Raw genomic sequence first — 72,089 nt, forward strand, 5'->3', positions numbered from 1 at the left:
CTCGTAGGAATGGGGCACTTGTCAGGGCCTTTTTTAATAACTCATAAGCATGGTTACACTCCTCGGTCTAGTGAAACTCGTTACGAAGCTTGTGCAATGGACGAGCTATCTCAACAAAGTTTAAAAATAAATCGTCAATAATAGCTAACATGGCCCATGAATCTTTGAACTCCCTTATATTTCGTAGATGGTGGCAAATTGGAAAGGGCTTTAATTTTGCTTTCGTCTATGAAAATCCCATTCTTGGACACTATATGCCCTAAAATGATTCTATGCTTAACCCAAAATTGGCATTTGAAAGGGTTCAATGAGATGTGATACAATTTGCATCTTTCAAACACTTTTTGTAAACATGATAGATGCTTCTCCCAAGAGGAATAAACACAAAGGTCTTCTAGGAAAGCTTTGCAAAACTCCCTTAAATATTCTTTGAACGCAGTGTTTATTAATCATTGAAATGTAGCAGGGGCATTTGTCAAGCCAAAGGCCATAACACGAAATGCAAACACTCCAAATTTGGTTATAAAAGCAATTTTAGCTTGGTCCTCTAGTGCAATCGTGATTTGATTATAACTAGAGTATCCTTTAAAAAGCTGTAAGCTTCCTTTCCTGCAACTCTTTCAAGCACACGCTTTGAAAATGGCAAGGGATAATGATCTCTCCTAGTGGCTGCATTAATCTTCTCGACGTCCACCCACACTCTAAGTTTCTCATTATTTTTTGGCATAATGACTATTGGAGAAACCCATTTCGAGTGCTCAATAGGGTATATGAATCCACATTGGACAAGTTTTTCAATTTCTTCTTGAACAACCTTTGAATACTTAGAATTCATTGGGCAGGGTCGTTGGTGGACTGGTTTAGCAATGGTAATCATGGGTTTGGACTCCTCACTTGGGTCCGCTAATTCTATTTCCTTAACTATCACCGGACCATCATAGAATCCATTACTTCCATCGATAGGCGTTCTTTGGGCCTTCGCGTACACAACCTTACGCTCCTCCGTGGTGTAGAATTTGAAATTTTCAGGTGCATGGTGTAAGTCCAAGGGATCTACTTGTGCCGTGGACTGTGATTTCACTTTTGCTTCCCTAGTTTTGGTGTCTCCTTACAGTATGGCTTAACTTTGGATTCTCTTCATCTTTAATTGTGCAACGTCAAAGGGTTGCGGGCTACACCACATGGCAGTGTGAAGGTATTCACCCCAATTATCTAACAACTTTTGATGAGCATCACGACTGAGCCATTCTGCAGTGGACTTCTTTTCTTTTATCCTAGCACGTACATTCGCCTGATATTGTCGCCTCTTATATCTCTTACTCCTCTTGTCTAATTTTTTATTTTGGGTTGCTACTGGCATGGAATCATTGGATTTGTCCTCATTTGTGTCCTCTTCACTCCAGTATACATTGTCATATGATGTGGTACTTGGCCTCAATGGTTTTGTTTCTTGACTTGAGCTAATATGCAAGTCAAATTTCCTTTCAAGCTCAAAATCAATTTCTGTCTCAGCGATTCAATCTTTGATTCACATTAATGGATCACAATCCTCCAAGGTACTAGTAGCTTGGATGTCATCCAAGTCTTTACTCTTCGTATCCTCAGAAGATATAGATATATGCATTGCACTTAACATATTCATTAGTGCAACCTGCAGTATTTCTTCACCCTCAGGTGTTACCCAACTTGTTCCTCTATTTCCCCAAGTGTCTATGGTTGCTACAAGGTGTACCCAATCAACATTGTCCGACTCAGCCATTCTAGGTAGGACATCCATATAAGGAGAGTCTCCCCTAATATCCGTGTCCTTTTGACATGTGTAACAATACTTCAATGGAGGAGTGAATTGTGGTGTCTGATCGATTTTCAATTATAAACATGTTCCCTAAAGGGTGCACTCAACCGCTTACAAGATCAACTCGGATGGTAAAGTCTTGGAACTGTAAGTAGACATGATTTCTAGACTAGTCATGTGCCATTTTTGCTTCCCTCATGAAAGGACGCCCTAAGATCATCTCAAGAGACATAGGATTCTTAGAGAAGTCCATAACAATGAATGCATGCTTTACCTTGTGTCCAAGGACCTTGATCTTGAGATCTTTGAGCATTCCATTAGGAGTAACGATAGATCCATTGGCCATTTTTACCACTACATTTGTGACTTCAAGATGAGGTCTTCCCATGGATTCCCAATAGCTTTTTGTTACAATGCTCACTCTTGCACCACCATCAAGGATTCCCTTCATAGTTAATCCGTTAATAGTGATTGGTAGGGTTGCATTAGATTCATCACCTTCAAAGTATTGCCCCAACTTGTTAACAAGTATTTCAATAACTAAGCTTTCATCTAGTTTGGGTTGTGGGTCCAAGCGTTCCTCCTCAATTAGGATTTCATTGGGCCTACTCATTTGTGCAAATTGTGGCAAGCCAACTTTTAGTTCTCCATTGAGAATGCCCAAAGAGCCAAATATAGCTCTAGATCCCCATACAATTTAGACATTATAGTGGTTATGACTTCAAAAGCTAGGAATGCCCAAAGAGCCAAATATAGCTCTAGATCCCCATACAATTTAGACATTATAGTGGTTATGACTTCAAAAGCTAGGAAATTTGAGAATTTGGCAATGTTCAAGGGCACTTTTTGAGATTCTAGTCCATGACCTAAGGCTGGTGAAGATGGGATCTCCATTTCTTTGATGGGGTCAGGTATTCCCTCAGTAAACATTCTTCCAATCAAGAAAGGTGTATGCTCACTTTCCAATGTTTTGACCCCACTTCCTTCTTAAATGATACTAGGCATGGCCAATGGGTTGGGATCTCCTTGAGGTTGCGGTTGTGTGGGGAACACTGTATCCATAATCCTAATCCGCCTAGGTTCTAGCTCAAGCCCTCTTTGGGTCTCCTCCACCAAATTCCTTAAATGCTTAACTTGCTCAATCTCCTCTACAGGGTTTGGGTAGGTCCTAATTTTTCTTTGTGGTTCCTTTAGGTTTTGGTCCTTGTGGATTTTCTTGGAGGCTCCTGCTTGATTTGGTTAGCCTTGAAGACATTTGTTGCATCATCAGTGGTATGGGAGAGGTTTCCTTATGTCTTCCCCTAATCGTGTCTTGGCTTGATTTCCTCTCGTGGTGGTCCTCATTGGTTTTTTCTCTTATGGTGGCAGTTTTAGTCTTCATGGTTTCTATTGAATCGAAATCATCTTCAAGATCATTCATATACATGGGGTCATCACCGGTCCCATGTTGGTCTATGAACTAGGGCTTGAATTCGTAGCTTTTAGTGATCTCTTCCTTCGTGTTTTCTTCTTTCTCGCTCTGCCAAATGATGCAGCATCTCTCTCTTTGAGGATGTAATTTTGGTTTTGGAGCATCGACCATGTGAGTGCATTCACTGGTACTACAAGTGTAGTTTGTGGTGCCCCATCGGTAATCTTGATCAAGTTCAATGGTGTAATATTTGGTGCATTTGGATTATCAGGGCACAGGGCAATCAAATGACCTATGCCATAACGATTACATGTGAGTATTGGCATTGTTGATATACTCCCTTGACTTGTTTGCACTTGTGCAGCATTACTTTGCATTCTAATAGGACACTCAGCTACTCGATGTGGTCCACCACATTTGTAGCATTGAAGAGGCGGTATCCTGGCAATGACTTGATGTTTTGGCCTTTTGCTGCAAGAGTAGTAGCTTGATATACATGCTTGAATTGTCCCCAATGATCCTCCATGTAATACTGGGGACACTCCTCAAGAGTATCTACTCCATAGGTGATACTCGAGTCTATGTCATCTTCGCATCCCAAATAAGTACTAGATGGCTCACAACCTACTTGGTTTATAGGGGTAACTCTTGGATGTCACAGTTGCTCGTCTGGCATGATTGTTGTCATAGGGTTCTTTGCTTTCAAGGCTTGGTGTTGCTCCATTATATGTAGGCTCTCGATTTCCCTTTCCCTAGCTGATTGCATAGATATTGTTTGACCTCTTGTACTTCGGCAAGACTCCTACCATCGGGTAGGAGAACTTCAGAGGGTGATGGCTTGGTAGGGTATTTAGTGAATGCAGGGGGCAAGATATTGACATGGAAACTCTTGGGGAGTATAGGGTCTACATGACAAGTGAAAAGTGATTCTACCTCCCCATCCCTGTAAGGAAATAGGATGTAGCTAAATAGATATTGAGTAGCTTACTTAATGGAAAGAGACAAATAATCACATATGAGAGATTATAGAGGGAGGAGAGAGAGAGAGAGAGAGAGAGAGAGAGAGAGAGAGCACATGATATACATGGATTCCTTCACTTGAAAGGAAGCTATGGAGGACCCTACTTCCTATATATATAAATCAAGACCGAGACCAAGGCTGGGGCCAATGGGACTCTTTCTTTTTCTGGCCTAGGGCCTAGTTGAAGTCGGGGTTTTTTTTTTGTCAATTCAAAATCCCAACCAATTGTAAGGCGTTTTTGTTTTTTGGTTTTGTTTTTTTTTACAAAAGTTGACCTAAACAAGAACCTATATTTACAGAAAAACTAAAATACATTTTCCAAAAAAAAAGAAATTACCATGCCTTAACACAGATTTGTAGAAACAAAAAAATTGACGATCATTGAAATACAAATAAACAGTGAACAAAAATGCAACAAAACAGTGCACAACAATGAAGCAGAACACTAATTGACCAAAAACACAGATGTTTGATATCACCATATCCAGATCTACACACACAGACAACACACACTAACTTCCCAACCTTTCTAACATGTAAAAAATGACCTCAACACAGCATGCAAGCTGCGGTTGGAGCTTAGCACAGAACTACTCCTCGACAACGACGCCAAAAATGTCAACTGTGAGGAGTTTGGCCAACGCCGTGTGTGAGCCATGAGGGCTGCAAGCACACAACCTATACACACATACAAGCTCTATGACTACAGATGGGGTGTCACTCACCTCTCGCATTGCTGCCACTGAGGGAATCCTGCGCACGCCGAGAGGAAGAAGCCGCCGTGCTACTGACCTCTGTCCTCACTACCGCCGTACTCCCGGTGCTCGATTGCCTACACCCTCTCTCTCTCTCTCTCTCTCTCTCTCTCTCTCTCTCTCTCTCTCTCTCTCTCTCTCTCTCATGTGCACAGACATTGTGGACTATTTTCACATATAATCTAATAGATGGGCTAACTTCAACAGTTCGTTGGCAAAACAATGAAATACTGTTTTTGGCACTACTTTAAATGCTCATGGAATAGAGGTATGGTTGATCATCCACATACAATGTATAGGTATTATCCATAGGCTCACCCAAATGCATTTCACTGGAAGAAGAGACGAATAAATATGCATATTGGTAGATGTTCTTACTCTCTCTCTCTCTCTCTCTCTCTCTCTCTCTCTCTCTCTCTCTCTCTCTCTGTCTCTCTCTCTCTCTATAAAGAGTATCACACACTAAAATAGGTTAACTACACATATCAACACTGGTGCTATTTTTGCAAAGATTTTTAAATAATTCTTTTATTTGTTTCTATATACATAACCATATGCATCTTTTGGCTATTGATAGTTGGGGACAAAAATTTATTACATTTTGCTTTATATAGTCTGGCATTTTATTTCCTAAACTTGTTGTTGTGTAACCAGAGTTGAATAAGAAACCTACATGTGCAAACTAAAGGAAAAATGTGTGTATAGATTGGGAGATCCTAATTTGAATGGTTTGGAACATCGCATGAGCTTGTTCTTATTGTTTGAGAGCTTGCTCTTATTGTTTGAGACACTTTGTGGGAGAACATGACTCGAGGCATATGCCTTGTGTTTTTGTTTATGAATTGAAAATTCATCATGATCTTATGGCTTGGGACAAACAAGACATGGACTAGTGGCTTTTGAGTTTTCTTTTACTTGGAGCACATTGAGCTAGTTTTTTGTTTCTCTAATAATAGCCTTAATCCTCAACAGAGGTCTCTTTTGTGATATCCACTATTGAATTTTTTGAAAATATTGTTCAAAATACAAACAAAATGCTGTCCAATAAATTTATGAGATTACTAATAAATTTACTTGATATATGCTTAGCTGTTGACATCGATAACAAGGGGAAGGGGTCATTGACACCTATCTTCCCAAGTAATGCCAATACTTACGTGCTTATGTTTCTTGGATGGTGACAGGTAAGAGGTTCCTTCTTTGAAATTATGATGGTAACTACAGTAGTAGCAGGAGATAAACCATTGCTTGGCTATTTTTTATTTATTTACAGATAGCCCTTGTAAACTCTTTGATAATTATATATATTCACAAGTGATACAATTCGTGTCTAAATGTCACACACACACACACACACACACACACACACACACACACACACACACAGAAAAAACACAAAAAATGGAGGTTGAAAGTTGCTACTTTCAAAAAAAATAAAGTAACGAACATGTCCAAAGGTCAGTATATGAAACCATTAACGAGTGATCTGGCAAGATAAAGGGAACATCATTGTTGGTAGGTAGACAATGTAGGCGACTTCTAGCTTTAGTACCACTAGCAATGATTTTTATTTCCCCTACCTTGTGCATTTGATGAGTGCAGATGAGAAGTCATCCAAGAGGACCATTGGTTAAGCTTTGATATCTCAATCAAGATGAAGAGACACAAGATGACAAAGAGATGTTTATAATGTATGTTGATGTCCCAAAGTTTGTTATAAAATTGATGCTAACATAAATAATGATCATAATGTTTCTTTCAGAATAAATTAAAAAACTCTCTCATGCTCTCGGAATTGTTCTTTTGATTGTGAGAACACAAGGGCCAATGACCCTTGTGGAGATGAGCATATAGTCTGAGGATTGTTTGCCAAAGCAAAGTCCTTTCCAAGGCAAAATTTACATGCTCTTGAGGAGATGGTGCAAACAATGGTTTCTCCAATACATGGGCTCTCATGCCACATTCAACATTAATGCTCACTCCATGCATTCTCTTGAAGCCCTCAATTAGAAATCGAAGGAATGACCCTACATAGAGACTGGTGTGCCCGTCTACCTAAAAGATGCAACCATTGAGTGGAAATAACACTGACACTCGATCCTCCACATCAAATAATGATCCACTCCCTTTGAATACCCTCTTGGATATGCAATGATAGAAGTAAAGTGACCAAAGTAGATTATGCATGACATAAAGCACAAGAATAAGAGTGGAAATTTTCTTTAGAATACAGAAGCCAATTTTCCAACATCCACCACCTAGATGAAGATACACTCATGCCACATCAATCATAATTAGAAGAAGTCAAAAGAGAATACTTGAGATGCCCATCAATGCTAATGCAAAAGAATAGAAAAAAGGAGCAACTTGCTTCTCCCTAGTGAAGGAAACATCAGTGAAAATGACCTTGTGGACAAAGAGCCAACTCAGTAGAAGGTGTTCTTTGCCTACAAACGAACAAGAACACATACCATCTCTACAGGGAATCCCATTGACGTGATGTTTGAGATGAAGAAAAGAGTATGGATCACAACATGACTTATCTAGATAACAAGGTCCACTTGAAGTCCGCCAATTGTATCAATTATTTCCAAATTCCCAATAATTTGTTCGAATTACAGAATTAGTGTAAAATCCCACTTTATCACTCGTCACTCTTATAAAATCCCATTCTCAAACCATAATTTGTTCAAATTGTAGCATAATTATTGCAAAATTCCAACTTATCACTCGTCACCCTTATAAAATTCCATTCTCAAACCATACTGTGGTAAAGAAGGTGTATGTATCATATAAACTTGTATTTTTCAAGAGTATGGTCCATTTTTTGCTAAATTTGGCCTATTAAGTTAAACCCTAGATTTCTTAGCCCAATTGTTATAAACGAGCTAGTCTTGTCATTTTGGAGCTTCAAATTTCTTTGAGTTCAATGAAAATGTCATAAAATCTAATATCTAACTATCCCAAATTATTTTCTCATACTAAAATGATCATTTAATATGGGAAGATAAAAGGGAGCAAGAGTTAGAATATTAATATGTGATGTTAGATCTATTCTCAACATGGGACCCAGAGGAGAGAGAAATCTTATCTCAAAAAGAGTCCAAATGGAGAGAGGTCTACCAAAGAGAAATGTCAACTTATTGGAGCTTTAAAAAACCTTGGATTAAGCTTCATTAAAGCCTCCAAAGGTTAGTGTTAAAAGCCTTTAGGCCTAGGACTGGTAGGTATTTTAAACCTTTGTAAATGTGGACTATGGTCACCAAGTGGATGCAAGCGGCCAAGTGGATACTCCCACTTGCATGGGGCGAGCCCTCATTGTAGGGGATGAGAAAAAACACAGACACATACACACTACAAGAGCTTCCCTTTTTCACATAAGGCATATAGGACACATGTCAAGCTCCTAGAAAGGTATGAAGCCTAAATCCTACTGGATGGCCTATGGCAAGGACCAATGAGAATTAAGCTTGAGTAAATTGAGCTTAAACATTTTAGAGAAGCTTGCTAAAAGAATCAATGATAAAGGAGTCCAATGAGAATTAAGCAGTCCATAAGCTAGCTTAATTCCTATTGGTCAATTGATTTAGAGGTCCAATAAGAATTTAGATTCATTTATCTAAAGGGGAAAGAAGGACACTTGTCACAAGGCTACACACCTTGCTTGTTATCTCTCATTGGCTAAGCCTTGGCATGGACCAATAGGATGCAAGCATCAGTAATTGCATGAGGGGGGGTCGTCCACCAAAGCAAGGGAGTCTCGCATTTTTTGCATACTCAACCACACACACTCACACTTTCTCATGTGTGGAGCAAGAACTCCATCTCCTTCTCCAAGCTTGAGAAATAGAAAGCCTACACCAACGCCTCTTCGCTATGGAATGCAAATCCAAGCAACAGTCAAGCTTCAATGACATGCTCGTCTTCTCTACCATCTTTATTACTATGCTAAGCTAAGATCTAAGAGTAATCTGTGGTAAGGAGGATACCTCTTTCTCATATGTTACATCTTCTTCCTCTTCACTTTCCTCACTCCCTGCCAACTCTCTTCACCTTTGACAGTGTTTGAGGTCTTGGGATTGAGGCTAGGGATAAGTTTATGCTATTGCAAGTAAGTTTTATTGTTGTTTTGGGCATAATATTGGTGCATGAAGCTTTCCATCTTCATGGAATCAACAAGGTCTCAAGGAACACAAAGAATGTATTGTACCAAGTCTCTCTTTATGGGAGAACATATAATACAAAAGACTTTCTGGAGAGGGGACCGCCTCCAAGTTAATCCGGTCCTCAAATGTTGCTAATTTCTCTAATTCTCTCTCTTTTACAAGTATTGTTCATGCCAAGCTAACTAGGTATCATGTTTATAATGCTATCTTTAATCAAGTAATCCCTCTCTATCTTCATTAGGAATTCTCTTAATGAAAAATGCTCATTACTGTCATTTTAATTCCGCTACAACCAATGTTATTAGCCTAATTCCGTTACAACACACATTGCCTAGAGTATAAAAATTGATGAGTAGGAAGGAGCTACTCTTTCTCTATTTTTGGCTAATCAAGTGTAACTCTTAGATGTATTAGCCGGATTGGTACAAAAACTCTTGTAATTTTGGGATTCCAAAGTTCTTTCAGCATAACACATACCTAGTGCCTAGAACTTGGAGCTTTGTGAGCACTAAGGAGCCTCTCTCTCTCTCTCTCTCTCTCTCTCTCTCTCTCTCTCTCTCTCTCTCTCTCTCTCTCTCTCTCTCTCTCTCTCTCTATCTCTCTCGCGCGCGCACACACCCCATTGTAATGTTATGTATGCAGCTACTTCCTGATCCTTTATGCAAGGAACTAGATAATTTGCAATTATTTTGTCTCCCATTTTGACTATAGCTATTTCCAAATTCTTGTTTACGTCAGGGATTAAGAAGTGCATAATTTTTTGTACGTCAATCTCATTTGCTTGTGCATGTGAAGTTTTTGTATGTCACAATTGGACTAGGTTGTGCGTAATATCAAACTAAGATTACCATGTAAGTGGAGAATACATATGTCATGCAAGCGTGCACTCTTCTTTGGACGAGGGTGATGCTACATCTCACCTTGATTGAATTGAGTAGCGTTCACTATCTAGAAATAAAAAATTATGATTCTTAGGATTGAGAGAGGAACATGTTTTTGCACTTTTGGCATTACGCAGATGAAATTCAACTAAAAAGCTTGCCATGATAGGACTTACTCTCGAGTGTATTATTGCACCAATGGAGCAATTTAGCTTTGACATTCTAGGTATGGGTTATAATATCCTTCTTCCTTGGTTTGACAATTTATTGGGTTATATCGGGGTCTTTTCTAAAAGGGTTGCACTCAAGCTTGATAGCTTAGGCATATCTAGGGAAGCAATCTATCAAAATTGATCCTTGTTGTGAGGTTGAGTACATGGAAACTTTCACAGGTACAATTGATTTTGTATGGTGCCTTCTTTTTTGCCAATTTGAGTGTTGCATAGAAACCTACCTATGAAAAGCAAAACTCATTGATAGTTTCACAGAACCTAGTGTTCCATGCTTGACAAAGAATAGAGATGCATTATCTCCCAACTCAATAAAAGACCCTTAAGAGGGAGAGATTAGCATGAATTGTGTGTTTACATGGCACATCATGCTCACCTATCTATTTGCAAAAGCAATGTTAGGTGACCTTGTGCGCTCATAAGGACATTTGCTTCCAACCGCACGGGATTTTTGCGATCGGGACAAAAAGATTTAAGCTTGCTTACCTTAATCGTTTCCTCACACTGTTTTCGCGTGCTTTTGTATAGATGTAGTAGATTTTCACTCACGCCCAAACCAACAAATCAATACAGTGCTGTGTGCTCTTGGGCTTGATCTCCTTCGTCTAGTTTTGTGTGCGTCTTGAACCTAAAAATCAGCAAGCATTATAAGAAAGGAAAAGGGATGGCAACTAGCTTGGTCACATGGAAGTGAGCAACCAAAAATTGATATTCATTTAAAATGGGCACACCTCCCTCTCTCTCTCTCTCTCTCTCTCTCTCTCTCTCTCTCTCTCTCTCTCTAAGTTGGTGACCTTTGGTTCAAGGAATGCAAGATATCATCCCCCTTAAGCATGATGAGCCTTTTCCAATGCAGTTACAACGTAGCTAATAGAAACTAGTATGAAAACCATCTCATAAGACTCATTGGTAGCTTGTTTCCATTACCGTTATGGCTTCTGATCAACAAATTTCAATATCATCTTCTTCTTTGATTCTAGTGAATATATCTCCTCTTTCTAAAATTGGCCAACTCTTCTCTGGGTGCTACTTTGTGGCTTGTTAATGTATAGAATATCATGTTGTGTTTTAATGTACATGATCTTGTCTAACATTGTGGCAATGATTAATGCCACAATGATTTTTGTGATGGTACACTTGATAGCTCTCTCTTGCTCTGTTGTCTCCACTTTTGTGCAACCATGTTGTTCAAACTTAAGCTAGATATAGAACATACAAGTTAGTTATAACTAAGAGTGCCATGCTTACAAGGCTAGGAATATTACCATAGGCATATGATTCATGTGTCAATGAACTATATCTAGCACTCCATTCTTCAAAATTCTCAAATTGATGTAGGTGCTATAGCATCATCCTCAACTCTTATTAGAATTATGGATGATTTGGCCATCTACCAAATAGATCGTTATAGAAAGGTTGCTAGTTTATGGGCTCTCCATTAGCTACCAATTAAGATATTAATCTCATTTTGAAGCACACCATAAATGGGTCTTGTTCTTTACAAGCATTGATCAAAGCACAATTTATTCACACATTTGTCGAGAGTTCGTGCACTCCACTCCCAATTTTCAACATCATGGATAGCTCTATGAACTAACTATTCATTGATAGCATTTGCTATTTGTAGTGATCCAAGGAGCTGTTTTGGGTAGACCTTTTATAAAACATTGATTGGCATGGTGAAAACTATGATGATTATAACATTTTTCACAATCACAAGGGAGTTGGCACGAAGAGTACATATAAAAAGTGACAATTAATGAATGGAATGCCCACTTTTTCATAAATGTCATCATATTAAGTATTAAAAATAGTGTATATAGCCTCACTTGTTGATGTATCTTGCTAGCTTAAAGCCACTCAATCTAGCAGTGCTAGAAGTGATTCTTCTCTAGTCCATCCCCTCCAATGCATACAAAGCGTCGTTTGAAAATGTGTGATGTTTCTCTTCCTAATCCTTGTTTCCTTGCATGAACTTGTCAGTATGATATTCCCAAGGATTTAAGAAAACTATGCTACCATTTATAGATTTGATATGCCTAGAAGAGGACCAGCTCCCACACCACTACCCTAAAACATCCACCAATTAAGAACAAATATCGTTACTTGCAACATTATTATTGCAACAAAAATTTATCAATAGATTGATAAGATGTCTTACATATATGCAAAGGCTCTTCTCCATAGTGAAAGTTGTCCACAGGATAGCAATGATTGTACAACTAGCCCAAACGGAGACTAGAAGGATGATGAGTGCAACATAGAAATGCTTGCACAAGTAGCTCAAGTGGTGTCTGCAACAATGAGGTTGAAGATAGTGATAGTACAAGGAGGGATTTTTGTTATGCACACATGTATGCAATATAATAGTTTGCACAGATATGAACGCGCCAACTCCGTGAGCTATGAAGAAAATGCATGCAATGACAGTCTATTTTAGCATTAATTTAATACCTCTTTCTACTTTGGCCACACTCCCTTGTAGAAGTAAACACACATGTTGCTCTTAGCAGTTTATATTGTGATCTCAAAGTTCAACATGTACATCCACATGTAGCAAGGCTTGGAAAATTGTGAGAGCAGACTCAAGATGGCACAAAATTTACCAATCCTTGTAGGGACAAGAAATGAGGATGCCGATGGTGAGACCATCGCATGTGGCTTATGAAGATTTCGTTCACAGGAACTACTTCTGCGAAATTTCTTGTAAATCGCAGACAAATTTCACATATCTATTGCATTTGTCATATCTCGGGAAAAAGCATTCAAACCCAGAAGTTCAGCTATATACATATTTGTGCGTGCATGCTGGTGTGTGTAGAAATGCAAACGCTAGGAGTATTGCCATATGGAAGTGACCAAATTGCAAGTGCACAAATAACTCTTAACTCGATGACAGAAAATGTACAGACCCCTAACTGAGAACATCCTGCCGGAAGGTTGTATTGGCTAACATCTAGAAAAATGCTGTTCATATACCACTTCATCTTACTTTTCTAGGATTGTGGTCATCAACGCAAAAAGAGCTAGACAGACGACTAGACTCTGATTTCATCTATCAAACAATAATCAGCTCCTTTCCATGAGCTCAAAAAAAATAGTCCTGCATATTAACAGCATGAACTTTGTGAGTACACCATTTAGCAGTGTGTGGAGTAATGGAACACTTAAGAGAGCGTGCAATCAATGCATGAGCATGCACATCCTTAGCATCCCAACTGCATTCCCACCAGGCAAAATCCAAAAAAGCAGCACATACCAAGCAAATGCCTGATGTAGCGCCCTCCTTCCAGCACGTGGGAGAACTCCAGCAAAAAACCCGCGTATTCCGTGCACCTAAGTGAAAAATAGCAACACAAGCATTCTAAGTGCACATATCAACTGAAAGGAGAAAATTCGAAACCTGCAAATTCTGATGCAATCAGAGCAGAGGATTTTTAAAAACCTGATAGACATGGCGAATTGAAGAGATGATACTGCTATATTCTCTGTTCTCCAGTTGCAGCTTTGTTCGAATCTAGTATATGCAAAACATATGAATGACTATTATCATTTCCACCAACAAGCTTCCACAGATGCAGAAAACAACATAGTGAAAAGACACAATGGCCCATATAAGAAGAGGAGAACGAGAGTGTGTGACCCACTACTCAATGTCTCTCTTTAAAAAAATTAAAAAATGAATGTCTACCATCTCTCACAATGGCCCACATATACATAAGACTATACAAGATACAAAGAGAAAAAACATTTGCCATCATTAACTAATCAACATGCTTGACCCAATGGTCCACAATTGCTCCTAAGAGTTCCATGCTTTACTAAGGCCGTATGTAGACGCTCTTGTAACATTTTTTCGCTGTATGTGCACTGTTCACAAAGAAATAGTTGCCCTTCAGCTGATGTAAAACAAAAAAGGATGGACGAGTCCCTATCATTAAGCATTAGTGACAGTCCACACAATGATCCCCCCCCCCCCCCCGGGCCGCCCCGCTTTCCCCATTTAGATGAAAGCCCGCCTCAGTTTTAAAGAGGATCACTCCTCTGGTATTACCTGACCCTATTTGGTACTGTTTAGCCTACTGCATAATCACTAATAGTTAAGTCGAGAAATTTGTCATGAATCATCTCTTTGTGCTTTTATGCATTTCAAACCCACTTTCCATGCCAATCAAAAAATGCTTGCATGGAAAGCAAATCATTCTTCATCAAAAAAGGCACATGAAATAGAGAAGTAAAAAAACGACCCAACTGGAATGAACACATATTTTTTAAAATGCCTTTTACATACTGTAACCAGAGTGCTCCTAAGGCTTGCAAATCATTACAAGATCTATAACAAAGCTCAAAACACATTCCAACTTGAAGGATGAAAAATTGGAAATTCTCTTTTTATTACTTTGTCGATCGGATCGGCACAGTTGTGAGCTTGTGACTGTATTTTTATCACTTGCTTGTGAGCTACTCACCACATCAGGAGGATGAGTCAGAATGGTTGCACTTGCTCCAGCTATAGCTCCTGCAGGAAGAATAAAGTTAGGCAAAATCTAATCTTGCTGCAAGCTATAAAACGACTGAATTAGGTAATTAGCGAGCTTTTACCAGCAAGAAAATTCACGGGCATATGAGGGCTCCTCCTGGAATCCTGCCATTCTGTACTCACATCTGCTCAGTACTCACAGTTCAGTTTGAACTAAAAAGGCCATACATTCATGAAGAGTCAAGTAGATAGTGAAGGGACGAAGAGAGAACAGATAAGAGGAGACGAACACTGACAAAGTGTCACATGCACACTGGCCCTGTGTACCTCGTGGACATGCTAAACCAACTTCCACAGCCAAACAGTGTCTATAGATCCTAGGGGATTTAGTACGGTGATTTTGGGAGCCTGTTCACAAGACATGAATGCCTGGAAGAGTCCATTAGATTAGGTTTTTGTAGTCGGAACCCTCTTGTATAAATGTTTTGTACACGTGTTTCGGGTATTGTTACATTTCGGTGGGCATCAGGCAACACCAGTATGTAGCCTACGATAATTGCAATGAGTGGTCCAGTTCCCAAGTCAAATGATCATTAGGTTGTGAGATACGGGCCTCATGGTACCTCAAAACACTGTGCGCACATTGTGCAGATTTGAAGAAAAAGTCAGATGACACGCTTCTTGAGGTTTGGGGCTGTACAACTCTAGGTTTTCCTCTCGTGAAGCTCAAGGCAAGTGTGCTAGCTCAGTTGGTAGAGTCATAGCCTATGTGCCTAAGGTCTTGGGTTCAAACCCCCCTTGGCGACCTGAAGACATGATCTAAGTCCTTAGGGACTGTTCCTATATGTGGGTGTGTGTGTGTGTGTGTGTGATGGGATGCCTCTCTCCCTACCTGTGAAGCCGATGTACATAGGGTGTGTGCGTGTGTTTCAAAGTTCTTGTACTCTCTATTAAAAAATTAAAAATTAAAAAAAGTGTGCTAAACTGAAGGGCTACATTCTCACATTGTGGCCCCATGAGCGACGGAGTTCGAGGTCTTGCTCTCATGCACAAGGAGTGTGATGGCTTGAGGTGCTCTAGGTCACAAAACTCTCTAAAAGCAACTCCCCTTAGCCTCATTTGGCAGGTTTTGCTAGCGCCTTGCCATCAGCCCATCTCTGGAGATTTTTTCCTAATCACCCTCCATCTCTTTGGCGTTTCCATCAGCCTGCTGGTTGCCCCCTTTGCAGCCCTTAACACCTGCACTTTCAGCCCATAGTAAGCACCCCATCTGCTGCAATTACAGCCCATCATTGCCCCATTTCTTGGCCACATCTCAAGCTCATATGCTGCCCCATAATTCAGCCATCCCTTCGCTAAATTGCAGAAATTCAAATTTCAGCCTTTTTCTCGGAAATTGCAGAAATCAGCAGATATCGGGAAAATCGCAGGAAATTGCAGAAAATTCAAATTTCAGCCTTTTTCTCAGAAATTGCAGAAAATGTAAGCCATGTATGCTTAATGTAGGAGAACATGTATGCATAATGTGGAAGCACTTGTGCGTGTAGTGTGGTCTCCTTCAGCCGCAAAATTCCTCTCGGTTTTGGTAGCAACCAAACATGAGGAAGCAGAATGATAAGCCCGACCCCTTAGAAAATGCAATATAAAACTGCAAAGAAGAAATGACCGAAATCATTAACAAGATCAACCGCCAACCATTAGGGACAATAAAATACTCGAAGATCACGTTTTGGCCCAAGAAAGCAAGATCATTGCAATGGGAGATCATGTGACGGCCCAAGACGAAGAGATTGCGTCACTCAAGAAGGAGCTCGCTGAGGCACGATCATGAAACACACGTGAAGAGGGAGAATTGCAACCCTCTGTAATAGAAGAACTCAACACAATCAAAGAGCAAGTGCGAGCCATCGAAGAGAGGGAAGAACAGCATAAAGAAATGACGACTTCTTGGGTGGACGTTATTACAAAGCCTCAACACAAAGCAGATGAGGCTGAGAAATGGATTGAGGTTGCCAAGAAAGGGAAAAGCAAAGAAACGTCCACACCCACCATTATCAACCTGACACTAGAAAAGCAGCAAAGAAGACGTGTACCCTCTCTACATGTGAGAATTTGTAGCCTTAAAGACAAACATAATGTAGATGAAGAGGTAAAAGAACTCATGGCTTTGATGGGGATTCATGGGCCGATGCACTCAAGAGCCTAGAGAGTGGGCAACAAGAAAAATGAGAGCAAGGGGGAAACCTCGAAAGAAAGGACAGTCATCCTTCGTTTTTCCGCCATGGAAGCAAAGAACTTTTTGAAGAAGAGACCAACTCTTAAAAAGACGGGTATCTTCCTCGGGGACGACCTTACCCTCTCACAGATCGCCCATATGCAGCAGGTGATGCCATAGATTAGAGCGGCAAGGGAAAAAGGTGTCACGTGACACATCCAGCCCTCTGTGTCCGTGGACAAGCTACAGCACGACAAGGGTTCAGTCAGTCCAGTCAATCTAGATTAGAAATGATCTGGCACTTTTGTGAGTCTATTCGTAGACCGTGCATGCCCAGTCACTTAGTGTAGATGCATATCCTCTGGTTGCACACAAAATGATCGTAAGCATTCCCATCAGAATCCATCAGGGGAATTTTCCGGTGCATTTAGCCTATTTTACCTATTTTTGACATTTTTCACTTATTATTTTTAAGTGACTTTTGTTGGAAAGTAGGTAGGGCAAATTGAGTAAGTTTGTATACAAGCAAACCTAGACTAGCGCTAAATGGCAGAAGAGGCAACAGGAGCCAAGCTCAGCAGGCAACTTCTCAACAAGACCCCTTGGCGGTTTCCCCCTCCAAGCAAGAAGAACCATCCCTAGCGTTTTCTTCAACAGCCTAAGCCTAGCGTTTTTGCAAAGCTTCAACACCTAGCGTTTCTGGAGTGCATCAGCCTGACGTTTTTGCATCCAGATACCATTGCTACAGACCCCATCAGATAGCGTTTTTGCAGAGCTTCCCCTAGCGTTTTTGCAGCATTTTCAGCCACAGCATTGCAGCGTTTTTCAGCCATGAAGAGCCTACAAGTTCAGCCCCTAAAAGAGTAGCAGATTCAGCTCGGAAAGACCATCAATTTTCAGCCTAAAGAAACCTCAGTTTTCAGCCCTAAACTGCAGATTTTCAGCGTCAAAGACCCACAGAAACAGCCCCCAAAATCAGCGTTTTTGGACTAGTCGCAGATTTCAGCCCATAGCGTTATTGGACAGCAGTAGAAAGATTGCAGATTTCAGCCCTAGTGTCGGCCTCGTCATCCCCGTCGTCGTCGTCAACATAGCCTAGACTTGCATCAGTCTCATGCATACCGTTTGTACCAGTTTGTGCAATCATAAGTAGACTACTCTCGCCGACGAGAGTGGGGCCTTCGAAGGAGGGTTTTAAACGTCTCTGGTGTCGTATCTCTCCTCGCTCTATCTCTCGGTCTCATACACTTGCACGCACACTGTCCATTCACTTTGTTTGTGATCATAGCATTCTCTCATTAAGAACGGAAGGCTCTCCCTTCCATAAGAACCAAAGGAACCTTGAGCACACTTCGGAGCACTCATCTTGAGCAAAGTGCCAACATTCATTCCATTGCACCTTACATTGGTATCAGAGCTTTGGCAGTGTTCTGTATCACTCAAGGAAAGAACCACAGAATATTTTTTGCTTGTTGAGGTCGCACGAACCCAAGTTCGCTTGGACGTATCGATTCCTAATCGTGTTTTTGAAGAGTGACAAGAATCCCAAGAAAGAAGGGCTTGTCCAGCCTCCCCTTGTGTCTCTTTTCACTCATTGAGAGAGGACCGTGCACTTAGCGGGCAGCCATTCGACATGAGGTGGGAAAAAGCAACTTTGGTGTGAGCGCAAGGCCGCCAAGGGGTGCGCCCGCAGAAAGGAGTAGAACTCGGGTGAAGAGAAGATCCTTCTCAAACGCGGTTTGCAAGCGAAAGAAAACCCTCAAGAACCTCAAGACCCTCAAGAACCCCAAGAACCCAAGTTCCTCGTGAACTTAAGAACCCAAGACCCCAAGAACCACAAGAACCCACGACTTCAGTGGATGGTCATCACTCGAAGCAGAATGGATACTTTGCTTGGAGGTGATGAGCATGAGAGAGGCGAAGAAGAATTTTCCCCACCAGGAGGTTTTTCCGACCCTCCCCCTTTTCCATCTACGTCAAGGATTGCACTAACTCCTATGGAGGCTTTGGACCAGATGTTTATGGAAAGAAAGTTAGAACGCGAAGCAAGAACAACAGAAAGAATGGCAGCCATAAAGCACGAGTCTCAAGAAAGACAAGCAGAAATGGCTCGCGAGCACGAAGAAAGTCTGTTAGACTTTTGAGCATGAGCGTGAGCAAGTGCGCTTGGCTGCCGAACAGAGAAACCGATACATGCAAGAGTATGAAGAACAGAGCACCCGACACATGAAAGAGATGTTGCGACTCTTTTCTCAAGTGCAGACACAAATGCAAGAGATTCGGGAAAAGGAGACTTTCTCAGTCTCTTCTTCTTCAAAGCATGATACACAGGATTTGCATGATGATAAGCATGATGATTTCAATGATAATGATGAGCATGATGATTTGGATGACATTGACAAGTATGATGATTTGCGTGATCAAGATGTGACTTCTCACAACCATGATGAGTTGCATGAAGAAGAAGTGATTGTTCACAAGAAGGATGATGTGTTAGTTGATACTTTCTCTAGTGAAGCTAACCTCATTGCAGAGACGATCAATCACGAAGATCCGATCTTGGCTCTCGAGCCTAGGTCCAGACTCCAAAGACACCCTTCAGAAAGAACCCCTTCAAGAAGAACCGATCTTGGCTCTCGAGCCTAGGTCTCAAGAACCCTCACAGGAAGTATTATGTGTTCGCATGATTGATACGCACGCATTGTTCGAGTGTTTCATTCGTGATCGTTTCCTGTATTTTAGTCAGCATCTTTATGTGATCCCTTTTACTAGGCATGACATATTGTACGTTGAGAACGTTTCACTCATCAATGAGCACAAATATATGCGGATTTTTCATGAAAAGCTGAAAAGTATGCATTCAAGGAAGTCACATTCCATGTCTCTACCTTGGCATGACACATTCGTAGAAAGACCACATGAAAGTATGAGCACCAAGCATGGGCATTTCCGTTGTGAATTGCCACAATTGATTACTTTCGATCAAAAGGGGAAGATTCGATCTCATTGTTTGCGTGTGTGTGGTGAACCGTTTGGCATTCCGTCTCTTTGTTCATCTACATTGCATGCACAGTCTTTTAGGAAGACAAGATTTTTTCCACTCACTTTACATGGAATAGGTATGTTCATGGTTTTGTGTTGGAAATGGTTTCAGGAATTTTCAGCCATGGAGATTCTTGAAGACGAGAGAAGCATGACTCTAGACGAAGTGGAAGCATTGAAGGAGCCACACAAGACTTTGTGTCGCTTTTGGCGCGGACCAAAGAAGCAAGCGTTGTAGACCTTTATGAAGTTCAAGTACCGCACGACCCACACATCAGAGTGGGCCGGCGAAGAGTCCCTTCCAGGATTCCGGATGCTATTGGCGATCTCCCTCGACGCCATCAGTATCTCACTTTGAAAAGGAGGGAATGTCACGTGACACATCCAGCCCTATGTGTCCGTGGACAAGCTACAGCACGACAAGAGTTCAGTCAGTCCAGTCAGTCTAGATTAGAAGTGATTTGGCACTTTTGTGAGTCTGTTCGTAGACCGTGCATGTGTTAGGTGCAGCGGAATGAATGTTTGCGCTTTGCTCAAGATGAGTGCTCCGAACTGTGCTCAAGGTTCCTTTTGTTCTTATGGGAGGGAGAGCCTTCCGTTCTTAATGAGAGAATCCTATGATCACAAACAAAGTGAATGGACACTGTGCGTGCAAGTGTATGAGACTGAGAGATAGAGAGAGAAGAGAGATACGACACCAGAGACGTTGTAAAACCCTCCTCCGAAGGCCTCACTCTCGTCGGCGAGAGTGGTCTACTTATGATTGTACAAAATGGTACAATGACGATGCAATGGACTGATGCAACTTGGGACTATGTTGGTGACGACTTAAAGGTTGAAATCTGTGGTCTTCTATCTGCTGAATTTCGGGGCTGATTCGGACTGCTAAAAAACCCTGGTTTGCTGCGTTTTTGGGAGACTGAAAATGGGAGTATCTGCAGGTGCTTAGGGCTGAATCTGCTGCTATTCTTAAGGCTGAAAACGCTGCTGCATTTGCTGCATTAAAGGCTGAAAATGAAAACGCCAGGCTGATCTGATAGCGTTAGTGAAAACACTGGCCAATTTGGGACTGCGGCGACACAGCAATGCTGAAAACGCCAGGGAAGTGTGGGCGATGGGGGAAAACTGAAAACGCTAGGGCTTGGAGAGGGAAATCGCCAAGGCTTGTGGGTGCTGACGGGTTCTTGCTGAGAAGATGCCTGTTGAGCGGGGAGCTCCTGCTGCCTCTTCTGCCATTTAGTGCTAACTTGGGTTTGCTTATATACAAACTTAGCAAAATTGCCCTACCTACTTTTGTTGGGAAGTCACTTAAAAATAATATGAAAAATGTCAAAAATAGGAAAAATAGGCTAAATGCACTGAAACATTCCCCTAACTAATTCTAATGGATTCTGATGGGAATATTGATGATCATGTTGTATGCAACCGGAGGATATGCATCTACACTAAGTGACTGGGCATGCACGGTCTACGAATAGACTCACAAAAAGTGCTAGATCACTTCTAATCTAGACTTGACTGGACTGACTGAACCCTGATCATGTTGTAGCTTGTCCACGGACACATAGGTTTGGATGTGTCATGTGACATCCCCTCCTTTTCAAAGTGAGGTACTGGTACCAAACTGGATGGTGTCGAGGGAGATCGCCAATAGCATCCGGAATCCTGAAGGCACTCTTCGTCGGCCCACTCTGATGTGTGGGTCGTGCGGTACTTGAACTTCATAAAGGTCTGCAATGCTTGCTTCTTTGGGCCACGCCGAAAGCGACACAAAGGCTTTTATGGCTCCTTCCTTGCTTCAACTTCGTCTAGAGACCTGCTTCTTTCGTCTTCAAGAATCTCCATGTCACAAAAATACGGAAGCGAAAACTGACTGTTAAATGAAATTTATATACTCAAGAGACTTTGGAGAGAAAGAGAGAAAGCTTGACACATCATTGGGGACCAGAAGATGGGCTGGTCTCCCCCCATAAAGAGAATATCTTTATTACTAAGGGAGAATTCTTTACAAGCACAGGCGAAAGCCCGTCCTCTATTCTTTCTTGTTCTTCTTCTTCTTCTGACTGAGAGAGTAGAAGAACTGCTCTCCTGACTACTAAGAGGTTCTTTCCTCTTCTGTGAGATTTTGGGAAGCTCTCGTAGATAAGAGTCTATCTTCCACAAAACTCATCGGAAGCTCTCAAAAACGAGAGTCTATCTTCCGCTAACTATGTCTCTTCAGACATAATCATTCCTGCAGTCAACCCACGAAGGAAACATGCAAAACACACGCACACACGCTTGCTGTAATTTTCTGCACATAACCAAAAATTGTTACCTGAGCGCGTTCCAATGCCGAAACGGAGGTCCTTTTCGCGTCGGAAATGCTTCAAACTTTGTGTGTGTGTGTATAGTAGGTAGAGAGGAATAGTTTCCTACTAAAGCTTTGCTGAAATTCACCCTAATACAGGTGATTAGGGGCTGAAACAGAGAATTTGCAGCAGCTAGTAGAGAGAGAAAAAGAGTTTTCTACTACTTTACGCGATGAGAGGCCTTGTTCTAGGCGATGGGTGCACAAAGGCTCCACATACACCACAAGGTGCTGCTCTCAAGCTTCAATGGAGAGCTTCACTGCAAAGAGGACGTTCAACTTAGGGGGGGTAGTGCACTGCCAACCTGGCAAGAGGGAGAGGGGCTGCTCTCTTATAGCCTCCAAGAAGAGGGGGCGCTAGCATGAAGAGAGAGAGAGAGAGAGAGAGAGAGAGAGAGAGAGAGAGATTGCATAGGAAAGTGTGCCAAGTGGCACACTTTCTTTAAAATTTAAAAGCCATTCAACTTTTGACTTTAAAAATCCTATGCTAGTTAATGAAATGTGCAATTAAGTGCACAACTGCACACATAGATGCAACCAATTAAATTGTTAGCTGCTCCCCAGGGCAATGCCGTACTGACACTGCTCTGGCATTACCTGTTCGCACTTGTCCGGCCATTTGGTCCAGCGCAAATCATTTAAGAATACTTTAACTAACTTATCCTAAGGCCGTAAAATAATCAGGCCTTAGGGTTAATATTCTAAAGACCCCATCTCATTCCTGTGCTTGCACTAACGCGTGTAATTTTCTGAGCCTGAAATCTGAGGCTACTATCTACCCCTTCATTGAAGACCCGATTTCCCAATCGCTAGGGCTTCAGGGTATTTTCTGCTAGGGTCTCCCTGAGGTGCACTGGCCCAAACTTGGGCACACCTGAGGCCCCAAAATTGCTAAATCTATTTTGATGTGCACACAACTAATTAGGTAATTTTTTTCTCGTAAATAAATTAATTATTTACTAAGTCTGACTTAGTTACACTCCATGGCTAAAAATTACTGAAACCATTTCCAACACAAAAACATGAACATACCCATTCCATGTAAAGTGCGTGGAAAAACCTATCTTCAAGTCAGGAGACCTTATGGAGCCTAGGAATTATCGCACTATCATGATTGGACACACATTGGCACGGACAACGGTTGTACGCATCCATTCTTGAGCAGCAATGAGTAGATGGGCAGAGAGGGAGGGAATGCCTGCAGTTGGGCAGGCAGGGTTTAGGAGGGGTTTTTCTACTCTTGAACATATCTCGACACTCGGGGCCATCATTGAGGAGGGCAGATCCCATGGGAGACAAATCTATTGTAGCTTTGTGGACTTCCGCAAAGCTTTTGACATAGTACCCAGAGCTAGATTGATGCGCAGATTCCAGGAGATGGGAGTACCCATAGAGCTCATTTGGGGGATCATGACATTGTATTGATCAGTGGTAGGGCATGTACGCACCTCTAAGGGTCTATCTACACCAGTTCACTCCACTATTGGGGTGAAGCAGGGCTGCCCGCTCTCTTCTACTCTATTTGGTATGTATGTGGATGAGGTTTCTGACTAGAAAGAGATGGTGATAGAGGTGCACCGCTAGCAGGGACATGGATTCCGCTATTATTATATGCTAATGATATTGTGTTGATCTCCAACTCTCCAGAGGGGATGCAACGACACTTGGATGCTTTGCATAGGTTTGCCCATGAAAGTGGTTTGTCTGTCAACCTTGGTAAAACCAAGGTCATGGTATTTATTACCACCCAACAGTGGATCAGGAGGTCAACGCTCGCATTCACATACGGCTAGGAGATAGTGGAGTATACAGATGCTTACACTTACCTTGGAGTGGTTTTTAGTGGACCAGCATTTTCATTGAGGAGAGCAGCAGAGACTAGATTGACCAGAGCCCATGCGGCATTGGGTAGATTGGAGAGGATTTCACAAGTTCAGTTTCATGAGCCTCGGACAAAGCTCTGGCTCTTTGACACTCTGGTGGCTTCTGCATTGCTCTATGGAGCTGAGATATGGGGGCCTTCATTCGATCATCACGGGAGAACAGGTCGCACTGATGGATGGGGGGACATGGAGAAGCCTCCGGTCTCTATGATCTCGCGGCTCATTAGAGCCAAGGCTTCAGTACCACGTCCCATTATCCGAGCAGAGCTAGCTGCCCCCCCACTAGTGGTTGAGGCACTCACCACATCTGTCTCCTTCCAACACCGCATGTGGGAACTTCCTAGAGAAAGATACGCCCGCCTTGCACTTGAGTCCTCTCGACAGTTAGACATGCAGGGAGATATAGCATGTTGGTATGGGGAGATGACATCATGGTTTCAAGCGCATGGGTTCAGCAGACAGATTGCCCCCCTTCCAGTACTCACTAGATGCACCCTCTCTGACTCTTATACAGTCCAAGATCACCAAACTCATCCGCCAGGACCTTACTCAGCTAGACACCAAGAGGACATGGATACAGCCAACATAGGAGTTGGGCACGAAGATGGCTTTCTACAAAGAGCATCTTCTCCAGCTTACGAAGGACGGTTTTGTGACGAGGCCCAGATACATGGACACACACTTGTCTTCGAAGATACGATGTGCTATTGGCCAAATACGCACATCTCCACACCAGCTGCGGATCGAGACTGGGAGATACAACGGAGTACTCGCAGAGGCGAGGACATGCCCCCTGTGTGACATGGAGCCTGAGACAGAGTTACCCTACACATGCCACTGCCCCGTTTACTACGAGATACGAGGCCGCTTCCACTGCTTGTTCAGAGATGGCTTTGGACCACTCTCAAAAGTCATGAGGTACACGGATCAAAGATGCCTGGATTTGTTTCTGCTCGAGCTGCGCTGACACAGAGAGAGCTTGATGAGAGGAGAGGCTAGCCAATCTCAGAGAAACATCACACACTTCTTAAGAGCAGACACTCGACATCCGGAGGAGCTACTACCACCGCAGAGCTTGTCGCCTCACACCAGAGGCACACTGATCGACCGAGCCATTGAGCTGGGGAGATCCAGACGCCCACCACTGCAGACGACTACACAACATCGACGGAGGCTACACCAGAGGATTCGGATCACTTTGGCCTGACATGCACGACGCCCGGTCATACTGCTGACCATGGAGGAGATTGATGAGATCCGCCAGCAACCGATGCAGGATTTCTTGTGATATCGCTATCCCAATTAGCTGTTTAGTTCACACCTACCAGTTTAGGATTCCAAAGTATTTTTTATTTTGTCATTTTGTTACTCTCTAACTTTGTATCAAATCCATCAAATTGTAACGTTTTGGTCTCATAGGTCACTTTGGCCTTTTGAAGACGTAAATATAACATTTCATTTCCTCTCTCTCTCTCTCTCTCTCTCTCTCTCTCTCTCTCTCTCTCTCTCTCTCTCTCTCTCTCTCCAGCGTGTGACTACTATCTATCCTTTTTGTTGATTTCTTTCTTATTATTTATTTATTTTCACTTTTTGGAAACACCCCTCGGGAAATCTAACTGCCTTGCATTGCATAGCTAGTGTGGAACTGTTCAGAGGGAGTCCATGCCTGAGGGCAAGAGAGCACTAAGGTTGGACAAAGACTATGGTTAGCCAAAGTGGGGTCATTGACTAGCCAAAGTGGAATCCTTTGCTACAGAGGCTACATTTCAGTTCTGGGTGTGGCTGCACTGTACAAAGGGGGTCAGATGACCTAGAAAGATACAATGGCAGCATCTCCTAAAATTTAGGGAACTGCTATTTTGGGCCGAGAAATGTGTTCGCGTCATTACCTCCGGTATGACTAGGGGAACATTTTATTACTCTGCAGTGAAGTCAACTGGGCAACCGGTCGGGAGATTTTTAGGCGGCAACCCCGAAACGGGAAATGGCCTGTAAATGTGCCACTCTGTGCACTTTCCTCATGCATGAAGAGGGGGCGCTGATTTTAGCATAGTCACAAGGGACGCATTCTGGGACGGGGGAACGGGGGACGGGGGACGGGGCTGAAATGGATTTTTAGTGTAAAAAAGAGAGCGGGACGGCAAGTGGGGACGGAAAAGTGGGGACAGGAAGCCCGAAAAAGGGCGTCCCCTGTTACTATGGATTTTAGAGAGGAGAGGGGCTCATTTTCTGTCTGTCACAGGTTGAGAGCTTCAATGGAGTGCTTGCTTACCTCTTATGTACAGTGCGGTGCCAGGAGTGATGCCTTGCACGTTACGCACTGCCCCCTCTCTCCCCTATGGCAGTATGTTAAGCCCCTCTAGTGGGCTTTTCATTTGACCAATGTACAGTTGTGTGGGTTCATGCGCGATTGCCGAGGCAAGAGCCTCTTGCACAGGTATTGGATTAGCTAGCCGCTAATCCCCTGCAGGTACAGGTGAATTCGGAGAGGTTTCACGTGCGAAATCTCGTCCGATTCAAAGGGCAAGTAGCCCTACAGGTGCGAGAGCTCGAGGACTTGCTACGGATGCGACCGGCACACGAAACGGAGCCCGAAACAGTGAATTACAGCCTGTTGTGTATTTTTGTAGGCTTAGGGTTTTGGCCCTAAACGGACCCTAATACCCCCAGGAGGTTCGGGGACGCAAGGGGACCGCTGTACAGGTGATCTGGAGCATTTTTTGGGGCAAAAAACAGAGAATTCAGCGTGCTGCAGATTCTCGCCAGGTTTTGCAAAGTGTCTGTATGCGTCGGGAAAGTCATCCAATGCGTGGGAATACTGACTGTGAAGGGTCCTAGTATAGTTATGTTGCCGAAATCAAGCCGGAACAGTTGAAATTCAGCCAAGGTTGTGCGGGGCAGCTTGTAGGGAACCACAGCTTTTATTCCCTCTGTTAAAGAATAAAGAAATACCGAAAGGGGCGCCTAATTTAGGGGCCAGTCTGGTGTCGGTCTTCTCATACAGGTGCAATCTAGCAGCCTGTATCCCTTTCCCCTTTGTTGTGTCTTGAAAGTACAGGTAAAGTGGGCGACAAATTAAATGGGTGAAAGCAAATAAGGTTTACGTCTAAAGTCTACCGCACTTTTTGGATTAAACAGGCCGGTTTCATGGTTCCATCGCCGGGATTAAATCACGTTTTCCCATAGAAGTGAGCCTTGGTCAGTTTGGGCTTGAAGACACAGGGGATCATAGACTAGACACAGGAAATTGCAATTATGGCTGACAGACCAGATGATGTGACTCAAGAGGTTTCCTCTTCACAAGGTCAACAGACACATGAAGTGGGTGAGTCTTCAAGACCACCACAGACGGATGATGATATATTCAGGACCCAGTTGGCTACTGCTGTGGCTATGTTCACACAAGTAATGCAGAACCCGAGGTTTTCAACCTTTCTGCAACCTCCTCTTCCGTCTCACCAAGTTAGGTCATTGGATCATATTCAAAAGCCTGTTAAGGCTCAAGCACAGGTGATTCATACTGCAGAGTCAATGGAAACACCTGTACACTTGACGGAGAATATGCGATCTCCACAACCTGTGCCTAAGGTGCAAGAATAGGTGACTGAGATGCCAGTCTTTCAAGCTGTACCAATTCAGCCAGCCACTTTTCAGCAGCCTATAGCTGGTTCTAAAGGGCAAGGAAGCAACCTACAGGCTATGCAACAAGTCTTCCCACCACCTTCAGTACACCCTGGCTATTTTGGAGATGGATCGGTATTCCAGAGCATGGCTGGTCATGCACCTAGAAATCAGTTTTACACGCCGGGAACAGTGTTCGGGGGTGCTCAAACAATGATGCCTAACCCCATGTATGGTGTCACGAGCATGCTACCAGGGTTTCAAAGCATTCAGGGCCAATTTGGGATGCCACAGGCAAATTTTGGTATGGCTGGAATTACAAATCAACAGCCAAATATGGCATTTCCAGGTCAACTTAATAGCGGTCAAGAAACACAGATGAACCCTAACAGTGTTCCCATGTTTCAGTCACTTCCATGTGACAACTTAACGCCGTTGGAGAGGCCAACTCCATACAAAGAAGGTGGCAAAGGTGTGACATTCACGACCTTTACAGGGTTTGATGACAGGAAGAAGGCTCTCTCATTCCTCCAGCAGTTTGACAAAGCCTATGCAAGGGGGAAACTTTCCAGAGGCTTCAAAGGTGCGCAAGGCAACCACTTTCTTTACAGGGAATGCAAGACAATGGTGGACAACTTTATTGCTTCAAGGGCAAGCTCCGTCCACATGGATTTACTTCAAGCAGATTTTTGCAGCAGCATGGTTATCTAATGACTTTGAAGCAGATGTCATGACAGAATGGCACCAGCTTAATGTTGCCACTTGCAAGAATCTGGATGATTACAATCGGAAGTTTTGGAAAGCTCTACTTCCAGTAACTTCCTATAGGTTTGTGCCATTGACAGAACAGATTGAAAAATATTGTTGTGGCCTACCCAAAGGATTGAGAAAGTACTGCACGAAGACCAAAGTCACTACTTTGACGCAGCTCATCAAGGTAGCAAACACTAGCAATGGTTTTCTCAAGGGAGAAGATTGTGAATTTCATACTGGCGTCGAGGAAGGATCAGCCAAGAAAAATTCAGTGAAGAAGCACGTTCCCAATGAGGTTCCTATAGGGACTCAGGAGCTAGCCAACACAGGGAAAGGCAAAGCTACAGCTGAATCAAAAAAGGGACCGACAAAGAAATGGAAAAGACGTTTTCCTTGCAAGTCGGAAGAGCAAAAGAAGGTCCTGAGGTCAGAGAACAAATGCTTTATCTGTGAGCAGCCTGGCCACATTGCTTACAATTGTCCTCAAAAGAAAAGGCCAGCTGATTCTGAAGACAAGGAGGACAGGAAAGGAAAGAAGCCCATGGCTGGTCTAGTGCCAGATATGGTGGGCGACAAGCCAAATTCAGATGCAAGTGAGCTTTGCAGAGCATGGGGAAAGGTCAGGGATCAAACAATGCTTATCTTCTTTGATCCAGGTGCCAAAGCCAACTTCATTTCCCCAGAATTGGCTTCAAAGTTGGGAATCAGACCTGAAGAGATGGGGTATACAGCAGAGGAAGGTTTAGCATGTCCTGGCCATACAGAGGCTGTGACACCCATCATCGGAAAGTTGCGCCTACATATCCAGTCCTATGTAGATGCTGAAGAATTTTACATCATGCCACTGGACGGATGTGATGTGTTGCTAGGTATTCCTTGGTTGTTTCGTGTACAGGGAATCATGGATGCCTACAACAAAAAGATCACTGTACAGAGGAGGGGAAAGACTCACATTTTGGATGTAAAGCTTAAAGGGGAGTCTATTCCCACTGTATCAGCTTCTGCTATTACTTCTGTAATGAAAAAGCATCTTTCTACGTACTTGGTTTTTGCACGTGAAGTGTCAGATTGTGATGAATCAAATTTATCTGTGTTAGATAAAGAAAGGTCAATGTTTTTACAACAGTATAGTGACTGTTTTTCCGATTCATTACCGTCTCAATTACCGCCACAGAGACCCGAGGACCATGCGATAGATTTGGTGTCACGCAGTAGCCCACCAAATAAGCCTCCGTACAAGGTTAGTGCGGCTCAGCAAAAAGAGATAATGAGCCAAGTACAGGAGCTGTTAGAAAAGGGGCTGATTCAGCCCAGTTCATCTCCATTCTGTTCTCCAGTGTTGGTGGTGCAGAAAAAGGATGGCTCATGGCGTATGTGCATCGACTACCGTTTATTGAACAAGAATACCATCAAGAATAGGTTCCCTATACTTAGAATTGATGATATTCTGGACAAATTAGAAGGAGCAGCTATGTTTAGCAGGATAGATCTAAAGAGTGGGTACCATCAGATCCGCATTAGATCAGAGGATGAGCACAAGACTGCTTTTAGAACAACGTTTGGCCTTTTTGAACCCTTTGGTCTCACAAATGCTCCTGCTACGTTCAATAGGATGATGGATAGAATTTTCCGTCCACACCAGCAGTTTGTTGGTACATTCTTTGACGACATGATAGTCTACTCAAAGAATGAAAAGGAGCATAGGCATCACTTGGCCATTGTGTTCAAAGAGCTACGCAGCCATAGGTTGCTCATCAATGCAAAGAAAAGTGAATTTTTTCTGGAAGAGATTCATTTTCTCGGACACATTGTCTCAAAGGATGGTGTCAGAATGGATCCTGCAAAAGTTGAAGCGATCAAGTCATGGCCAGATTTGAAGACGGTGCACGATGTCCGAAGCTTCTTGGGACTATGCTCCTATTACAGAAGATTTATCCGAAATTTCGTTGAGATTGCTTCACCTTTATATGCTCTTTAAAAGAAGGCAGTCACCTTTAGATGGACACAGAAAGAGATTTCAGCTTTTAATCTCTTAAAGAAAAAGATGACTTCAGATCCAGTCATTGTGCTGCCAGATCTTAGGAAGTCATTTGTGGTCTAGTGTGACCCTGTGGTAGTAGCATTGGTGCAGTGCTAATGCAAGATGGCAGGGTAGTAGCCTATGAGAGTAGAATCTTGCAAGGGCCAGAAAAGACTATGCAAGTCTATGAAAAAGAACTGCAGGCTGTCATTCATGCGCTCTTAAGTTGGAAACACTACCTGCTAGGTGCAGATTTCGTTGTCCAAACGGATCATCAGACCTTGCGATACTTCTTGACACAGGCAAAGTTATCTGAGAAGCATATGCGATGGGCAAATATCTTGTCCATGTTCCGTTTTCAGATTGTGCATGTGGAAGGCAAGAAGAACGTTGTGGCTGATGCCTTGTCAAGGAAGCCACAAATTTCAGTTGTGTCAATTCCTTATCATCATGAACTTGATGATATGAGGGAACAGTATGCAAATGATGAAGATTTTGCAAGGGTCTTCGAGCAGCTAATGGATGGACAACGTCATGAACACTATCTTCTCAAAGATGGGTTCATGATGATGCATGGCAGATTGTGTGTCACAAAGCCATTGCGACGCAAAGTTATGGAAGAGAGTCATGTCCCACCGTATGCAGGGCATCGTGGTATCGATGCTACAGTTAAAGCGGTTGAGACATTCTTCTACTGGTCTACATTGAGAAGAGATGTGAATGCCTTTGTGCAAGAATGCCTAATATGCCAGAAGGTCAAGTTTGACACGCAAAAAGCACCAGGGTTATTGCAACCACTACTTATTCCACATAAACCATGGGAAAGTATTGCTATGGATTTTATCTTTGATCTTCCGAGAACGCAGACAGGAAACGATGGTATTTGGACCATCATTTGCAGATTCAACAAGTAAGCTCATTTTATTCCTGTCAGGAAGAAGATAAAGCTAGATTAGATGGCACGCTTGTTTATGAGCAATATTTTCAAGTATCATGGCATGCCACAGTCGATTGTTAGCGACCGTGATCCACGCATGACAAGTTTGTTCTGGAGAGGCTTGTTTGAGAACATGGACACAACGCTCAAATTCTCTTCGTCATTTCATCCTCAAACAGATGGGCAGTCAGAAGAGGCAAATTCTACTGTCCTAGATCTGTTGAAGTGCTATGTGTCAGAGCATAAAGGAAAGTGGGAGCAATATTTGCCATTGGTGGAGTATGCATACAATAATACAATGCATACATCAACTGGCAAGGCACCTTTTGAGATAGTTGAAGGTGGCAAGAAAGTTCCTCCCATACTGCATACAAAGAACAAGATATTTGAAGCAGATAAGTATGTTCAGGACATGGATGAAATGTACAAGAAGGTCAAAGTGGCCTTAGAAAAGACTCAGGCAAAGCAAAAGAAAGCAGTTGATCGTCACCGTCGTGAAGTGGTATTTTCACTTGGTGATTCGGTGCTTCTACGCTTTGAAAAGGCAAGGTTAAAGAAGATGAAGGGCAAGGAAAGACTGTTTCCAAAGCTCGGCATGCGTTACTATGGGCCCTTTCAAGTATGCGACATAATCAGTGATATTGCATATAAGCTGAAATTGCCTGAGAGTTGGAAGATTCACAATGCGTTTCATGTGAGTCTTCTCAGACCCTATGTGGGTGATGTGCCAGAGGATATGCCAGCTGAAGATCAGCCGGAAGTCGAGGAACTTGATGAGATCTTGGTCCCGGAATAGATTTTGGCACATAAAGAAAGAAAAGTGAAAGGCAAGGTTGCTAGGCGTTACTTGGTGAAGTTTAGAAACTATCCACCAATGGATGCTAAGTGGATGGAAGAAGATGAACTTGCAGAGTCACCAACTGTGTTATCACTTTACCTTGAAGCCTTCGATTTGCAACCTACCTTGACCCCTTCAGTTTCAAAGCTACATGGATTGTCAGTGTGACAATGGCTTCTGAAAGAAATGATGTACATGGTATTTAAAGTGAGCTCAAATCAAGTACATGTTACATAAATGTTAAGAGCTGTACAGATTGTCAGTTTGGCAATTGCTCTTACGGAATGTCCAAAAGTGTGGTTAGTGCTGTAGAAGTGAGTATTTCTTGTCAGTTTGTCAAGGATACAGTAATTGCTTCTATTAAAGGGTACATATATAGCTGCATTCTTAAACTGTCGGTTTGGGTATGCTACAAGTGTTACAGGATCCAACGTGTACTAAAAGATTGGCAAAATGCATAGCTACCATTTTGTCATTGGAAAGTTAATGACTCAAAGCAATGGCAAGAGTGCAAAGCTACCACTATGTCATTGGGACAGGGTTCACACGCAGGCAATACATGTGTCGACGAGGTGTTGAACACACCAAGGTTGACAATGAGCATGTATGTGTCGTACATGTGTCGAACGGTGTTGAATACACCAGCGTTGATTGTGAGCATATATGACATAGATGCAAACGAGGACGTTTGAGATTTCAAGAGGGGGGTATATCACCAGCGTGTGACTACTATCTATCGTTTTTATTGATTTCTTTCTTATTATTTATTTATTTTCACTTTTTGGAGACACCCCTCGGGAAATCTAACTGCCTTGCATTGCATAGCTAGTGTGGAACTGTTCAGAGGGAGTCCAGGCCTGAGGACAAGAAAGCATTAAGGTTGGACAAAGACTATGGTTAGCCAAAGTGGGATCATTGACTAGCCAAAGTGGAATCCTTTGCTACAGAGGCTACATTTCAGTTCCGGGTGTGGCTGCAGTGTACAAAGGGGGTCAGATGACCTAGAAAGATAAATGGCAGCATCTCCTAAAATTTAGGGAACTGCTATTTTGGGCCGAGAAATGTGTTCGCGTCATTATCTCCAGTATGACTAGGGGAACATTTTATTACTCTGCAGTGAAGTCAACTGGGCAACTGATCGGGAGATTTTTAGGCGGCAACCCCGAAACGGGAAATGGCCTGTAAATGTGCCACTCTGTGCGCTTTCCTCATGCATGAAGAGGGGACGCTGATTTTAGAGAGGAGAGGGGCTCATTTTCTGTCTGTCACAGGTTGAGAGCTTCAATGGAGTGCTTGCTTACCTCTTATGTACAGTGCGGTGCCAGGAGTGATGCCCTGCACGCTACGCACTGCCCTCTCTCTCCCCTATGGCAGTATGTTATGTCCCTCTAGTGGGCTTTCCATTTGACCAATGTACAGTTGTGTGGGTTCATGCGCGATTGCCGAGGCAAGAGCCTCTTGCACAGGCACTGGATTAGCTAGCGGCTAATCCCCCGCAGGTATAGGTGAATTCGGAGAGGTTTCACGTGCGAAATCTCGTCCGATTCAAAGGGCAAGTAACCCTACAGGTGCGGGAGCTCGAGGACTTGCTACGGATGCGACCGGCACGCGAAACGGAGCCCGAAACAGTGAATTACAGCCTGCTGTGTATTTTTGCAGGTTTAGGGTTTTGGCCCTAAACAAACCCTAATACCCCCAGGAGGTTCGGGGACGCAAGGGGACCGCTGTACAGGTGATCTGGAGCATTTTTTGGGGCAAAAAACAGAGAATTCAGCGTGCTGTAGATTCTCGCCAAGTTTTACAAAGTCTCCGTATGCGTCGGGAAAGTCATCCAATGCGTGGGAATACTGACTGTGAAGGGTCCTAGTACAGTTATGCTGCCGAAATCAAGCCAGAACAGTTGAAATTCAGCCAAGGTTGTGCGGGGCAGCTTGTAGGGAACCATAGCTTTTATTCCCTCTGTTAAAGAATAAAGAAATACCGAAAGGGGCGCCTAATTTAGGGGCCAGTCTATTGTCGGTCTTCTCATACAGGTGCAATCTAGCATCCTGTATCCCTTTCCCCTTTGTTGTGTCTTGAAAGTACAGGTAAAGTGGGCAACAAATTAAATGGGTGAAAGCAAATAAGGTTTAAGTCTAAAAATTCCTCCTAGGTTGATCGAGTTCAGAGCTATCCAGTTCTCTCTCCTTTGATGGTGGCCATGGCACGTTTTACTCCCTTTAGAAAAAGGTTTTCCCCGTCCGTTTTCAGTCTTCACAGTTTTTCAAACATACCCTTGTGGCTCAGTTGTATTCACCTTTACAATCCTCAGCCAACAGCTTGCCCCTCCAGTTTTGCCCAACAGTTTTGTACTTGCCCCTCCAGGATTGGTACCATTTGAACACCTTGAGGGAACTTTCAAACAATAGAATACATCCTCTTTTCTGTGAAAAAAAAAAGAGACACGCACAAAGCCAGAGAAAGAGAGGACCTGAAATGGTTCTCCGTGTGGTGCTGTATAAAAGCAAATACAATCCAGAGTATGGTGCATCTCTTAGGATAGTTGGGACCAAACCACTGTACAAGCCTGTCAAGAAAGCATAATATTTCAGTTTTAAGTGGAATCGTACTGAAACACATGGTAAGGAATAAGAACGTACCTTTGAGTCCTTCGGTGCGAGCAATGAGGACTAAAGCTTTCATTGTATTTGGATATCGGACACCTGACATTGCCTCATACTGCAATCCCCTGCAATGCTCTCTTAATAAGTATGTTGACATCCTCTAGCAATAACTGCATGCATGCACTGGCTCTCAAATAAGATTTTCCCAGAAGACGGGTTGATGTGCAAGACATCCAATGTCTGTTTTTCAGGTGTTGATAAGAATCCCTACCTATGCATGAATACGAGAGAAGCAACAAGTGCATGTATGCAATGGCTCTCAAAGATATTTGCCAAAGAAGATGTGTATATGTACAAGCCTTCAAATGTCCATATGTCAAGACATTGGTAAGAAAAGCTATCTGTGCATGTCATGGGCACTTGGAGTCAAAAAACCAGAAAAATCATACAGAAATGTGCAAGTAATCTATGCATGTCGTGTATGCAAAGCGCATGTCATTTTTCGCATTGCAGTAACGTCCATACACTGCACAAATGCAGGTGTTTATGTCAACATATAGCACTGTACCTCCATGCGGGTTTTGAGCACTGTTATGGGGCAAACAACGAATGTAGTAATTGACGTAGTGATGGCACCAGCAGCAAGAACATCTGATGTAGGGAGCTTTTTGTGCAGATATTCAGTCGTGGAAGAGGCGGCAAGGTTACCAGTGGAGAGAATTGATAAGATCGGGTTGAGCATGGAGAAATAGAGGCCAGCACCTAGCCCAACTCGAAGGAAGGCTGGAGTAGTACCAGCCCACAAGCCAGATATGCCTTGTCTGGCAACGATGAGGCGAACAGATTCACGAATTCCAGGGGGAGGCAAGGTATGGGAGCCCTGTATGTGGGTTTTGACAACATCAAAAGGCTGTAATAGCACTGTAGTTGCGAAACCTGCAATCCCTGCCTGCACTTGCATTCTTTGTGTGTGTGTTTTGTTATTTTCTACAGCTGCTCCATCTTGTTGGGTTGATAGCGATGATGAGACCCCTCCGTCCACCATCTCTTTAGCACCTCCCGTCGCGCAACCTGTTCTAGAACTTATACGTAAAACTAGAGTGCTCCGTTAGACGCATTTTTATTGGATTGAAGGGAGCCCAAGGGTAGGAGAAAACAAGAACCCACAAGAGAGAAGCTTTTGTGTGTGTGTGTGTGTGTGTGTGTGTGTGTGTGTGTGTGTGTGTGAGTGTGAGAGAGAGAGAGAGAGAGAGAGAGAGAGAGATTGTGCTTTGTACTCCACAAATCCTATTATCTTAAGTTGACATAATCCTGTGTTTGAACCAATAGTTATAAGATGCTCAATTTTGACCCAAAAAATTAATGTACAATGTGCAGCAGCTTGTCGCCGGTAGAAGCGCACACGCAGCACGCTTGTGCTTCATTCCGATTGGAGATGGCGGGAAGACAGCCCCTTGGAACGAGGAAAATGCAGTGGTTGACGTGCAAGTCTGCAGCCCACCAACTGGCACGCCATCGTCTAGCATCTGATTCTCCAACCCACTGAGGAGAAAGCAAAGTCCTGACTGTGCTTCCATCCTTCAACTAAGTAAAGTTTGTCACTGCTCTCAAAGTGAAGCTGCTCTCCCTCCTCTTCCTCATCATATTTCTTTTTTGCCCTGCTATAAGTTTCCTTGCAACTCCCTGGTGTAAGTTTCTTTGCAACTCCATGGTGTAAGTTTCTTTGCAACTCTAGCACCTGCATAAACGAGTCCATTGGTTAAGGAGAGGAGAAGACCCCAACGTGCTCTTTTTGAAGCCAACATGAATTGGCATTTGCCATCGCCACTATCGAGTTGTCGAAGCTTGAGATGGATGCACATGGCAAGTGGATATCACGCTTTTGGGTATGCTACTTTGCCTGCAATGCTTCCGGAGTGAGATGAGACAGCCTAGAGAGGATATCCATCATAAAATTATCGTGCTATCGCGATGGCACTACATTTCGCATATGCTGGAAATAGTCTAGAGCTTTTTGGCTCTGTTCTCGTTGCGCACATCCCGCAATCAATGCATTTGAGGAGGCGACATTCTGGATAAGAATCTCCTCAAGGACTTTTTGTGCTTTCTCAAGCGCACCACATTTGGCGTACATATCGACCAAGACTGTGCCAAGCACTACATCTTTTTCCAACAACCTCTGACAACATTTGGAGGGACACTTCGAGATCGCATCCTATAGAAACAATTGAATGTATCCTCATCACCCTCATGTTGAGGGTACCCCACTAAAATAAGAGCATTCCATACAACTACAGTGCATTTTGAAAGCAAATCAAAATACTCTTGTGCCTTGTCAAGAAGGCCACACTTGCAATACATGTCCACCAATGTAGTTCCAACAATGATATTTTGATCGAGCAGTCCCTTATCTACAATCTGAGCATGCAGTTCTTGGCCCTTTTTTGAGTCTCCCAAGCTGCCACAAACTTTCAAAGCAAATACAACGGTGATTGCATTTGGAAAAAAGGCCTCCTCATTGTATCTCTTCAAAATGCATCAAAGCTTCTTACAATACCCTTGTTCAGCATATCCTGCAATTAGAGCTGTCTATGAGACCACATATTGAATAGTGAGCTGGCCAAAGGCTTCTTGAGCTTTTCCAATCATGTCGCACTTTGCATACATATCTAACAGTGCGGTGCCAACAAAATTATCTTGTTTTAAAAGTTCTTATTTGATAACTTCTACATGAAGTTGTTGGCTTTGCCTACTTCTCCAGAATGCCACGTGCTTTCAAAGGAAAGGTGAAAGTGAGCCCATCTGGAGATATTCCCTATTTTTTCATGCCTTCAAAGCAACCAATAGCTTTCTCTCCACGCCCGTTGCCCATGTTGGACATAGTCTCCAATCATGGTATTCCATTTTACAAGATTCGGAGGTGGAAGCTCACCAAACACTTCTTGAGCTTTCGACGGTGCACCGCATTTCACATACATGTTGACTAGCTCGCCAACAAAAATGTGCTTCAACAGCAAACTTCTGGTGACAAGCTGTGTATGCATGAGACTATCTCTGTGCAAATCCCTTCTTTTTGCACATTCCTTTAACAAGGAGAAGCTTCCATCCTTCAACTAAGTAAAGTTTGTCACTGCTCTCAAAGTGGAGCTCCTTTCCCTCCTCTCCCTGCTCGTCTTTCTTTTGTGCCCTGTTGTAAGTTTTCTTTGCAACTATTTCACCTGTGTAAACAAGTCCATCGGTTGAGGAGAGGAGAAGACCCCAATGTACCCTTTTCAAATCCAACATGAACTAGAGTTTGCCATCGCCACTACCGAGTTGTCAAAGCTTGAGATGGATTCACATGGCAGATGGTTACGATGCTTCTGGGTACGCTGCTCTGCCTACCATAATTTGTATACATATCGACTAAGACAGTGCCAAGAACGACATCTTATTCAACATACTCGGACTCACAATATAATCTCGCAACCAGTGCATTCCAAGAGGCGACACTCCGGACAGGAAGCTACGCAAGCACTTTTTGTGCTTTCTCAAGCGCATCGCATTTGGCATACATATTGACCAACACAATCCCAAGCATGACATCTTTTTTCAATAGCCTCTGACTAATTGTGAAGTTTTGTGCCCATATCAGCACCTTGTGCACAGCCACATGCCTTCAAGGTGCATACATAGGTGATTGCAACTGGAAAGAGGCCCTCGTGTTGCATCAATTGAAAACAGCCTAGAGCTTTCTGGCTTGCTTTGGTTTGCGCACATCCCGCAATCAGTGCATTCCAAGGGGCGACATTCCAGATAGGAAGCTCCTCAACCACTTTTTGTGCTTTCTGAAGTGCACCACATTTGGCATACATATCGACCAAGACAATGCCAGGCATGACATCTTTTTTCAATAGACTTTGACAACATTTGGAGGGACACTCTAAGATCGCATCCTATAGAAACAATTGAATGCATACTCACCATCCTCATGTTGAGCATACCCTAAAATAAGAGCATTCTATGTGGCTACATTGCATTCTGGAAGCTGATCAAAAACCTCTTGTGCCTTGTCAAGAACGCCACACGTGCAATACATGTCCACCAACGTAGTTCCAACAATGATATTTTGCTCGAGCAGTCCTTCGTCTTCAATCTAAGCATGCAGTCCTTGGCCCTCGTTTGAGTCTGTCAAGTTGCCACAAGCTTTCAAAGAAAATACAAAGGTGATTGCATTTGGAAAAAGGCCTCCTCGCTGCATTTATTCAAAATGCATCAAATCTTCTCGACAATACCCTTGTTGAGCATATCCTCCAATTAGGGCTGTCCATGAGACCCCATTTTGAGTTGTGAGCTGGCCAAAGGCTTCTCGAGCTTTTCCAAACATGTTGCACTTTGCATGTATATCTAACAGTACGATATCTACAAAATTGTCTTGTTTTAAAAGTCCATTCTTGATAACTTATGCCTGAAGTTGTTGTCTTTGCCTACTGCTCCAGAGATGCCGCATGCTTTCAAAAGAAAGGTGAAGGTGAGCCCATCTAGAGAGATTCCCTGCCGTTGCATGCCTTCAAAGCAACCAATAGATTCCTCTCCATGCCCATGTTGGACATAGTCTCCAATCATGGTATTCCATGTCACAAGATGGAATCTCACTACCAACAAAAATGTCCTTCACCAGCAAACTGTGAATTTTTGTGCCCATATCAGTATCTTGCGTAGAGTCACATGCCTTAAAAATGGGTGATTGCATCTTGAGAGAGGCCCTTGCTTCGCATCAGGATTCTGCATGCGGCAATTAAAAAAGCATGACACAGCCGCATGCCTTCAAGATGCCTGCGTAGGTGATTACATTTGGAGAGAGGCTCTCACTGGATTCTGCGTGACATAGCCGCATGCCTTAAAGTAGGTGACTGCATCAAGAGAGAGGCACGAACGTCTTGCCAGATTTTTTAATTAATCCCGCTACATGCTAACCAAGTAAAGAGCAGCCACATGGGTTAACGTGGAGCCAGAATCGCGATTTGGCCTCCTACGCTAATGAAGTAACGATTCAAACGTGATCCATCGTACTTACAACTAGGCTAGGTCTCAAATGTGGAAGGCCCTCAGCACCCTCAGCACTATTTGACACGCTATGAAGTAGATTCACCTGGAGGTCGAGCTTGATACAACTACGTCTCTGTGCGATATAAAGAATCAAATGTGGTCCATCGTACTAGGCCTAGTGGTAGGCCCTCAACATTATTTGACACGCTACATTGAATGAAGTGCAAGCAGGGGGATTGACGACGTTGAAATGAAACTCGTTTCTCGTGAAGTTCGGACATCATTCAATTTGTTCGTGTCTACGTTTTTTGTCCGTGTTTACTTTTTTCAATGTTCAAGTTTACTTTATAAGGAAGTGGAGTGGCCTTGGGAACAAGAAACCCCACGCAGGCATGTGGTTAGGCCATTGGGTTGTCGTGTGCGAGGTCCACGGTTCAAATCGTGGGCTTGAGCCCCAGGTGGGTCATTGCGTTGACTTTTTTGCAATTGTTCCTCTTTCTCAAGATTCATGCACGATAGCATTCGTCGTTGTCGATCCCACCGCTCTCGAGTCATTAAGACTCATGTTAGATAGTGTCGTGGGTGGTCAGTCTCTATGCGATAGAGAGAGGATTGGTACGTGCAAGGAAAAACCCCACCATTTCCTTTTTGCTACCCCCCCTCCCCCCGTGCGCGTGAAGAGTTGGTTGCCATGCTAAAGAAGACAAAATGAAGGCTCCACAAGCGCAACAAACCAATAAATTGCGAATGTGGGTTTGTATTCTATGGTTGTAACATTTCGTTTATGTCGGCACCTCGCCTCTCTTCCATCGGCGTCATCTAAACCAAAGCATGCAGGGTGCATATTACCTCTCTCCTCTTCCACCACGTCGTTTGAACCCAGTCTTAAACTAGTCTTGCTAGGTTGGTCCTGGCATAGAAGTTTGATGCATTGTGTTTGTGTATGAGAGATTGAGAGATGGGAATTTTGAAGAAAATAAAGATTGTAGCCTCGTACGCTTTGAGAATTTCATATTGAGACCTAGCATAGCACATCATAGTGGTAGCAAAAGTATGCATACATGTGTCCTTATCAAAAGCATACACAGATTGACATCAAGCATCTGGTAGTGAAGCGAATATGTTATTAATGCAATATACAATATGTGATGATGAACCATAAAAAATGAAGTGTGTATATATGTATTAAACACATATGACGATTAACATTGAGCATCTAGTAGTGAGGAAATGTGTAATCAAATTTACATTTGGACAAGTCTAAATTACTTGAAAAATAACAAAAGGTTGTTTTGATTACTTAAAGATATTTTAGAGTGATCAAAATGAAAATTTTACATTAAACGAGTGATTTTTTTCTATTTGGCCTAGAGAGAATATCGAGAGAGAAAATGTCCATATCTAACTTAAAATGAGTTATGGAGTAAGCAAGAATGATAAGTTCAGAGCTAAAATGATAAAAAAACCATAGAACGTTCACAAGCTACTAAGATTTGGTTAGAGTGTTCTAATTTGGAAACAAAGCAACCTGAAAATGACCTTGAAATGATAATTTTAATGTCTAAAAAGTCCTTGGTAAAATGGAGGAATTGATAGGAGGATGTCAATTAGTTCAAGGAATGCCCATTATAATGTGAAAAATTATTTACAATTTTTGGCATAATTTTTTGGAATCAAATCGGCTTCAAAATGGCCTCTGAACCTTGATTCTAGTATCCCAAGAGCAATATGGAAACGATGTAGGAATGCCATTTAAAAAAGAGATGTGGGCTAGTTTGAACATGGCTTGAGGACCCCTAAATATCCATGCACACACACCTCTTAAGGAAAGGTCCAAAAGTTGTTGAACTGCTAATAGAGACCTAGTAAACTTTTTTCAAAATATCTCACGATAGAGAACCGATCTCTAAAACAGCCTAACCCTGAACCAAAAATGACAATATCTATAACTTTCGTATTGAATATTTTTTAAAGAGAGAAGTGAAAGAGGGTGAAAACCAAAAAATAATGTTTCACATAAGGCTAATCGCAGTCTGCAGAGAGTAAGGCTTCAGGCTCACTCCTCTCTACAATTGGTTGAAAATATCTCCAAGAGACATAGCAAAGACAAAAATTGTTGCTAAATGGGGAGCTTTTATGTATCTAGTAATGCCATTTGGATTGTGCAATGCTTTAGTAACATTTCAAAGGTGCATTATGGAATTTTTTAGGGAATTCTTGCACTAGTTTTTGGTGGATGACTTTATCGTATACTCAATAGAGGAAATGCATCTATTAATTCTAGAACACAAACTCAAATGTAATCGACAAGCCAAATCACCATCTACAATATCTGAACTGAGCTCTTTTATTGGATATGTTAATTTCTATAGGAGGTTTGTCCATATATTTGCAGAAAAGGCACTACCTCTATATGAATTATCCAAGAAGGGTATGAAGTATGTTTGGTCGTCCGAATGTGAATCAACTTTTAGTTCATTGAAGATAACAATCATAACTAAAACAATACTTTGACAACCCAACTAGGAAGTGATTTTTCATGTGCACGTCGACGCATCTAGAATGGAAATAGTGGCCATACTATCACAACCTAAAGGAAGACTATATTATCCTATATATTTTGCAGGTTGTAGCTCAGAGCGGGGATACTCTACCACATAGACAGAAGCCTTGGGAATGGATTTTAATGCAACCAAAATCAAACATTATTTGCTAGGATAATTGTTTCATTTCTATGTGGATCACCAAGTTTTGTTGTATTTGATCAACAAGTTGGCCATCCATGGAAGGTTGATCAAATGTATGATGTTTTTACTGGAGTTTCAATTCAAAATATTTAATAAACTTGGAAAAATGCGCTATGGGGCTGATTTTCTTTCACAAAGCACTTTAAGAATTTTGCCAACATCACTAAGGGGTGAACTTGTGGATGGTGAGTTATTTTCAACCACATTAGCAAAATAGTTGGATCCTAAATGGCAAGAGATTTATAACTTCTTGCAATAAGGGAGTTGACTGGAAGACTAGTCTCAGGTCAGTAAGAAAGTACTTATACTCAAAAGCTTGAAATTCACACTACTTTGAGGATGTTTATATAGACTGTACATAGATGGTGTGTTGAGGAGATGTGTGCCAATTCATGCTAGAATACATGTTATCAGTGAAGCTCATACTAGGAGCTTTGTAGGACATTTTTCTACTAATAGCTCGTAAGAAAATCTTATAAGTTGGATTATGGTGGCAACATATGATGGCATAATTTTTTTGCACGACGTGATATTTGTCAAAGGATGGGTTGACCGACTATGACACCCTTAACTACCATCCAACCATTTATGAAGTGATTAGACTTCATAGGACCCTTCAAAAAGTTGACACTTAGAACAAACAAGTACATAGTCATGTGGCAACATGCAATGTGAGCAAGTGGGTTGAAGCCAAAAAGCTCGAGCAGGAGATTAGTGCTAAATGTAATTGGTTGAGCTTCAACACAAAGTTCAAGAGTATGAGGTAGCTTTGAAACAAAAGCAAAAAAAGGATAGACGGGATGCCAATTGCCCACACAATGTGCTCAATAGGGAGAATAAATGATAGATACATTTATCGATCATTAGTGGATATGGCTAATTTAGAAGTAACACAAACTTTGAATCTAGAAAATCTACATCATTGTTTGGCAAACATGATGCTCAATAAAAAATATGTTTGTAGATGCTCAATAATTGATTGATTAGCAACATATAGGCTATGCAGATGGAAGAGGATGATCCACCTAATCCAACCATTTATGCTCTACACAATGAACTAGGTGACAAGATGAACTATATAACTATTGTGGACCAACTCAAAATTTAGCTTGAACGTAAAAATGCTCTATAGGTGGCTTGGAACACAATTGAGCAGAAGGAAAATTTATTTGAATTAAAGGAATATTTGGTAAAATTTAGAGATATGATTGTTCAGTGGCAAGATCACCTGGGAAAATTAGTTTGTTAAATTAATGATCTCCTTTAGCTCTCTATTCACGCATCCAAGATTCCTGAAAAGGACTTGCCAAACAACCATGAACCTTAAAAATTGCAAAAAAAATTCTCGAAGCCAAAATCAAAGAAAACCAACCAGACCTAGGAGGGTGGATGAGTACTACTTTAATGTGTCATACGCTTGTCAAATCTAGATAGCTAGAAATAAGAAAACCATTTATGATGAAGATACTGGTACATATTATCAATTAAAATCAAATGAACAAGAAATGCTCACTTCTCGAAAGGAGGAATTAGAGCAAGAGGCTATTTATGTAAGGAGATGGCTAGGGTGGATGATAGCATGAGCAAGCCATGGCAACCTTAAGCGTGCAGAGGAGGGAAGAGAGAGAGAGAGAGAGAGAGAGAGAGAGAGAGAGAGAGAGAGAGAGAGAGAGAGAGAGAGAGAGAGAGAGAGAGAGCAGAACAACACCAAAAGATAACACGCTATTTCTTGTATTAGTTTGTAAAAATCCTCTATATATATAGAGTTAAAAGTTAGCCATGCACACTCCATGCAAACTGGAGGTATTTCTACATGTCCTAAGGGTGTTTTCCCACAGGCACCAAATGGGCTTGAAAACACAACAATCCCCCCCTCAAGCCCAAACCACAGACAATGGACTTGGTATAGACAATGACAGAGTTCGATCACCTTAAACTATGAGTAGAAGCCCCCCCCCCCACCCCTGGACAACAACATATGTGTGTGTATGCACTTCCCTCGGACAACAATCAAAGGGAGACAACAAGAACTCAAACCAAATATAAATGGGAGGTCTTACCACTTTTCTTCATGGCAGTGTTTATAACCTGTACAGATTTCCAAGACATGGCAGTAATTGTAATGGAAATGGCCTATGAACTTTGAGAATAGCGGAATTAAGAGAAATAGAGTGAGCATTTTTGTGAGATTACTTTGAGAACATAGAGGGTGAACTTAATTGATGGTAGCAACATGAACATAGTACTTAATTAACTTGGCATGAACAATAATTTTGGAAGAGAGAGAGTATTAGAGAATATGACAATGGTTGAAGACTCGATTTACCTGGAGCTAGCGGTCCCCCCTCCAAAAGGCATTCGTATTATAGATTCTCCCATCAAGAGAGACTTGGTACAATACAACCTTTGTGTTCCTTGTGACCTTGGTGATGCTATGAAGATGGAAAGCTTCATGCATCATGAGCATAACATAAACTTTGCAAAAAGCATTAACTATTCCAAGCCTCAGTCCCAACACCTCAAACACCTTCGAAGGTGGAGAGAGCTAGCGAGGAATGAGGGTAGGGAAGAGGAAGAAGAATCATATATAGGAAAAAGAAATAGTTCCTCACTTATCATCACTCTTCTTGCTTAGCATAACATGATAGCATAGTAATGAAGATGAAGAAGATGGCAAGCTTAAGCATTGAAGCATGGCTCTTGGTTGTATTTGCATTCCATAGCCAAGATTGTTGGTGTAGGCTCTCAACTTCTCAACAAGCTTGGAGAAGGAGATGGAGCTCTTGCACTTTGCACTCCACACAATCATAGAATGTGTGTGTGTGTGGGAGAATATAACCCCTCTCAAGCTTGGTCCACCTCTCTCTCTCTCTCTCTCTCTTATTATTTAATTATATCATTTGGACATGTGTCCTCTTTTTCCTCTTTGAGAGAAAGAAACTAATTATTTATTTTTATGCATATAAATTCTCATTGAACCCCTTTAAAGCCTATCCAAAAGGATTCAAGCACATCATGAGGGACACATGTGGAGGATTTTGACATGTGTCTTTTATGCTTCTTAAGTCATTTGGTTTGAATTGAACACTTCAAGCACTTGATCAATTAAGTATGGAAACCGTTTATGCCTCTTGAAAGTTTATCCTTGAATTGAACACTTCAAGAACCTTAGTCATTTAAGCATGAGAATCACCTCAAGCTTGGGCAAGGTTCCTACAAACACTTTAAGCACTTTAGTTAGCAAGCCGACAAGCACCTCATGCTTGGGTAGGATTCCCACCTCAAGGTCAGTCCTAGTTTACCTAAGGTCAAAGGACCTTTTTAACACTAACTTTTGGAGGTCTTTAATGAAGCTAACCCTAAGGTCTTTTAAGCTCCATTAGATGCACATTTCTCTTTGATAGACTACCTCCTTTAGGACCCCTATTGAGATGTAACCATCTCTCCTCTTGGTCCCTTGCTGAGGTAAATGTAGAAGCACTTATTACACATTGCTCTTTGGTAGACCATCTCCTTTTGGACCCCTATTGAGATGCAACCTTGGTCCCTTGTTGAGATAGGTCTAGAAGCACATATCTATATCCTAACTCTTGTTTCCCTTTTATCTTTCCACATTAAATGATCAGTTTAGTATGAGAAAATCATTTGGTAAAGTTAGATATTATATTTTATGACATTACCTCTCTCTTGAAATCATAGTCATCCTCGACTATGAGGTAGAGAAGATAAAGCCTAGTCATTAGTCCATGTTTCTTAGCGGGTAGAGGATCCCTTTTTACCCTACAAAAGCATTCCAGAATGAATGACTAATCCATTTGGTGCTCGAGAGACTTAGCTGCCGCAAGCATGTCTGCTCTTTAGTCCATATCATACTTCCAAAGTAGAGTGACAAGGTCTACTTGGTGTTTGGGAGACATCGTCACCACAAACATGATCCTGAGCATGCATACTTCTTAAATTTTGTGCACAATAAAAGAAAGAGAATGAGTCTTATAAGACAAAAACATTGTTCATTTAAAATGCATTTTCATTTGCTTACTCTAATGTAGCATTGTAAGCAATTACAAGGCTCGTATTATCCTTAAGTTAGGTTCCTTTCATCCATCTAGCATCTTTAACATGATAATTCTTAAACTTAACAAGATATCATTGGATAAAGTTACCGTATCTTAGTACCTTGTCTTCGTGTCGAAGAATCGATTCGGACTGCAACACCTCTTCTTGATCTTCAATCTCTGGTGGGTCCTCCATTATTGGCTCTTTTGGTGGCTCTCCTTTGTAAGGCTTGAGTATACTCACATGGTTAGCAATGTGAATGAGCAGATGGTTGGGAAACTTTAACTAATAAGCCATCTCATTGATTGGCTTAAGAATTTTAAAAGAAAGGATCATAGTATCTTTTTTGCTAGTTTAGCATAATACTCTTGGTGGCTCGTAGGATTCTTGCCCGTAGTATGTCTTAGATGAGCCTTGAGAAACTTTAGCAAGACCCAATCATTTTTCTTAAAGGCTAAGGATCTTCTGTGCTTATTAGCAGCAGCCCTTTTTGCCTTTGCTGTGAGATGGATATAACCTTTTTAATCTTTGGAAAAGATTCTTGTAAGTCTCGGATATTTTCATCAACAACGAAGATCTTCCCATATACTTTAAGTAGTAAGGGACTTTTGGATCTTCCCTCTTTAACCTCGAAAGGTGCTTTCCCCATAGGAGTATGTATAATGTCATTGTACGCATACTCTATAAGAGGTAGGGAGAACGTTGATCTACTTCCAAGACATAGGCTTTTAGTAGATTCAAGAATCGTTAGATTAGTTATTTCACTTTGGTCATCCGTTTGTGGATGATAGGCCGAAAGAGAAATTTAATATTCTTCCTAGATTCTCAAAGAGACCCTTCTAGAAATTACTGGTCATTCTAGGATCTTTGTACGATACTATGGATGTTGGCAAGCCATGATACTTGAAAATTTGAGATCTAAAGAGGGTTGCCGTTTGATGTGCCTAAATAGTTTTTTGACAGACATAGAGTGTGTTTTCTTGCTAAGCATGTTGATTGAAACAATCCAAGTTGCTTTCCTCCATCAAATTTCAATTTTTGGTATACGACGCATTTTTGAAACATACTCTTGTATGTTTACTTTTCATGGTAGACCAATAGAAATACATTTCTACTCCTCAAAGAGTAGATTATGGAATCCCGCTTTCCCCCGCATAAGGAGAAGCATGGGATTCATACATGACTTTCTTATTGTATTGGTGAGTAGCACATAGCCTATTGCCGTATGGAAGATAACCATCCTTCAAGGTGAATGGTTCTTTTTTTTCTTCCCTAATGCAAAGGTTGTAATTACCTACTTAAAGTCTTGGTCAGTAGCATACTCATCTATCATAAAAGATAGATCATTGCGAGTTGTTATAGACACCACATTTATCCTTGGCTGTTGTGAAAGTGTATCGACCACTTGATTGTGCTTGCCAGCAATGTGAGAAATATGAAAATTTACCCACCTCATTTGTTTATCGAAGAGCTTGGTTTGCGTCATGAATTTCTTGAGGCTTTGTGATCCATTCGTAGAATGAATGGAGCCCCCAAGAGATAGTTCTTCCATGTGTCTAGGGCATGTAGAACAGCTAAAAGCTCTTTTTCGTATATGTCTAAGGCCCGTTCATCGGCATTGAGCCTTCGGCTCTCATATGCTATGGCATGCCCTTCTTGAAGTAAAAGTGCTCCAAGACAATCACCACAAGCATCACATTGGACCTCAAATGGCTTTTAGAGATCCGAAAGCATAAGGACTGGTTGGGAGGTAAGCTTCTCTTTGAGCTTGTCAATGGCATTTTGTTCTTTAGCAGTCCATGAGTACTTAACGTTCTTCCTTGCTAAGTCATGGTTCTGCTATTTGAGAGAATTTTTCTATGAAGCGTCTATAGTATGCACACATACCAATAAAGCTTCTTAGCTCATGTAGATTCTTTGAATTAGGCCATGCTTTTATTACCTCCAACTTTGATGGATTCATACATATACCATCTTGAGAGATAATGTGACCTAAATATTGAATCTCTTGTAGGAAAAATTCACTTTTCTTTTGATTAATGAAAAGCTTATTCTCTCTCACAACATGAAAGATTACTTGGAGGTGTCACTTGTACTCCTCAAGATAATTTGAGATATTGTCCATCGTGAGTTTGAATGTGGCTGGAGCATTTGCCAAGCCAAAACTTGTAACTTATCAAATAGATCTTCTACCCGCGGCACGGAAAATCTTTTTTTTATAGTGATCCTATTTAGTGCTCTATAGTCAACACACATATGATATGTGTCATCTTTCTTTTGCACTAAAAGTACTGGTGAATAGAATGGAGAGGAGCTAGGCCTCAACATCCCCTTTTCCACCAATTTATGCACGTGTCTCATGATTTCCTCTTGTTGAGCTTGTGAAACTCAATAAGGAGGTTTATTAGGCGGTGAGCTTCCTAGTAGAAGCTCTATTGCATGGTCATCATCCCCTCGTTTTGGAGGTAGTTCACTAGGGATGTCATCAATGAAAACATCTTGGAATCCATTTAGGAAATTAGACAACTCTAATTCCTCTTGATCCCTTTATTGATACTCGTGAAAAGATTAGAATCGTTTACAAATTCTCTAACAAAAATCATATATGCAAATATAGACCGTTTCATTGACTTATCAAAAGCAAGCGTATTTACCAGGGATATGGTGGTTCCCGGAATCATTAGCATCTATGTACATGCTCTTTTCCATGTAGGTGAAATAGATTCTCCTTTCAGGGAACTTTATGTTGGAAGCCATGTGGTTGAACCATGGTGCCCCTAGGATAACATCCTCATGTTGGAGAGGAGAGATAAAAAAAGTCTTCTTTGTCGCCGTAGCTTTGGACATGAAGCCTCAACTTCCCAATCAATGGAGTAACGGAGGCTTGTTGTCCCTTAAAAGTTGTGTCAGCAGTTACAGTATTTCCCATCTCAAAACCTTGAATGTCCAACTTAGTGGCCAACTCCGTTGATATGAAATTGTGAGTAGAGCCAGGGTCAAAAATAATAAGGACATCATGCTCTCTTACTTTTCCCCAAGCATAGGAGAGGTATGAGCCTTTGCAATGAGTATCCTCTTTTGGAGCTTCAACCATGGAAGCTCTAGGAGTGTCATTGAGTACATTTCTTTTGGGGCAAGAACGATAACCATGTCCTTGCTCCGCAAACTCAAAGCATTTATGGTCTTTATGAAAGGCCTCTAATTCTTCAGAGTGAGATTATTTTTACCTTTGTAAGCTCCTTTCTTCTCGGTCTTGTTGTTGTTGGTGTTGGTGTTGCCTTGGGAAGAGTTTTGAGCATTGCTCTTCCCGCATTGAAGCATGGCTCTTTGTTGGATTTGCATTCCATAGCCAAGATTGTTGGTGTAGGTTCTCAACTTCTCCACAAGCTTGGAGAAGTTGAGATGGAGCTCTTGCACTTTGCACTCCAGAGAGAATGTGTGTGTGTGTGTGGGAGAGTATACCCCCTCTCAAGCTTGGTCCACTCCCCCCCCCCTCTCTCTCTCGTATTATTTAATTATATCATTTAAACACGTGTCCTCTTTTTCCTCTTCGAGAGAAAGAAATTAATTATTTATTTTTATGCATCTAAATTCTCCTTGAACCCCTTTAAAGCCTATCCAATAGGATTCAAGCACATCATGAGGGCCACATGTGGAGGATTTTGTCATGTGTCTTTTATGTTTCATAAGTCATTTGGTTTGAATTGAACACTTCAAGCACTTAGTCAATTAAGCATGGAAACGGTTTATGCCTCTTGAGAGCACCTCAAGATTGGACAAGGTTTCCACAAAAACTTTAAGCACTTTAGTTAGCAAGCCGACAAGCACCTCATGGTTGGGTAGGATTCCCACCTGAAGGTCAGCCCTAGTTTGCGTAAGGTTAAAGGACTTTTTAACACTAACTTTTGGAGGTCTTTAATGAAGCTAACCCTAAGGTCTTTTAAGCTCCAGTAAATGCATGTTGCTCTTTGATAGACTACCTTCTTTTGGACCCCTATTGAGATGTAACCATCTCTCCTCTTGGTCCCTTGCTGAGATAAATCTAGAAGCACTTATTGCACATTGCTCTTTGGTAGACCGTCTCATTTTGGACCCCTATTGAGATGCAAACATTTCTCCTTTTGGTCCCTTGTTGAGATAGGTCTAGAAGCACATATCTATATCCTAACTCTTGTTCCCCTTTTATCTTCCCATCTTAAATGATTAGTTTAATGTGAGAAAATCATTTGGTAAAGTTAGATATTATGTTTAATGACTGTAACTAACAATTGATAAGCTAAAAGAAGGCTTTGATTGGAAAAGGTAATTTTGTTGACAACATACAAACCATAAGTCTATGACACTGAACAAGGAAAACTAGTTTTTTAAGTCATATACCACGTTCTTCAGTAGGTCTTCATTTTACTCATCCACGTGAAGCTTTGGAGAGTTGTTGAGGAAGAATGGATATATGCAAGTGCACGCCATTCCAAGAAACCAAAAGACAAGAATGCGCCTTTGGATACGTTGCGCACTAAAAACCACACGAGGAGTATCTCTGTGTACTCCAAATCGATTGCTTGCAAAACCACCAAGATCACCACCACTTTGTTGAGCATCACCTTGAAGGCTACAATCACCTTTATTGACAAGGCCGTTTTGAAAAGGATCCTTGGTGGCTCACTAATTTGTTGCAACATTTTGATATGCTAGTTAAAAGAAGAATCACTCTATGCAATGGCATTTTGATATGCTATTTGTTAACAAGCCTTACTCTTTAGCAACATTTTGAGAGGCTTTGTTTGTAGCTCTGTAGCACAAGCACAAAGGAAGCATTTTGAAATGCTCTAACTGCACCACCTTTTTCCAAGAAGCACCGTTGTACAAGCTTCACCAAAACATGCAGAGTGTTTTGATATGCTCTAGAAAGCACTCTCCAGAACACAACGTTTTAAAACACCTTGTAAAATTATCCACATGTGCCTACGTGCCGGAATGCCTTGATTTGTTGCGAAACATGCCAACACCCTCTTGGGCTTTGAATTGTCAACGAGAATGGCTTTATTTGCTGCCGATAAGCCTCATAACTAGCGACGTCTTGAGTTGTTGCTGCAATCACCTTCTTCACTACGTGGGCTTGCCTTGTAGAGCACTTGTGCTGGGTAACCACTTGTAAGGAGATGGCTAGGGTGGATGATAGCGTGAGCAACCATGGCGACCTTGAGTGTGCAGAGGAGGGAAGAACAAGATGAGAGAGAGAGAGAGAGAGAGAGAGAGAGAGTTGAATGACACCAAAAGAAAACACACTAGTGCTTGTATTAGTTTGTAAAAATCCTCTACATATATAGAGGTAAAGATTAGCCATGCACACTCCATGCAAAGTGGGGATATTTTTGCATGACATAAGGGTGTTTTCCCACTGGCACCAAATGGGCTTGAAAACCCAACAATCTATAGGATGATCATGAAGAACAATGCACTTAGTTCCTTCTCAAAATATACAAGTGGTCAGAAGCATTGGTTCATGGGATGAGTTTGTCACTTGTGAGGGTTTAGAACTTCAGAGTTAGATGTCGGATATCAAATCGGATGGAAGGAATAGAATCTGATCTCAGATGATTAGATGGGAAAGTCAGATAAGAGACAAGACTATTGAATTGAACTCAAAGAATATAATTAGATAATAGTAACTGAGGCAATTGGAATTTAAAGATTCAAATGTATGAATTCAAAAGTATAATTATTATTGCATTGTGAGCTTAGTTATAAGACTGTTCAAGAGGTCCAATGACTCGTGAATGATACAATCAATGTCTCCCAAAGAATGGGTCCTATTTATAGGTGCTCGTGTTGGGTTCTAACTGATTGACTGACTATATAACTACCGACTAGTAAAATGAATGGTAACTCCAGTATGTGGAGGCCGCTTCTAGGGGTAGGTTTACCACTATTTACATCCTCTCCCCTTTCTTGAGATTTGGCATATTTCCAAAATTCTAGAAGCCGCATCTGGGGGCAAGTTCCCACTATTCCCCTTTCTTGAATTTTGGTGTATTTCCAAAATTCTAGACTGCTAATTTGAGTTCATCCTTTGCACTTAGCCCTCCGTTTGTCTCAATATTTCTTCACCTTAGCCTTTGGTACCTACTGGGGTGGTGGCTGAAGAACTCCAGGTCTGACTTGACCATGAGGGGTGCTGAAGGCAATGTTGTCCTTTTGAATGATTTTGTATATGGTCTCCTGCTTCAATTTCTCCCTTCTCTCTGTAAGCACATTGACTTCATAGGGTGTCAGAGCATGGTCGCTCTTCATAGGGTGTGAGAGCATGATCGCTCTTCATGTAAGGATCATATACAATTTTCTTTCCTTTAGTGAGTTGTGCCCTTGCCAGCTTGTGATAGATAGAGCAATGTGGATCCATCCTATTGGATCTCATGGCTTATTAGCTTTGATTTTGGCTTTGAACAAGGCCTCAACCATTTTGTTGAAATGGGGTTCCGAGATGGCTTTATTGCCAAGTTCCTTATCAGGAATCTTAGATGCCTTCATTGACAACTAAAGCAACTTATTTGTGTACTTGATTAGGAGGCTGATCTGGGCTCTCCATTGGGCCATCATGTTGGCTTCTGGATATCTTCCCAACACTTTCAACACAACTTTAATTCATTAATTAAAATAAATTCAAAAAAATAATCGATTGAATAATCACAACATATAAAGAGAACAACATAAACAAGAAACAAAACACAAGACACCATACTAGGTACTAACCATCCCCCTTAATCAGTATGATTTAGCATTTATCTTTTTCCTCTTTATTCATCTCATGGAGCATGAATTACAATAAGATAAATATATGAAAAATAAGAGAGCATGAGCTACGCAATCAAGAGAGTGTATGCCATTATTAAGAGAAGAAAATAGCATAAAAGAGGGCAAAAGTGTATCTTGTGTAGCTTTTCTCTATGGAGATTATGATGGCTCCGTTGGCTTGGACTAGGGGGGTAAAACACCAAGTCACCTAATTAGAATACTTTTTGAGCATGCATCTTCATTGTGGAGGTTCAAGAAGATGATTCTTGCTAAAAAATTGCGGTGCGTATGGAGATGCGATTTCGGGATTCTCTCTCTCTCTCTCTCTCTCTCTCTCTCTCTCTCTCTCTCTCTCTCTCTCTCTCTCTCTCTCTCTCTCTCTCTCTCTATTTACATTGCTTCTTTGAAATGGTTTTTGAGGATAAAACATAAGCAAAATTGATAAAATGTCCAAAAGTTGTAATATTGATAACCAATCATGCTCGAAAGTTGATCAAATTGTCTTTCAGCTCTAACACTATGCAATCCTATCAAGTGTCAGTCAACACCGACTTCCAGGCAACTCATAGGGGTTTGGTTTGTTCATATCACTCCCTAATGTGATCTACAATTATGGTGTAGTGCATTTGATGAATTGTGAATGGGGTAGACAACTGAATAGAACTTGGGTAGCTCATCATCCTTCATGAGAAGTGCATACGTCAATACCGATGAGTCTGGTACTGCCTCGATGTAATTGAGGACTATCTAATTCTCTTTCTACATCACTTTTTGAAGGATTGTTACTATATAAAAGACGCTTTTTAGGGTTTTTTCTTGCTCCTTGAGTGTCATTCTAGTCCTGGGGCCTTGGTTGCTTGACACACTATTCTCAAGGATGGTTGTGACCCACTGATTTATCATTCTTCTAGTTGTTTGCATCTTCAATAAAAGGTCTTTGATCTTTGTTCTGATATCTTGCATGCAATTATAAGATGGTTTACTACCTAGTAACACTTCCAATTGAATTCGTAGACTTTGCATGTCCATCTATTTTGTTTGGAGATGGCGCCAAAAGGTCATCCTACATCAAGATATGTTGAGGTATTTTATTCAAAACTTGAACTTCATTTGGGTGGTCTAGAAGTCTACAAACGCTTTATTCATGATAGCCGGTGAGCTTCCATTGCTTGATCATGCGCTTGGTACCTACATATAACATATGATATCTCTCAAGATCCAAATAAACATTGTCATTTAGGAGGAGCGTTTGGATATGGAGTGCCTTCTTTTTGCATAGTCTTTTGCTCAGACCTAGACATTGATTTGAAAAACTTGAAGTGTGGTCTGAGTGTGCCTCCACCTGGAGGGCCTTTCCCTTGTCTTTGCAGGTAAGGCCGTCTATTGTAGGCCTTCTAGTTGTTGTGGTCCGGAGGTTGATTCTCCTGGCCTCCCTTTATCTCATTAGCATAGATATCTGGTGTCTGGTCAAGTGGGCCTTGAGATGTGTCAGGCACCTAATTGGTATGATTTTTTCCTTGACTAGAGCCAGGAGCATCAATGGGGTCACCATCACCATCATCATCATTTTTCTTGTGAGATGGTCCCCCGTCCAAATCGTCTGCATCTTGCTCTTCCTCTTTGTCCTCCTCATCATTATCCACGTTGGTACAAAATATTCGATAAGCGCTTGATTTGCTAAAGTGCTGGCGTATGTGGAGCTCTTTTCCTCGCAATCTTCTTTGATGGTTGCCTTTAGGTTCTGTAAATCCTCTAAATTTAGGTTCAGATTACCCTTTGAATATGTTATGTACACCAATTATTGATAAATATATTTATCCATAGCTTATTGCTTCAGTACATTGTGGCCTTTCTTCAAAGTGCTAAGAACTACCGTCTTTTGATTCAGCAATAGCTTTTGTGTAACCATCTCTTTTTTGATCCTCCATTTCTCAGCACTTAGATTTGAAATTAATGTTGGGGGTTCAAGCCAACTAGTTGGATGCCCTCCACTAGCCTATCTCTAACATTAAGCTTATTTTCTAATAGAAAATAGAATAAGGAGTTGCGAGACATTCGTTATCCTCACACTGAGCTCCACCCACTTTGTGTGTGTGCTCTTCTTCTCCCTCACACTTTGCATGCACATCACACTCTACAAGTGGTATTAAAGCCCAAAGTAGCGGTCTTGTAGAGGCGTCAGAGCAGGTAAGTGTCAGAGAGAGAGAGAGAGAGCTAAGATTTGAATCCCCATGCATGCGCAACTTGAAGCCGTATTTTTGTTCTGGTTGGTGCTACAACTTCTTCTTTGTGCCAAGAGTATTTCCATCAAGCAACCCAGGGTTTTACCTCCCTTTTGAATCCGGTTATGCTCTCAAAATATTCATTTTGAGCACTATATTAGAAGGTAGTTTGAACTGATTCTTTTGGCATCGGATTCGACTCTTGATGCTTCTCCGCATTCGACATTGGCTTTGGTGATAGAGGGAGATTAGGTGCTTCTTGTCCGTGTTGGGGTATAAAGCCCAATGTGGTCGCCAAGGTAAGTGGGCGGGCCACCATGTATGTACACATATTCTTTTGTAAAAACCTAATAAGAACTCACTATGCTCTACACATTACAATAGAGAGAGTTCACCATATCGTCGTGCTCTTCTTCTTGCACTCTCTCTCTCGCGTCGCACTTCCGCTCGTACTCCTTCAACTAGTATCAGAGCTCAGATCGAGGCTCGGGGCAGCATTTGCAGGTAGCCAGAGTCACCTGCTCAGATTGGAGTGAAATTCAACAAGCAAGGACACGGCCCCAAATCCTGTGGGTGAGCCTGAAGGGCTCGGTGTTCTCATAATTTCATTATGAGGTCATCTCGGCCACCGTTCAGCTTCGACAAAGTTCTGCGCAGGCCATTTTCGACTACGTGGTCTCGACGGGTGCAGATTCGACTCTGCAAATTTGGGGTTTTGGCCTACGACTATAGGTGCTGAGGATATCTGCACTTCCAGAGTGCTGATTTGTGGCTGTCTACACAACGAAGGACGGCTCACAGTTCTTGGAGGCGTGTCACATACGACACGGACGCATCTACACACAGATTGTAGGCGACATCCACTAGTTCATCAGGTAGCTTGTGTTTGCTGCTTGATATTCCAGATTTCATCTTGACATTGCAGGTACTTCCACATGGGATTTATTGTCAGAGATGATGTATGTCTGTTGAGGGTTTGCTGGCCGTGAGTCACGCAGCAAACAACCGCCGCAATGGTTACAGCATACAGTGGGAAATTTGTGGATGTATGACTTTGTGGGAAGTCTATGTACTGTCAGATTTACTGCAGCCTTTGTTGAGGGTCGAGTGAGGTTTTATTGAGCTGGGGGATTCTCGAATGTTGAGATCCTTTAGGTGATACAGGTCTTGGAGAGATCCCTCGAGCACCCTTAGATAGACAGCTAGGATGTATTGACTGTGAGTTAGATAGTTGGGATTGCATCTTTGCTTTACTGCCGTTGAGGCATTGTCGCAGTCTATGCTTACACGACAGTGACAGGACAGTGCAGGACAGTGAGAGACAGTACAGGTGCAGGACGGGTTAACCCACAACTTACAGTGTTAGAGAGACAATGGTTTTTTGAGCTCTTTTTTGTCTATTTTTTGAGTACACCAGAGCCATTTTACAAAGGAGACTCTGCCGAAATTTATGCAGAAACTGAAGCTTTCTTGGTTCATTTGACAGGTTGATATTGGTTCAGAGGTCAGTTTACAGGGGAAACTCTGCCGAATTTTTCCCAGGAAAGTAAACCACTGTGAAGCGTAGCTATGGCTGGATCACAGGACACTGCTCTTTACAATATCAAGAAGCTGGATGGAACCAATTTCCCATTGTGGAAGAAGAAGATTTGGCACGTGTTGGTACAAAAGAAGCAGATAAAACCTATAAAGCTCAAGGGGATAAAACCAGAAGATGTCGGCTTATCAAGCATGGTTAAAGCTGAATGGTTAAAGCTCAGTGATCTTTATGGGAAGCAGAGTGCAACTTCACAGGTATACTGGCTTAAGAAGCTTGTTGACTTGAAGATGAAAGAAGGGACACCTATGTCCAATCATCTAAATGAATTCAACACAATCTATAGTCAGTTGTTAGCTCAAGGTGTCAAGTTTGATGAACCTGTTAGAGCTATGTTCCTGTTGATCACATTGCCGGAAAGTTGGGACACTTTTCGCACAGCTTTGAGTAATTCTGCACCTCCAGATGGTTTGAACATAGCAGGTGTAGAAGGAAGTCTGCTTACTGAAGAAACCAATAGAAAGACAATGGACAAAGGAAAAGGAACAGCCTTAGTTGTCAGGGGAAGGACCAAAGAAAAGTACAAAGGTGGAAAGAGGAATCAGTCTCGTAGCAAGTCCCGCAGTGCTAAAGGCAAGAGTGACATAGAATGCTACCATTGTGGCAAGAAGGGTCACATGAAAAGAGATTGCAGAGAATGGAAAGCAGAAAAAGGCAAAGAGAAAGCTGAAGACCATGGTGAGAAGAACAAGTCCTCAATGAAGATTCAAGAAATAAATGTGACAAACACTGTTGCAGAGGATGACAGTCTAGTGTCAGGAGACATCTACTTCTTGAAGAATACAATGGACTCAGCTCTTCTTACAGCATCTGATGGAAATGCACTGAGTGACTGGATTATAGACTCAGGGGCATCACTTCATGTGTCTCCAAACAAGGAGTGGTTTACCTCTTATGTGACCACTAAAGATCATGTTCGGCTAGGCAATGGGAAAACATGTGAGATCTTAGGTGTTGGAGATGTTCAATTGAAGTTTCAGAATGGCTCTTCTTTCACGCTGAAGAATGTGAGACATGTTCCTGCAATTACAAAGAGCTTGATCAGCACAGGTTTACTTGATGATGCTGGCTACGTCACCACTTTTGGACAGAACATGTGGAAGATATCCAAGGGTTCTATGACAGTAGCACATGGAGTAAAGTCTGGAGGACTTTACATGATTTATGTATCAAATGTCTCTAAAAATGTAATCAATGGAACCGACCAGCCGAACGTTTCTTTGTGGCATAGCCGGTTAGGACATATGTCCAAGAAGGAAATGGAAATCTTGTCTCGTTCTAGTTATTTTCTTGGCTTGTCATTTAATGATTTTGAATTCTATGAACATTGTCTCTATGGTAAGCAAACACAGTAGCCACATAAGCATAGAAGCAGTAGAAGAGATACACAATTGACACTTGTTCATAGTGATTTGTGTGGACCTATGCCTAACCTATCTCTAGGGGGAGCTTCTTACTTTATGACATTTATAGATGATTACTCGAGGAAAGTATGGGTTTACTTTCTCAAGCACAAGGATGAAGCGTTTAGTGTTTTCAAAACGTTTGTGACACTTGTGGAGAATCAGAGTGGCAAGAAGCTTAGATGCTTACGCACTGACAATGGTGGAGAGTATGTTTCAAAGGCCTTTCAGGACTTTTGTGAGTCAAAAGGTATAAAACGTGAACTTACTGCTCCTTACAATCCTCCTCAAAATGGTGTTGCTGAGAGGATGAATAGGACCATACAAGAGAAGGTCAGAAGTATGTTGTCTAATGCACATCTGCCAAATGGGTTTTGGGCTGAAGCTGTATCAACATCTGTTCATCTTATAAATAAATCTCCTAGCAAGGTTTTGCAGAAGGATTTGGTGGCAGAGATGGTAGGTTCAGGCAAGGTGCCCTCATACAAGCATCTTAGAGTCTTTGGTTGTGAGGCATATACTCACGTTGCAAAGGAATTTAGGAACAAACTTGAGCCAAAGAGTAGAAAGTGCATCTTTCTAGGCTATGGTAATTCTGGTGAAATGGGGTACAGACTTTGGGATCCCGAATTCAGAAAGGTTATCCGCAACAATGATGTTCACTTTAATGAAGCCAAATATCATTCTAAACGAGAGAGGGTTGAGGAGATTATAAGAGTTGTCTTCCAAGAAGATGGACCTGCACGTGCAAGACAAAATGTCAGGGCTCAAGAGGAGCAAGGATGGGATAGATTGGAACCACAGGTTGTGGCTGAGCCTGAGCCACCTATTGTGCGTAGATCTGGACGTATCACGCGACCTCCTAATAGGTTTGTTCCATCTATGAACTATGTCATGTTGACTGATTGCAATGAGCCTTCATGTTACAAGGAAGCAGTGCAAATGAAGGACTCCAGGAATTGGCAATTGGCCATGCACTCAGAGATGACAGCTCTGCATAAAAACTAGACATGGAAGCTAGTTAAATTACCACGGGGCAAAAAGGCTCTACCTTGTAAATGGGTTTACAGGTATAAGATCACCGCTCATGATAGCCAGCCAAAGTACAAAGCAAGGCTTGTTGCCAAGGGCTTTAAGCAAGAACAAGGCATTGACTTTGATGAAGTCTTCTCTCCGGTGGTCAAGATGACTACATCGAGATGCTTTCTTGCATTGGTTTCCATATTAGATTTGGTGTTGCACCAAATGGATGTCAAGACAGCGTTCTTGCATGGTGATTTAGATGTGGAAATTTACATGCAGCAACCAGAAGTGTTTGTTGAGAAAGGCAAGGAAGATTGGGTATGCCAGTTGTTAAAGAGTCTTTATGGCTTAAAACAATCACCGAGGGCATGGTACCATAAATTCCACAAGTTTATGCTTTCTCAAGGCTACAAACGTAGTGAGTTCGATCACTGCCTATATACAAAGAAGGCTAAGGATGGTAGTTGGCTGATCCTTATTTTGTATGTGGATGACATGTTGATTGCTGGCAAGCACTTGGAAGAAATTTCAGCTTTGAAGTCAAAGATGGCAAAATCGTTTGACATAAAAGACATGGGTGAGGCAAGTCATATACTTGGTATGCGCATTGAGAGAGACATATCAAAGAAGTTGATTTGGTTATCTCAAACAGAGTATATTGACAAGGTTTTGCAACGTTTCAATATGGAGAAGGGAAAGGCATTGAGTGTTCCATTGCCACCATATGTGAAACTTAGCAAACAAGATTGTCCTGTGTCTGAGGAAGAACAGGCTGAAATGGATAAGATTCCATATGCGTCTGCAGTGGGTAGTTTGATGTATGCAATGATTGCTACTCGCCCAGACATTGCATTTGCAGTGGGAGTAGTAAGTCGATACATGTCAAACCCAGGCAAGAAACATTGGGAGGCAGTGAAAGGAATATTGAGATACCTGAAAGCTACAAAGAGTATGCGCATATGCTATGGGAGTCAGGAGCTAAGTGTAAAGGGTTTTACAGACTCAGATTATGCAGGTGACTTAGACAACCGAAGGTCTACGTCAGGGTATGTCTTTACATTGGCTGGTGGAGCAGTATCATGGCGTTCTAGATAACAAGATTGTGTTACTTAGTCTACTATAGAGGCTGAATATGTTGCAGCATCAGAGGCATGCAAAGAATCAATTTGGCTTAATCGACTAGTAACAGATTTGGGAATCAAAGAAGAGATGCCTGTGTTATATTGTGATAGTTAGAGTGCTATACAATTGGTTCGCAATCCAGTTTATCACTCAAAGACAAAGCATGTGGATGTGAAGTATCATTTCATCAGGGAAATGCTCGAGGATAAGCAAATTCATCTTGTCAAAGTTCACACCACAGAAAATCTTGCTGATCTACTTACAAAAGGACTTCCCTCAGAGAGCTTTGCGCATTTTCGCAAGCAGTTAGGTGTAGGGTAGTACATCACTTCTCTACATCTCTTGTATATTAGCTTGTATAGTAGCTTCTCTCACACTTAAAGTACCACATTGGACTTTAAGTGGGAGGTTGTTGGGGTATAAAGCCCAATGTGGTTGCCCAGGTAAGTGGGCGGGCCACTAGGTATGTACACATATTCTTTTGTAAAAACCTAATAAGAACTCACTATTCTCTACACATTACAGTAGAGCGAGTTCACCATATCGTCGTGCCCTTCTTCTTGCACTCTCTCTCACATCACACTTCCGCTCGTACTCCTTCACTCCGACATCGGACAAGAGAATGTTGGGGTAAAGGAGACATGCCTTTGTTCAAGGCCGGACATCCAATGTCCCGTCACCCACTGACCATCCTTTCCTTCTTCTTTGTACATATACAAAGAATAAGGAGCTCCTCATTCTTGAGAGGTTTGGTCCAGCCACACAACATTGTGCTCTCCTCTCCCCTTCCTCGCACGCATCCACTCATTGCACACTTTCAAATGGTATCATAGCCACGATTGGTAATGCTCCTCAATGATGGTGGAGCTTGGTGCTCGGTAGTGTCAGATTGAAGGCGATTTGCAGCAAGGATCAAGGCATATCGATCGCATCTAGAGAAGACCTCGGAGCTCGGAGATCCCAGCATGCACAACCTCTCTTGTGCTTGAAGTTGAATCTCTATAGGATTTAGGATCTCTACAAAGGAATCGACCAACGAGTAGTGCAAAAAATCAAGCAAAAGGGGGAAGAAGCACACAACCAGTAGGAATTGGGAGCTTGGCAAAAAGGTTGCAAATCATGCAATATGGGGGCTTGCAAGCAGTAGAAGCCGACAGGTTGCATCAATCGGTAAGATTGTAGTTTGTAGCGCTACAAAATTGGAGCAGCTAGGACAACGAGCATGAAATCTTATTGGAGTCTTGAGGCAAGCAAGGCTTGGGAGCATTGGAGAGGCAACTGAAAATTAACTCTATAGGCGAGCAACTAAGGCTTGATCAAGCCTTGGAATGGCTACAAGTAGCAAAGTTTGCAAAGCAAAAGCGAGCAAAGGTAGCGCTAATAAATTAAAGCGTAGCGCGAGCAAATTAAAGCGTAGCGCGAGCAAATTAAAGGGAATTAAGCAACCTCGTGAGCAATCCCCTAGCGCTTCACAAGGAGTAGGAGAGAGAAGAACCTTGCTGTTGAGTAAGCAAAGTGCAAGAAGAAAGAAGTAAGGGTGTGTTCCCACACGCACGCTCGCTACACAGAGAGAGAGAAGCAAGAGATACACAGAGAGCTTGGGAGCTCTCTTTGTCATGGAAAAAGAGAGAGGATGTGTGCACTCTCGATGTGCACACACACACACACACACACACACACACTCATACGGACATCAACGAGCAAGCTCAGACATCCCCCGTCATCAGATCAACATCCCCATTAGCAATGGTCACACCTCAACACATCGGGAGAGCATTTTTCTGACAATACATCTTCTTGGATTTGCATCGCTTCGCATCAGCTTCGAGCATTGGCTAACGGCTTTTGTTTGGTGGCGGAAGACAACATCGGCATGTTATTATCATCTTCAACATATAGCGAGAGTGAGAGAGAGCGGTCTCTCCTCTAGCATAGCCTCGACATCGACTACCCTCCCACACCCATTTTGGAGCGATTTAGCTCCGACAATTTCTCCTCGCATCTTGGCCTCGACACAACAGGAGATAGATCAAGAGAGAAAACTCTCCCTAGCCCGCATTCGAAGTGGCTTGGCTCCGATGTAGTCTCCTTGGTGATGACTTTTCCTACTTCGGCAACACACATATAGCTTTGACGTACCGTTATGGAGTGGATTTCCCATGAGCGAGTTCGGATCTTGGATGGTGCTTACAACCACAAGTGGATGGCTTTTTTGTGTACCTGATTTTTGATCGACGAGGTAGTGTGTCAAATTCCATGCATTTTGCTCACAGGTTGTGCATTCCTTTTCAATGCAAATTCTGTGGCACAAATATTGTGCTCATGTATGACTATGGGGGTCATTCTAGAGAGTATTTTTAGCACAAATTTGGAAATTTTATGCTATGTATGCATATGCAAATACAACATGAGCTAGCTATAGCTCGAAGGTGGCAGATGCACAGGTTTACATGTATTTGGATAGGTATAGTTGTTCATAGAGCTGCTCGTTCAAGTGTGAACAACATTGCTAGGTTTTTGGTAGTTTATGTATATCATATGTGGTTTTTCTACTGAGACATTGTCTGCTCATGCTTTATGCGGTTTTGGTGAGATTTTTCTCAACATCCAAGGGAAACTCTGCCAGATTCTTGCCATGATTTGTGCATATCTGTATGTGCATATTTGTGCATGTTTACTCTCTGATGGTTTAGTGGTTGAGCGTGACTCCCACTTTGACAGTGATTGAGTTTTGACTCTCACTTTGACAGGTTTTGTCAGTTTTGGACACAATCTAGTGTTCTTGTATCCACTCTCACATGAGTGAGATTTGCATGTGCTCGTGTGGCTTCAGATTATAGACAGCCATAGGCTTTATAGGTTCTATAGATGTGTGGAACGTTGTCAGATCTTTGTAGGCAATTTTCTCATGGGATGTGTTTTGAGCATTGTGTTTGCTCACAACTTGCATATATGGTGATGCACTTCATGATCAATTGAGTTGTTTGTCCCAGATTGGGTTCACTTGGTTTAGTGATATTGTTTATGCATGCACATTGTGGAGTTGTTTTATGCTTGTGCGAGCATCGGTTTTGATGTGGTTGATCATGGTTATGATCGTGTAGTGGTCGAGTGATCTCCCACTTTGTTTCCATTTTGGCACGAATTATTCTTAATATCCATATAACAAATATGTGTGACATTTCAAAGTCTACAAAGATGACTCTAAGAGATGTGTTCATGCCGATACTTGAGATGTTGGGATTGTGGTCACATAGGGCACATTAGGCATCGCTATTTTGAACGTATGAGGTAGCAACAACTATATATGCGAGATGCAGGGATGGTTTTGACACATGCTAGAGTGGTGGCTTCATATGCCGTTGAGAAGATTGCAAGGTTTAGGGATGGTTTTCACACATGCTAGAGTGGTGGATTCATATGCCAATGGCAAAGATGTCATGTTTACCTTTAGCATTCCTCCTGCTTCATATGCCAGTGACAGTGATGTCATGTTTACGTTTAGCATTCCTCTTGCTTACATGTCTTGAGAGGTGGCACTTCTCCCTGTTGGTTGATAGACAAGGATGCAATTTTCCATTCACACCACATCGTGAGTGGTTTAGCACTTTCACTAGTGGGAGCTTTGGTTGTGTACACTTGGTCGGTTCAATGTTTGACATTGTAGGTGAAAGAGATGTTTGCTTTTCGTTGCCCAATGGTGCATCCTATACGCTATGACATGTGCACTATGTTCCTCACCTCAGATAGAGTTTGATCTCAGTTAGACAATTAGCAGATTGTGGCTGTCAAATATTGCTTGATAGGCAATCTTTCCAGAGGCATTGCCGATCGCTAGTTATTGCCAAGGGAACCCATAGTGGCTTGGTATATCCTATGCATGTGTTTGAGGTATGAGACAACATAGTCTCGGTTTTTTTGTTGGCATGTGAGGAGCAAGAGACGAGATGTACCTCCTTCACTAGTGAGCTTCAATATGATCAAGAGACAGAGCATGTAGTTGTGAAAGACATGCCAATAGACTCTATAGGGACAAAGATAGAGTGACAGTGCTCTAGTGAGACACAACAAGTGTCATCGGAGTTTGTGCAGATAGAGGTAGAGTGGGTCTACTCCCTAAGACACAAGTAGAGATGATGGACATGGAGTTCTTTGATATGCTCATCATAGAGGTTGATGAGTTGACGCTAGGACAGATAGTTCCACCTATGGATGAGAGGGACGTAGCCATGCCATAGTCGGCCATGACACATCCATATGTGATGAGTAGTCTGGATGGTGCAGTACATGTAGATATCACTCAAGAGGCTAGTGCAACTAAGTTTGCAATGATTTTGTCAGGTTTCGAGTGTCTCATGTACAACCTACTAGTGTTGAGGCCCAACCTAGCAGCTACAGTGAGAGCATTTGTAGCAGGGATAGTCAGTCGTACGATGACTAACTTTGGTATGACTCATTGTGGAACTATGCAAACCATACAGAGTTGCCTGTGGGATTTTCACGTAAGCTGTAGCATGGATAGGCACACTTGCCTATATCACTAGAGCCGATACAATTGCATGTATATTGTATGAGTGAGCCAATGGGTATAGGTTGAGAGAGTCTCTCACATGTTTTCTTATACATAGTAGTAGTTTAGCTAGTATGACCCACTTATTGCCACATTTGCCTTTAAATGGGAGGTTCTTGGGGTAAAGGTGAGGAGTATTTACCCGAGGCTAGACATCCAATGTCCAATTGCCTACTAACCATACTTTCCTTCTTCTTTGTACATATACAAAGAATAAGGTGCTCCTCATTCTTGAGAGGCTTGCTCCACCCACATAGCATTGTGCTCTCCTCTCCCCTTCCCTGCACACACACGCATGTACATATTTGTGCATCGTCCACTTTTAGAGGAGTAGATATATAATTTTTGAGAGACACACACACACAAACACACACACACATGCACACACGCACACACACACTTTGCATGGGCGAGTTCTCCCCTGTGCATCAAAGACACACACACACACATACGCTCCGATTTTGAACTTTGATGACTCTGGAATCTTCAAGCAAGTGAGTGTTAGGAAATATGATGTAGCTAAGTAGATAATTGAGTAGATTACTTAATGGAGAGAGATAATTTTCACAGACAAGAGATTATAGAGTAGAGAGAGCAGCCACTCAATGGCTTTAGTACTTCAAACAAGAAGTAAGTTACAAAGGGATTATACCCTTTTGGAGCTCCCGCCTTGCTTCACTCTCACCACCTTACATCAACTTCACAATGCACCACAATGCTTCACAATCCATTTTTGTGTATAAAAGAGGCCTCCTTTTATAGGCCAAAAGGGATGCCCTCTCTCATGAGAGGCTGCCATGTGTAGCCACCCTTGTGTAGACAAGTCCAAATCGGACCCTCCAATACGCCCATGTGCAGCCGCCCTTGAGAAAACAAGTCCGCCTTTGAAATTGGGCACCGGCCACCGGCCATTGACTTTTGACCACCAGCCACCACCGACCAACTAGCCAACTGATCGATCATTTTTCGACCACTTTTCGGTCATCGTCCGACCATGATATTCCAATGAAAAGGAATATTCTAGCGAAGGGCCATGAACATTTTGGTTTCCGGCGAGTGATTTTTCTTCACACACGATGGCTTCTCCTATAACGGGGCCCTTACGAATGTGTGTTTTTAATACAAAAAATTACAAGGGGTAAATCAAGCTCCATACTTAACAATCTTCCACTTGGAGACTGATCTCCAGACATGTGGCTGCTTTCCATCCTGCCTTCTTATTCTTGAATGCTGATTGAAGATGAGCAAAAACTCAACTTCTCCTTGTTGACCACCTTTGTAAACATGTCTGCATGATTTTCACTTGTATGCACCTTTCCTAGCTTTAGCTGTCCTTCTTCCAAAAGAGTGCGTATGAAGTGATATCTCACCTCAATGTACTTTGTCCTTGAATGAAAGGTTGAGTTCTTTGCAAGATGGATAGCACTTTGGCAATCTTTGTACAAGACACAACTATCTTGTTTGAATCCAAACTCTTCTAAGAATCTGTGAAGCCACTGAATTTCTTTGCTTGTCTCTGTCATTGCTACATACTCTGATTCCATGATGGTAGAAAGTGAGACCACTTTCTGCAGCTTTGAAGCCCAGCTTACTACTGTGCCTCCAACTGTGAAGACATAGCTAGTGCTCCTTCGAGTATCTTTGTCACCTCCCATATCTGCATAAGCATACCCTTGCAAGAAAATGTCAGTGCCTCCAAAATACAAAGCATTTTTTGTTGTCCCTTTTAGACACCTAAGTATCCACTTCACATCTTGCCAGTGCTCTTTACCTGGGTTGTCCATGAACCTAGTCACAACTCCCACTGCATGTGCAATATCTGGCCTTGTCCAAACCATAGCATACATTAGAGAACCTACCGCTACAGCTTAGGGAACTTTAGACATATAGGCTATCTCCTCTTGCGTCTTTGGACACATATCCATGGTTAGTTTAAAGTGACCAGCCAAAGGTGTAGAAACCATTTTTGCATTTTGCATTGCAAACCTTTCTCGTATCTTCTTGATGTAATCCTCTTGAGATAGCTTTATTGTCTTCCTCGCCGTGTCCCTTGATATCTTCATACCAAGTATCCTCTTTGCAGCACCTAAATCTTTCATTGAAAAAGATTTAGATAACTCCTCTTTTAAGTCTTTGATGTCCTGCATATTAACACTTGCAATCAACATGTCATCAACATACAACATTATGATGATGAACTTTCCATCTCCCAAATTCTTTGTGTAGATGATCTAAGCTACATCTTGTGAATCCATTATCCAATATCCATCGATTGAAATTCAAGTATCACTATCTTGATGCTTGCTTTAAACCATACAAGCTCTTCTTTAAGCTGCAAACCATTTTCTCCTTACCTTTTACTTCATACCCCTTTGGTTGAAACATGTAAATTTCCTCCTCTAAGTCACCTTGAGGGAATGCCATCTTTACATCCATTTTCTTGAGATTTAAATCATGAGCAGCCACAAGGCTTAAGACAAGCTTAATTGAGTTCATTTCTACAACAAGAGAAAATATTTCATTGAAGTCAATACCTTTCTTTTGAGAAAAACCTTTTACCACAAGCCTAGACTTGTACCTTTTCTTCCCACCTTCTTATTCCTTTAGCTTGTACACCCATTTGTTCTGAAGTACGCGCTTACCTTTAGGCAACTCAGCCAACTCCCATGTTTGGTTGCAATGTAATGAGTCCATCTCCACTTGCATGCTCTTTATCCATTCTTCTTTGGATTTGTGTTGCATAGCTTCCTCGTATGATTCCGGCTCTCCAGAATCTGAGATCAAGAGATGGTTAAAGGAAGGAATAAACCTTTTTGGAGGTCTACTTGCTCTTGCCTAGAATAGGTTGAGGTTCCTCATTTGGTTGATGTTGTTATACATTGTCACTGTTTGTACTCTTTGAGTCTTCACCGCCGTCCTCAAGCTCCATGTACTCATCACCTGTTTCTTTTGTTTGTTTTCTTTCCAAGTAATCTTTGTACATATTTTGTTTGTTAAAAATTACATCCCTACTCCTAAAGATTTTACCATCTTCAGGATTCCATAGGCGATACCCAAAGTCACCTTCTCCATAGCCAATGAAGAAACACTTTTTGGACTTTGCATCTAGCTTTGATCTTAGGCTTCTATCTATGTGCATGAAAGCCTCACACCCAAACACTTTGAGGAAATGAATAATTCACCGGTTTACCTGTCCATGCCTCCTCTAGAACTCCCCCATCCAATGCCATTGAGGGTGACCGGTTGATCAAATACACATACGTACTTACTGCTTCCGCCCAAAGCTCAAGTGGTAAGCCTGCATATAGCCGCGTGCTTCATGATCGCTCCATGATTGTCCTGTTCATCCTTTTTGAAATCCCATTTTGTTGAGGTGTCCTGGGGGTTGTCTTTTGCCTCCGAATGCCATTGCTAGCACAAAAGCTTTCAAAAGCTTGCTGCAATATTTGCCTTCATTGTCGGATCTGAGACATTTAACCTTAGTACCTGTTTCATTCTCCACAAAAGCTTTCCACCTTTGAAATATGGAAAACATACCGTATTTATTCTTCATTACATAAATCCATGTTTTCCTAGTTGCATCATCTATGAATGTTACATAGTACAATGAGCCACCAAGTGATGGTGTACTTGCAGGACCCCAAACATCAGAATGAACCAACTCAAGTTTTTTATTTTTTCTTTTATTTCCTGATTTTTGAAACTTTACTCTCTTTTGTTACCATAAACACAATCTTCATAGAACTCTAAGTCCACTTCTTTCAAACCTGGCAGAAGCTTCTTTGTTTGAAGGATTTACATTCCTTGGGCACTCATATGCCCAACCCGATAATGCCACACTGCACTGTCAATTTCTGTAGCTATTGCACAAGTTGAAGATTGCATGCTAACAGTACACAAGTAAAGTGTACCGACCTTTTCTCCCTTGGCAACCACCAAAGATCCCTTTGAGATCTTCCACTGTTTGTTTCCGAATGCAATGTTGTGACATTTATCGTCCAATTGTCCTGTAGAGATCAAGTTTTTGCGAAGAGAAGGAACATGCCTAACATCTTTAAGCTTCCATTCATTTTTGTTAGCAATCTTGACACAAATTGTACCTTTACCGACAATTTCACAAGCTTCATCATCTCCCAAGTATACATACCCAAAATTACCTTTGGTGTAACCTTGGAAATGTTGCTTGTGTAATGTCGCATGGAATGAAGCCCCAGAATCTACTATCCAAGAATTAGACACATTGTTTAATGAGAGAATTAGAGCATCTTGCTCTACTTTACCTGCCACATTGGCCTCCGATGTTGGCTTGTTGTCTTGAGAATCCGACTACTTCTTCTTCTTGGACCAACAATCCTTCTTGATGTGGCCCTTGTTGCCCCAGTTCCAACATTCAAGAACTGACTTTGTGCGTGACTTGCTCCACCTTGAGCGATTATGACACTTTTGGTTTTTGAACCTCTCCTTATGCCTTCCTCTTGTTTCCACTGACAATGCAACACTTGATGATTCTATTGTGCTTCTCCTTCACATTTCCTCGCTTAGGAGAACACCCACAACATCATCAAACTTAAGAGTATTTGTGCTAGAGATAGAATTACTTACTGCCATCACAAGGCCGTTCCAACTATCCGATAGAGATGATAGTATACAGAGAGCTTGCACTTCATCATCGAAATTCATTTTCACCAATCGAAGTTGACTTATGTTGGTGTTAAAGTCATTTTGCTGTTTTGCAACCATTCTCTGTCAAGTGACTTCATCAAGTCCTCCGTGGTCTTCATCTCCCAAACATTGAAGGACACCGTTGATGCCAAGCTTAACAGGATTGTTCCCAGTGCCTTTCGGTCAAGGACAATCCATGCTTCATCTGCCATCGTTGCGGGCTTCTTTCGGGCTTCTTTGCAAGACCGTCTAGTGGCAAATAGAGGTCCTTCTGGTAGAGATAGTCTTCAATCTGCATCTTCCAATGTTGATAGTTTTTGCCATTGAACTTCTTGATCTTGAGCTTCTCTTCCTCCGCCATTACTCCCACTCAATTCAAGGAATCCATTCCTTGAGATACTTTAGCTACGAGGAAACCTTGCTCTGTTATATGACGTAGCTAAGTAGATAATTCAGTAGATTACTTAATGGAGAGAGATAATTTTCACACACAAGAGATTATAGAGTAGAGAAAGAGAGAGAAACCACACACAATATACGTGGTTCACCCAATGTGGGCTACGTTCAGGGGAAAACAACCACTCAATGGTTTTAGTACTTCAAACAAGAAGTAAGTTACAAAGGGGTTATACCCTTTTGGATCTCCCGCCTTGCTTTATGCTCACAACCTCACATCAACTTCACAATGCTTCACAATCCATTTTTGTGTATAGAAGAGTCCTTTTATAGGCCAAAAGGGCTGCCCTCTCTCATGAGAGGCAGCCATGTGTAGTAGCCCTTGTGTAGACAAGTCCAAATAGGACCCTCCCATCCACCCATGTGCGGCCAACCTTGAGAAGACAAGTCCGCTTTTGAAATTGGCCACCGGCCATTGACTTTCGACCACCTACCACCGGCAATCAGCCAACCAATCGGTCATTTTTCAACCACTTTTCGACCGCCGTCCGGCCATAATATTTCGGTGAAGAGGAATATTCCAACAAAGGGCCATGAAAATTTTGGTTTTTGACGAGTGATTTTTCTTCACGCACCATGGCTTCCTCACAACGGAGGCCTTACAAATGTGCGTTTTTAATACAAAAAGTTACAAGGGGTAAATCAGGCTCCATATTTAACAGCAAGACACTTCTGTCAAGTGGCAGAAGCCGGCATCAATACCCAAGTTTTTTGGCATCGACAACCCATTTTCCCAGCTTGCAACATTGGATTCTCCTCCGACCTCAATGTGCATGGGTAAGGTGCCTCTTCCATAAAGGAATGATCCTCGGCATCAACTTTGGCGATATGGATTAGAGATTTTCACACGTTCTCTGGCATTGTAGAGAGTGAGATAGAGAGATAGTTTGTCAATACTAGTTCTATGCTTTTTTTAAAGAGAAATTTTGGATTTCCATATGTGTTCTTGGCATTGATGTATGTTGTTTGTGGTTTGAAAGACTACTTTTTGCTGATTGCTCATGCAGAGCCATTGATGGCTTCTTAGAGAGAGCTCTCAGATACAAATTTACACGCAGAGGGACAATCGAAGGTTCTTTTGACGCAATAGATCTGGGAGCATTTTTTCACAGAGACAAGTGTTACATGGATTTAAGCTCTAGTGGGAGTTTTATGCGTGTGGATTATGCATATGTTGGCAATTATTTTGTGTTGTAAGCTCTATTGAGAGCATTTTACTCCCTACATGGAGCTCATTTCACTAATTCTTGCTTGCACATTTTTTCATGCTTGTTTGAGCGCATACATTGTATCCTTGAACGATTTTGAGACCCATGTACATAGTATTGCAGCTACTGCCATTGTGGAGCTGATTTTGGCTTGTTTTTGCAGTCTCGACCGTTTGTGAGACTCGGTCCAAAGCCCTTTTTG

At 42.0% G+C, this 72,089-nt stretch overlaps 1 protein-coding gene and 1 pseudogene across 2 annotated transcripts; both read right to left on the reverse strand.

Annotated features, from left to right (window-relative positions):
• Positions 1–12,850: 12,850 nt before the first annotated feature.
• On the reverse strand, positions 12,851–36,122 carry LOC147450577 (mitochondrial glycine transporter-like). Of its 2 annotated transcripts, none has more exons than XM_086519753.1 (8): positions 35,570–36,122; positions 35,038–35,116; positions 34,869–34,964; positions 14,862–14,924; positions 14,729–14,778; positions 13,705–13,776; positions 13,519–13,595; positions 12,851–13,362 (listed from the first exon to the last, which is right to left on the reverse strand). In XM_086519753.1, exons 1-8 carry the CDS (start codon positions 36,044–36,046, stop codon positions 13,329–13,331), a joined length of 948 nt encoding a protein of 315 aa, XP_086375879.1. In that variant the 5' UTR covers positions 36,047–36,122; the 3' UTR covers positions 12,851–13,328. The 2 variants fall into 2 exon arrangements, with proteins under 2 accessions (XP_086375879.1, XP_086375880.1); XM_086519754.1 differs by having other exon boundaries at positions 14,862–14,912; positions 35,570–36,121.
• A 169-nt stretch (positions 36,123–36,291) lies between these two features.
• Positions 36,292–38,286, reverse strand: LOC147450578 (uncharacterized; annotated as a pseudogene).
• Between the last annotated feature and the right edge of the window lie 33,803 nt (positions 38,287–72,089).

The sequence above is a fragment of the Adiantum capillus-veneris genome, chromosome 9 (assembly GCF_014529385.1).
Source record: "Adiantum capillus-veneris isolate H3 chromosome 9, ASM1452938v2, whole genome shotgun sequence".
NCBI classification, from domain to species: domain Eukaryota; kingdom Viridiplantae; phylum Streptophyta; class Polypodiopsida; order Polypodiales; family Pteridaceae; genus Adiantum; species Adiantum capillus-veneris.

Coding starts and splice junctions, on each gene's coding strand:
- LOC147450577 (XM_086519753.1), bottom strand. CDS start 36,046: ATGGTGGACGGAGGGGTCTCATCATCGCTATCAACCCAACAAGATGGA. Junction 35,117..35,569: donor TGCTCAAAACCCGCATGGAG/GTACAGTGCTAT, acceptor AGGGGATTGCAG/TATGAGGCAATGTCAGGTGT. Junction 13,363..13,518: donor CTACATCAGGCATTTGCTTG/GTATGTGCTGCT, acceptor GTTAATATGCAG/GACTATTTTTTTTGAGCTCA.